Here is a 63,777-nt window from a genome sequence, read left to right as displayed (position 1 = left end):
GTGTTGTTGTTGGCTGCGGTTATGTAACACAGTCACCTGGGAGAAGGGTGGTTCATATGGAGCACACACAGTGGCAGGTATCCTCAGTGGAAGGCGTAAACAAGAGTAAGATAATGTCACAGTGAAAACTCCTCTGGAATCAAAGAATGAATGTAAGAGCAGTGGAGAAAATGGTTAAAATGATGTGAGTATAACAAACACTGGTTCCTCCCTTTCCTCTCAAAATACACTCAGTTCTTCTTTGCATCGATTCCACAAGTTGTAGAAAACCTTTCTTTGAGATTCTGCTCCATGATGACATGGTTGCATCACATCATTACTGCAGCTTTGGCAGCAGCACATTCTGCTCTACCACATCCCAGAGGTGCTGTGTTGGATTCAGATCTGATGATGAGGAGGCCGCTGAAGATCACTGAACTTGTAGCAGACCGCTTTCTGCTCCCACTCCGCTTAGTGTTGTGATGTTAGACACACACCGCAGTTGTGGTTTTATTCCTTTACTAGAAAAGAAATAAAAGGTGTCGTACACTTCCAGCTGAATCATTTGTGCTTCTCACTGAAGCTGGACATGGAAGTGCAGCACTGATATAACAGCCAGATGTGCTACAGGAAACTAGGGTAGGAACCTTTTTACAACTGCATCTTATCTTAAGGAAGTTCACAAAAATAATAAAATAAAGATATTTGCTCACCTACAAAATCAGAGACATTTTTTTTACCTCCACCAAGAAGGTTTTTTATTGCTCTGTTTGCAGGATTGCACAAAAACTACTGAATGGAGCGAGTGGGGGGTTGAATGAAAAAAACAAAAATAATATAAATATCTCAGAATGAAAAAGCAGAGAAACGTAGTAGACACCGACGAAGATGTGAAGCAAGTTTGTGGTGATAAGGGCTGACGTCAATGTACTGTAACAAATAATGTGATCTCTGCAGCAGAAGTAATACTTTACATCCTGCCTCTGCCTGCTGCGCCACCCCTCACCTGAATCCTGTGGAGAATGTGTTGCTGTTGTAAAACCTCCACTGCGATGTGTATATGCGAAAGGCAAACTGCGGAGAAGGTCCAAACCCATTTGTCCGGAGATCCTCTGCAGTACGGTGTAGGGCCTCAATGCAGGACCCCCCCGGAGTCCCTTTTTCTCTGGGGCCCCCCAAAGTCCCTTGAACGCCCCTGACTCTGGATCTCCTTGACGATCCCAGGACATCAGCATTTTAAGAGAGACTCACACCAACTCAAAGTCACTGAGATCACTATTATTCCTCCATTTATCATTTATGTGAACATGAACTGAAGCTCCTTAACTGTATCTGCCTGATCTTATGCACTGCCCTGCTGCCATAGCAGGAGTACAGGTGTCCCTAACAAAGTGCTCCGTGAAAAATGTAGAGGATTAGGTAATCCTTTGGGTCAAAGCTCGTGGGCTTTACAGGCAAAGTCGACCACATCATGATTCACTATTGTTGAGTGGATTCCACCCACCTGCAGGGTGCCTCAGTTTACTGTCACCACCAGAAAATGAAATGTGCTTGATTAAAAGAGAGGGCAGTGAAGGAGGAGGGGGGTGATTCTTGAATCAATGTCACTGTCAGGGCCACCTATGCCCACACAATAAGTTTCCACCTCTCCCCTGGGAGGTTTGCTTCCTAGGAAGCGTCAGGAAAACACAAAGGAAACACGCCAGGAAAGCTGAGGGCAAAAATAGCTCCTCATTGAGGATCAAGCTGTCGGTGTGAGATCATAGGAGTCATGCAGTGCTGCATATGTGAGAGTGGATGTAAGAGACTTGGTTGGTGGGTGGTCAGTGAGGCAGACAGCCGGCTGTGTTGACTGGAGAGCCACCTCAGCAGGAGGGGGGGTGGGGTGGCACAGTCCAGATTTCTGCACCGAGCTCTTCTGGAGAGGGACAGTTTGGGATCGAGCAGGGGGAAGATGGTTTTGTGAAAGAAAAAAAAAAGTGTGAAATCTGCAGTCTCAGCCTCTCCATGACGTGTCTACGTTCCTTCATCACCACAGGCTGATGAACAGAGGTTTCAGTCGGTTATCAAAACCCTCATCATCCTCACATGTGTCGCCCGATGACGCAAGAAAGAGAGAGGGACAGGTTGCAGCATCGCTTATGTTTGTAAAATCGTATTTTTAACCCTTGTGTGGTATTCATGTTTTTGTCGCTCAGCCAGTGTTTGCGGGTCTGGTGGACCCACTGCATTATTGGGTCTTTCAATCAATACAGCTATAACAATTTATGTAAAAATACTTAACAGATGTTTTCTTTATCCTAATAACAACCAATATAGACAGCATATATGGTTAATATTTGTCATTTACCTTTTCGTTTTTTGTGATAAAATGCAATTAAAAAGGAAAAAGTACAATCAAGATATAGGTGGAAAAAACAAATAGCAGTGTTGATGTTTATTTCTTGGAACTCAATTATAAATTGAACATGCTCAGGCAGTCTACACAACACGAGCAACACTTGCAAGTTCCATGCATACGATGAAGCAGCATCACAGGCAGCCCAGATCTGGATTCCGTATTTTGGGTTAGGGTTAGGCAGCAGCCCCTAAATGGCATCAGCTGCTCATCAACAGTGACATTCGGCCCAGGGTTGTAAAATAGGGTGAGGCGGGGCACCCACTTGTCCCATACTGTCCTGATGGCAGCTAGCTTGTCTTTCTGCCGCCGAGCTGGTCTGTCGTCTCTGTTATCAAAGCAGATAATCCTGGAAATAATATGGAAGATTTCCAGAGACATTGTTCCTTGGAAAAGTTCTCTGCCAGTTTCTGCATCCCACAGGGGATTCTGTGGATCTCCCTGTGGATTTGAAAACTCCAGCAAGGATAAGAACCCCAAAGTATGCAAATAAATGGGTTTGGTCCATCTCATTCCACCTCTCTCCAAAAACACGCTGTCCCTCCAAATTAGTGAAATCCAGAATGATTTTCTGGATGGAATCCAGGAGGAAAAGTTCAAAAGAAGACTTGATGTCCTGCACATGAGTGACCGCTATCCATCTTGGCACTGGTTGCATCCTTATTACATTGGTAGCCATGTGGGGTGGCTCATTCCTTGGGCAAAAAGTTCAATTTTATAATTTGTTGACATCCGTATTTCTCCACTTGCTGGCTGCTGACGGGCGGGTCCTGTGTCTGGCTGCTGACGGGCGGGTCCTGGGCCTGGCTGCGGACGGGCTTTTCTTGGAGCTGGCTGAAGGTCATTCTCATCCTCTTCTTCAAACTCACTGTCAGACTCTGAATTGACAGAAATATGATCTTCATATTCTGAAAACTCTTCCTCTTCATTGTCTTCCAAAGCTTCTCTCTCTTCAAAAATCATTTCTAAGGCCCTCTGAGCAGAGTATCTTTTCACCATCTTCATGGATTGTGATAAGGAGCCACACAGTCAAAGCTATGTATTTGTTGTATCCCGCCCCCGATTTGCAGCTGGGATAGTGTGAGAGAAAATATAGAATGTTTCCCACAAGACAGAGGGTAAATGTGCAGGAATGAGGGAGCAGAAGTGCTTGAAATGTACAGTTTCCACACTTTTCTTACCCCTGGGTCCAGTGGACCCGAACACCACATATGTAATGTAAATGTGTAGCGGGGGTGTACAGTGTACAGTCACTGAAAATATGTTCTTTTATATGTTCATCACAGAAAATGAGCCAAGGCCAATGAGTCTCAAGTTGGAAAAATTATTAATCGCATCATTTTTCTTTTAGCAAACATTGAAAACGGGTCCCACAGACCCGAACACCACACAAGGGTTAATGTCTCTAAATCAGCTATGATTGTATCATTGATCTATTTTCTCTTGAATAACAAATCCAAGAGAAGTTCCATGGGTTCTTCTTCCCGGAGAAAAGTGGCAGCGTGCGGTGCATGTGACCATGGAGAGAACACGCCTGCTCATTCTTACTCTCCCTCTGCAGCTGTTCAGCAGTCATGTATGTTAGAACTGACATATGTGTAATCCATGTCACTATGGGACACTCCGCAACTCGCCGGGCTGACTTTTCCTTTCTACAGCAGTAACTGTTTGCATCGCGTACATGAGAGCTGATGAGAATCCGACGCTGAAGTGATGCTGAACATGGATGTCGATTCCTGCTCATGTCTGCACTCTTCTTTTTTTTTTTCCTCATTTATGTAATTTCAACACTAGATACGTTGTTTGGGATTCGCAATAATTCACAGTCTGGCGGCACAATTCACATAACACGGTGTTCCACGTGAAGCCACTGCCTTGTTTATGTAAAACGACGGACAGGGCTCCGGGCCAATGAGCGAGCGCCGCCGAGATTCCGTCACTTTCGCCATGGAGACCCGCAGCTCGCGGCCAATCGGCGGGCGCCGGGGGAGGAGCCCGAATTGAGGTCGCGCGGCGAGCTCTGTGATTGGCCAGCGGGGCCGAGCCGGAGAGAGCAGGGGCGGGTCCCGCGGCCACCTTGTCAGCGCGGCTCCCGTCTTGGGACAGTTAATGAGAAACCGAGCGCTTCACCAGTCGAACCGCTCCACGCTTACCGGACACCGAGCTCCACCGGAGAGACGACCCTCACCTCCGCAGCGCAGGTGGGTGTGTTTTATCTTCCAGCCGCTGGTTCGAGAGAACTAAGGCAAAACCGAGTGTACCAACTAAGTTGCATACCTGAAGACTGCGCATGCGCCAGCTGTCAGACGTGCTCTACTTTTTCTGCTTATATTTCTAAATAATGTCTCTTTCGCCGTTTCTCTCTCCACCTGTGGGAGGACAATGTCCCCGAGTGCTGCGGCTCCTCCGCGGGGAACATGTCGCCGTTTCGTGGCAGGTTTTCCTCCGCTGCCTCTTCTTTTACTTAACTGTGTCAGTGTACCGTGCGGTGGAATGCAGGTCAACGTGTGTGCGGGTTCTGGATAGCAGGTCAATGGCAGCTCGATGGGGGGGGGGGGATGTCTGTTCCCATTAACAGAAATTGTTGTGTTTAACTGAATTCGACACATTTTTGACAAATGTCATCTACGCGTAGATGACATTTGTTTGAATCGATTGATAGGTTTTATTCCTAGCTCGTTCTGTTCACACACACACACACACACACACACACACACACTCACCAACCTGTGGATTGTAGGTCGACGCATTAATCTAGTGTTGTGATGTTAAATAACTGATCTGAATGTCGCTGCTGGAGCTTCATTAGATAACCACTGGGAGACTTGATGCTGGTTTTGACCCCCCCCATATGACAGCATTAAAAATAATAACATAGTGAGAGGTGTAGTGTAATGGCAACTACTGACATGTGTGTCACTTTCATTCAAATACATCGCATGTCATTTGGCGGACGCTTTTATCCAAAGCGACTTATAAAAAGCGCATTCAACATCTATGAGGGGCAATTGAGGGGTTCAGACTGAGGATCGAACCGGCGACCTTCTGGTTGGAGGAGCCCCTCCCCTCTCAATACACAAATACTTGTGTAGACTTCACATGGGTGAATATGAAAACACAAATAATGAGAAAATATACAACTACATGTTGAGTAGTGTTGCAGACTTCATGTAACCCTGGACTAATGTTTCCCTGTGTGTTTTTGCAGGTAATCCCCGTAGCATTTTAAAAACCCAATCTTAGTCTGTGTTTGTGTAATTTCAGTGTCAGATTTCATGACAGAATGCTCCTCTCATTCGCTGGTTACAGGTGAAAACGTGTGGTTTTATGAAAGAAGGCTGCCACTGCTCCATATCCATGTGACTGGAGCAGCAGCGGTTGTATAATGTCTCAGATCTGTGCTAGTGTGTTGGTAGTATAAGCGCTTAAGCTGGAGTTCTTTTTCATTATGTCACTCTGCTGCTCTGTTTCTGAGGGTTGCATGCTGGCGTTGCCCATATCAGTTTCTTCTGGTATATTGTTGGGGAAAACCTTATGAGGAAAGTTTCTCTGGTAAGATCTTACTCCTGTTCCTCCTTCTGTTTGGATTTTAAAACATATATTTGTTAAATGCATCAGTTTTGCTTGTGCTGATAGTGAACCTGAATGGGATGGAACAGATCTTACTGTCAAGTCAATATCATGGCTGCTTGCATAAGTTTTGAGGGCACAGCTCTTTCACTAAAATTATGCCAACACGAAAACAAACCTCTTCATTTTTCGACCTTGTTATATTTTGTGTGTGGCAGAGTTTCCAGCGTGTTAACCTAGTTTTATAATATTTTGAAGCATTTATTGTTGGCTGTTCAAGGCCTCAATCCCTGCTGCATAGACTCAACACTGTTTCCTGTAAACTGACTGAGTAATAAGTATCTTTGCCTTTTATATATTGTAAAATATAGAGAAGTTATGTAAAGCAGCTTATGTAAAGAGTGCAGAATAGACATGTTGCTGAATGTACACACGTAGAAAAGGAGCTGCAACCTGATCTTGGATCGCAGTAGAAGAACAGTGAAATATTTTGGATTCGGCTCCCGTCCCTGTTGCCAGTGTTTCCAGTCAGGGCTGAAATGGATATAATTCACCAGTTTAAAGTTGTAGGGCACTTTAGTTTTTCCAGCTGTTCTTTAAATTTACATAATTCAATGTCTCGGTATGTCTAAAATTTTACACTAGAACAAATAAAAAATGGCAGATGTCAAAAAAAGGGATCAAAAACAAATTTGAATCTTTAATCTCTTATTTAAAGAATGTCTTCTTTCTCATTATGTTGCTATAGGCTGAAGGCCTCCCTCATTTTTCTGACATCGACACACAGTCATGAAAAGAATAGTCAGGGACCCTGTAAGAACAGTTTGCATTGAATTTCAAGGATTAATTTACTTCCACTGCTAAGTTGAACTGTTTCTTCATCCATGTTTTAAAATTTTTCAATGTTGCTGATTCAGCAACAAGTGTGTCTTTTCCTCATCGGCCCCTCCAGTATTTGGCTGCCTGGGAAAACTGTTGAACATCACTCTATGCACGAACATGCTAAAGAACACTGGGCTGTTGTGTGTGAGTTTTCCAGCAATTATACCAAACCTTTCGTTGTGATTGTAGTTTAAAATCATCTTCAAAGAATTATGTGATGCTTAGGCCAAGAGGAGGGTTACCTTGTGCTCAGTGGACCGCCGCAGTTTTAGTAAAGTGGTGTAAACCCTGAAATAGGCTGAACTACTTTTGTTTACTGTGGAACTACTCTGCTTTCCTCTTGTGTTTTTATCGGGCTCATTTATTGCACAGATGTTACCAGTGAAATTCAGCCTGAAGTGTTGGTCCTCATTTCACTAGGAGTTGTCAGGCGTTGTGTAAGGTGGCTCATGTAATTACTTAATACATTGAGATGGTAAATGTCACATTTTTTGATATTCCTTCTTGATTCAGGGGCACTGCACTGTGTGACATAGGGATACGTTTGTTTGATTGAGACTTAAGTGAACACAAACAATGCAGCAACACATCTGTTTATCAGCTGCTTCTGTGGGACCTGCATCCTTGGCATTAATGATAATATTGTAATTTGCGATGCAGAGGCAGAGCTGTCTTTTTCTCCTAATGTTCTATTAGTTCATTTGTGATGAGAGTGAGTGGCATCAGCTGCAGGGAAAAGAGACGGCTTGAATAGCGCAAATGATTTCAAAGCATTTTGTCTTTCCAACATTCATATTAGTCATGATGAAAGTCAATGGGTTTGTTTCCGAGTTATTTTCATTTCAGCAGACCCACCTCTCTTGTGAAAAAAATCTTTTGAGAAATTTAACTTTTTGAAGATTTGATAGCAGCTGTGTGTGTGTGTGCAACAACAAGAGCACTTTATCTGTGCTGCTTCATGTCTGACATTAAAAAAAAAGGCTGAGATCAAAGGCTGCACTGACTGAGTGTGGTCAAACTGCATACTTGATGATTTCATTTAATGCCCATTGATTGTGTCTAACTTTGGAACCAACTCTTTATCTTCCATTTACAGAAGTTCACTTTATTGTTAACGGTTTGTCAAAGTAATTTCCCCTGTGTCTGTTTTATTTTCCTCCTTCAGACTGCATCTAACCTTCAGAGGCATCAAGTCTATCTACGTCCCAGTGCCACACTCTTCGTAGCATTTCCATGTTGAAGGTGACCTGATCGCCACTCATTTGCCCATTGGTCCATCCCATGTCTGAGGACAGTGATCCAAAGCACTATCTGTACTCAACCCTAGACAGTCTAGAGCGGAACCGGGAAAGGGTCAGCTTTCACCTGGAGGAAGAATCAGGCTCTCCCTGCGGCTCCATTAGCCAACTTCACCATATGGCCAACAGTTACAATGAGGGTTGTGGGCGGCGGGATGGGGTCAAGCTGGAACCACAGCTGGGTTTGGCCTCCGAGGGGAGCGACAGCAGCCATGAGCACCCGGCCTCGGCAGGCTCCCCTCACGACGATAGGAAGCGGTCGCGCCCAACCTTAGACGAAGATGTAGAGATGGGTGGGAGCGGCTCAAGTGGGAGCGGGACAGAATCCCACGGTAACGAATCGCACGGCAATGATTCCCATGGCAATGAATCTGTGGGCAGCTCTAGTGGCAATGGCAAGGATTCGGCCCTCCATGAGTCATCAGCAAGCAACAAGAGGTGAGGACACATCTTGTAGTAAGTGAAGTACTTACCTATCACAAAGGGGGAGCGGACAATTTCTGTCACTGAAGTAGGGTTCATTAAAGATAATTGAAGGCCCATTTTTTCTGAGTTATTGTTGGTCTGAGTCACTGTTGTTGTGCAGTAACAGTGACTGTCAGACCGAGAGGAGCAGTGGGTGTTTTGTTCCTCAGTACGAGACAGTCAACAAAAACACAATGACTCTTGGCACAGTTTCATGTAGAGTTGAATTGTAATCACATTCAAAAGTGAAAACTAAAATATTTTCTGATTTATCAACAGATGCTCAAATAAAACCTTGTGTAGATGATGACAGAATGATTTTGAAACAAGTTCTCTATTCTGTTTGTAGTAAGTTTTAATTTTCTGGGGTCCTTGTCTTTGCTCTTTAACCAAATTCAGTGATATCAGGCTTTTAATAGCATGTCCCCATGTTATCAGTTTGACTAATGTTTTCACCCCTTGTTTGAAGAAAACCGCTCAATTACTTTTACACAACCAAGTACTAATGTTTTCTCCACCTTTTATAGAGAGCTCCATTAGAAAGTCTTCAAAATACAGTCCAGTATGATATAGACACAAACATGAAGCTCAAATATCAATATAGAATCAATACCTCATTAAAACCACAAGCAATGAATTTAAGAACTATTTTATGAGGTTCTGTTATGTTGTGAGTATATTTAATTGCTCGATAACAAGATTTGTAACAGATAATCGATGACCTGCACTGCATCATCAATAGTTATATGTATGAAACGTGTTTCAAACAAAATCAGCTGTTAAATGCACATTTATTTATTTCCTTAGCCGTCGTCCTTGTTCCAGATTTCATATACAGGAAAAAAGTGTTGGGCCCAGTTATTTATTCCATGTTAGCTACTCTCCATATTTGTGTAGTCTAATTTATTCAGAGAATACAGCTGGTATTTTTATAGCACACTCTATAACACCAGGTCCTTGACTCACTTGATATGTTTAGTCTGATGTGTTGTTTTCAGGTAATCTAGCTGTTCTTTCATAATGCTCTGTTGAGGGGTCTCTCTGTACACCTTCTTAAATAACATGACCTGTTGTTTCTGGTTCCAGCTCAAACTCTCACAGCCCGTCGCCGCCTAGCAGCTCCAACGCCTTCAGTCTGGTGAGCTCCGAGCAGGACAACCCATCAACCAGCGGCTGCAGGTTTGTACACCTCTCACATTGCCCCAACCCCAGTGTACACGCACAATTAGCATACCCCATATAGTAGCTACCCCTCCTCCTCATCACACTCCAGAGTGTGAAAGTGCTGATGAGACCTTTTCATTTTGATACACGTGTATCTGTCTCATGTACGCCCTGCAGCAGCGAACAGTCGGCCAAAGCTAAGACTCAGAAGGAGCTTTTCAAGACCCTCAAGGAGCTAAAGATGCACTTGCCATCGGAGAAAAGGAGCAAGGGCAAGTCCAGCACCATCAACACGCTCAAGTATGCGCTGCGATGTGTCAAACAGGTGAAAGGTAAGAGTTACCTCTCTTTTCATGCACATGATCACGCACTTATTCACATCATCAGTGTTGGTGATTGATTGACAAATGCACTATCATGATCTTTTCTTTAGTTTAATAAATATTTTGAGGAATTTTGACCAATCAGGGGCATCTATTCAGAATCATGTTCCCTGATTTCTGGATGTGGATGTAGCATTAAAGTCTTGCATAATAATGAGATGCAAGCATCTTACTCAACACATACAATGTGAATTGATGTTTCCATTGATCCATGTCTACTTTTGTTTTGCAGCCAATGAGGAATACTACCAGATGCTGATGATCAACGACAGCCAGCCATCAGGGTTTGATGTATCATCCTACACCATTGAGGAAATCAACCGCATCACATCTGAATACACCATGAAAAACAATGTAAGTAGCTCTAATCTCCAGTTAGAGGGCAGGGCAAAAATTGGCTTTTGATAAAAAATAATTATTTACTTGATCCAGACAGAAAAGTTATCTGGGTCATCCTGAAATGAAAAGACACTTAACAGATTGGGTTTGTTTTCGACTTTTTCCCCTTTAGGATATATTTGCAGTTGCCGTCTCTCTCATCACGGGAAAGATTGTTTACATCTCAGACCAGGCGGCGTCCATTTTGAACTGCAAGCGGGAACGGTTCAACAATGCCAAGTTTGTGGAGTTCCTAACGCCACAGGACGTCAGCGTGTTCTACAGCTTCACCACGCCCTATCGGTTGCCCTCGTGGAGTATGTGCACTGGAGCAGGTACCAGCCTCAAAACTAAAATCATATAACTTAACTTAAGTTCTTTCACAGACTTAAAAAACATATCTCACTCTAGTAAAGTGACAAACTGGAGTAACACGGTACCAGACGTTATGAATGTAGGTATTAGATTTCCATCTGCCTCGAGGTACACGTGTAACACCCAACCCACGGGTGCTATTTTTCCTCATGTAACACCCCCCCCCCCCCCCCCCCCCCCCCCCCCCCCCCCATGCACACACATGCTCATACACGCATATCACATATTTCATTAACATGCCTAATCACACATTATCGACCTCACGCCTACTCAAACCTGCCACATATTTGGTAAGGGCTTTATTTGGTGCATGTGCGTAAGTCAAATGCAAACCAGCCCATAAGCTGTGAGATAACTCCGACTTCTGAGAAGCTTCATATTTGAAGTCATTACTGAGACTGTTGTCTGGACTGTGAAAAAGCAACATAGAACACTGCCTTTAAACTGAACATGCTGATATCTACCTGCCACACCAATGACTTGTAGTGAATAAGTGGACATTGTGTACTATAATCAAGCTGCAATATTCACATATTTACAGTCTAGAATCAATTTAGAAAGGGACTCCATACTTCCTGGAATTCATTGTTTCAATTCTCAAGTGAATATTGATTGATTTTTTTTTTTTCACCTTTTAAGCTGGACATGATATCAGTCACTCTTCCTTTTAATGCCATTTTAACCCACTAGACTTAACTACGTGTGCTGTAGTTGATTGTGTCGTCTCACTTTAACAGCAGTTGTCTAAGTGATGACTCAGCAGTTGCCTGTTTAAATTGAAAGTTATCTATAGTGCTTTCTCCCTAGTGGTCTTCACGCTTGAGTTGCATAACTGTGTGGAGTATGAATTCGTCCATGCATTGGGTGATGCACTCATCCCACTTTGTCCCCTGTCACTTATTTAGAGTCGTCTCCCACGGAGTGCATGCAGGAGAAGTCCTTCTTCTGCCGCATCAGGTCAGTAACAGCAGCTTCTCTAATCCATAGTTTCCTCTGAGTCGTAGCAGGAGGTCAGTGAGCAGGGAGGAAGTCAGCAGCTGTGAGCTTTAGAACTGGAGCTAAATTGTAAAAATAAACAGCTTGACTGCATTATTTTTCTGCAGGATCCATTGTCATCATTTACTTGATCTATGACTATGAAAATATATTTTAATAAGAGTTTTAATAGAATTAATTTGCCTTAAGAACATAGTTACAGTAACAAAGTTGACGTGTGACCATTAGTAGTCTGTCTTCATTGGTGAAATATAAGTCATGACTATGTAATAAATCCAATACATAATGGTACCTAATGAGCTAACGATTTAATAAGCTTAGTTTAATTCATTTTATTCTTATTTTATTCTCTATCTGCTCTTTGATGCAACAAAGTTAAATTGTCAGTTTTTATGCAGACTGGTACAAATTTGGACCAATGGTGAATTGTTTTATAATGCTGTGGGTGTTATGTGTGTGTGTTTCAGTGGAGGTAAGGAGCGTGAAGGGGATCTTCAGTATTATCCCTTCCATATGACTCCCTACCGCATGAAAGTCCAGGACGCTGAGCTGGCTGAGGAACAGTTCTGCTGCCTCCTGCTGGCTGAAAGGGTGCACTCCGGATATGAAGGCGAGTCCCACAACCACAAACACATGCGGTCATATGACATATGGAGTGGACATTTTGACACGCACTGATAATTATGACTCATGTAATACATATTATGGCACATCACTAAATTCACTGAAAATCATTTACTGAAAATACAAAACTGGACTCAATGGCTGTGTTTACCTCTGTATTCAACTCATCCATTGACAATACTCCGAAGTGTGTACATGTGTGTTGCATAAAATGACGAGATTAACTTCTTTAGTGCTTGAGCTCTGTCTGTCGGCTGCTCTCTGAAGCAACAGCTACATACAGATACAGTACAGTTGTAGAACAGATGGCGAGCCTTCTGTTAAACTCTGCAATAATTGTAAATAATAGTAATAACCTGGAAACTATGCATAATTCAGAATGGTGCTACAAATTATTCATAAGAAACAAATCATGGTGGGCAAAAACATTTTTGATTTGATATTGAGTATTTGCAGCAATATTGTAGCAAAGTTCTAATAGTGAATTATAATCCTGGGATCAAATTATGAAGTAATAACACCGCTCATTTCAAAAGAAACATATTTAGTGTAAATGTTTAAAATGAGCTACTTTGATTTTATTAATGGGTTGATGTTGCACATTTCTATTCAATTTGACCTCTTGTGGTAATGAGTTTGATATACGGACCGATGGTAGTGAAGCTAATCTTGATTTACAAGCCATTCAAAGTTAAAATGTGTGAATGAATAATAATAACTCTCTCTGTCTTTCTCTCCACAGCTCCCAGAATCCCCCCTGACAAGCGCATCTTCACCACCACACACACGCCTAACTGTGTGTTCCAGGATGTGGATGAGAGGTCAGTGGGTTGAACGTGCTATCATTCCTTCAGAAGTACTGTACTTCTGGTCTGTCGTGTCTTGTGTGAACCTAAGTGCAGTTTCCTACTTTGTCAGAAAGAGTAATTATGGTTGTTTCCCCATCAGGGCTGTTCCTCTGTTGGGTTACCTCCCCCAGGACCTGATCGGGACCCCTTTGCTGCTCAATCTGCACCCAAGTGATCGACCCTTAATGCTGGCTGTTCACCGCAAGAGTAAGAACCTCTTTCATTCACTTGGTCTTCTCATTAGAGTCTGTTTTCTAAAGTTCAGTTCAGTAGTTATTTAAATTATTTGACATCTGACATATTTTGGCAAGTAAAAAATTGCTTGGTTTATGACGCTCAGCACTCTGATACTCACACACCCGTTCCGTTGCAGTTCTTCAGTGTGCTGGTCAGCCCTTCGACCACTCCTCCATCCGTTTCTGTGCACGCAATGGAGAGTACATCACCTTAGACACCAGCTGGTCCAGCTTCGTCAACCCCTGGAGCCGCAAGGTCTCCTTCATCATTGGCAGGCACAAAGTCCGGATGTGAGTGTGCACAATGTGGTGTTGTAGTTACAGGTTACTGGCATCGGTTGTGATGTGTTGGAATATATTTCAGTTTCAACAAACCAGATGACATAGGTGTCTGTGTGTTTTTAGGGGTCCTGTGAATGAAGACGTTTTTGCAGTGCCTGATTTCCACGGAGGGAAGATCATGGACTCGGACATCCAGGAAATTGGTGAACAGATCAACAGGCTGCTGCTCCAGGTACATATCCACACACAGAGACACACACACTAAATCTCACTAAATCCCCCACTGAAATACATGTTATCATTCAAGCTCTGTCATTTTCTGTAACAATCTTTTCTCTCCTCAGCCGGTCCACAATACAGGCTCCAGCGGTTATGGTAGCCACGGCAGCAACGGTTCTCACGAGCAACTTGTGAGCATCAGCTCGTCCAGCGAGAGCAACGGGAACATGACCCAGGGGATCGCAGTGGAGGAGACGGGCAAGGCCAAGCCGCCCAGGACATTCCAGGAGATTTGTAAAGGGGTCCACATGCAGAAGAACCATGATTCCCAGGTCTGCTTGCATTCCCCCTCATCACTGCCAAGCAAACATGAGCAGAAGAAGACCACTGATGGTGAGGTCATATCACCACACTTTTCCATTTTGTGCTTGCTTTGACTCAAAGCTGATCACATTAATCCAGTTAAAATTTATAAATCCCAAAAAACTTAAACACCAGAACTGTTTTAAAAGATTGATTCCTATGTTGTTATTTCATCATTTAAAACTAAACATCGAAGGAAAAAATAATTGCAAATGTGAATGATTTATTTCATAATATTTCAGTTCTAAAACAAATGACTGATCAGATTCAGAAATCAAATATGATAAGAAGTGAATTAAAAATCAATGTTGACATTTTCTCATCCCTCTCTTTATCTCCCTCTTTCACTCCAGCAGCTCAGAAGAGTCCACCAGTGCGTCTGAAGGACTCTGCGCCCCATCTGCAGGTCAGAGACAGTACTGCAGCCGCCACGGAGGACTTCACCTGCAAGGACCAGAGTCTTTGCTCCTACCAGCAGATCAGCTGCCTCGACAGTGTCATCAGGTAAAGACCTGCTTGTGATACATGACAGATGTTGGTTAAAAGATCACGTGTGTGTGTGTGTGTGTGTGTTCTCTGATTAACTCCATGTATGTCTCCCCCAGGTACCTGGAGAGTTGTAACATCCCCATCACTGTGAAGAGGAAGTACGAGTTCTCCTTGAACACCACCTCCTCCAACTCAGATGATGGCAAGAAGGGCTCAGAGGAAGCCATGCAAATGGCTCAGGATACCAACACAGGTATGTGGATGTCACTAAGATCCAATTTGTCAGTACCCTTGAGTTGTTCATTTTCGTTGTTGATTGCTTTAACTTGTGTGCACCTTATGTAGTGATAGGAGTTTGACTATAATAACTTTGGTTTAGGGCTAACAGATGATCTCTGTCTTTAACCATCCAGATCCTTTGATGATGGACGCCAAGCCCGGCCTGTCAAACATGAAAGCACCTAAAAAGCCTCAATCTGGGGCCGCTGCAGTGGTAGGAGGCCCCCTGGCCCCCCTCACTCTACCCAGCAAGGCTGATAGTGTGGTGTCCATCACCTCGCAGTGCAGCTACAGTAGCACCATTGTTCATGTGGGAGACAAGAAGCCTCAGCCAGAGTCTGGTGAGCTTCTACATCCAATCCGGTTTAGACAGTCATGTAGAACACAAACCTGAAATCGTGTTCAATCCAATCTTATTCAATAATAAGCTCTCTTTGACAGATGTTAATGGCTCTAATTCTTTCTACAGAGATAATCGAGGATATGGCAGAGAGCCCAGCGCCTCCAGCTCTGCCCGTCAGCATGGTGTCTCCGCTAAGCCAGGAAATGGAAGCCTACAAGTGGCTGGGACTGACCAAGCAGGTGCTGGCAGCACACACACAGAAAGAAGAGCAGGCCTTCCTCAGCCGCTGCAGAGAACTCTGCAACGTCAGGAGCTTCCAGAAGGACTCTTCCAAATATCTGCACATGCAAAGAGGCCAAGCCAACGCTGAAGGTATGCAAGGTTTCATTTAACTATAACGGATTTTGCTCAGTAATTAAGTGACAGTTCTGTCCACAGTATATATTTAGAAATTATTGACTGATTTTAACAGTAAATGTGCTGCACTACATATGAATTAGGGGTACGTACCCAGTTCTTTGCCAGGTTAACCTTTGACTCTGGTCTCCAGTTCATACACAACCGTCTGACTTCTCCATATGTCACGACAGAATCCTCTGGTCTTCGAGGGGCTGTCAAACATGGCACCACCAGACCTGAGACCAACGCTAAGAAGGGCAACCGCAGCAGGAAGTCAAAGAAGCCACGAATGAAGCATCCCGATTCGTCAGACAGCGCCGCGTCTAACCGCAAACCCAGGCCCCCTCTCCAGGGACTCAACCAGACCTCGTGGTCGCCGTCGGAAGCCTCTCAGTCAGCTTTCAGCGTCTCCTACCCTGCCATGGTGCCTGCATACCCGCTCTACTCCCCAGCACCCGCTGCCCCCCCTCAGCCCCCTCGTCTTGACCCATCACTTTCCACAGGCTTTGGAGAGGGTCAGAGCACTCAAGCCCCGCCCACAGCCACTCCGTTCCCCACTCCTATTGTTACACCAGTGGTGGCTCTGGTTCTGCCAAATTACCTCTTTCCGCAAATAGGACAAATAGGACCAATAGGACCAATAGGGCAGCTGGGGGCTGCTCCCAGTCCAGCGTTTTTTCTTGAGCAGTCCCAAACGCAACCTGCGTATACTACCCAGCAGCCCTTTCAGCCCCCGCAGACAGCATACACCATGCAAACACAACCCCCCTTTGCTAACCAACAGCCGTTCCCTGTGCACACTGCCTTTACCCCCCAGCAGCCATTCCAAGTGGCTCAGACCGCCTACACTACACAGCAGCCTTTCCAGGCCCCTCAGACTGCCTACCCTGCCCAGCAGCCCTTCGCTGCCCAGCCTTCTTTCCCCATGCAGACTCAGTTTGTCGCTCAAACCCCTTATCCAGCGCAACCTTTCTCCTACAGCCTAGGCCCAGAGCCCCCGAAAGTCCCAGCCGTGGAGTCTCGAGAAGGGGCGGCATCACGCTCCTCCACCCCGGTCTCTGGGAACCGGGAGCCAGCAGCTTCACCACCGCTGTTTGAGTCGCGGTGTAGCTCACCTCTGCAGCTCAATCTTCTGAGCATGGAGGAGGGGCAGCGATCTATGGAATGCCAGGACAGCACAGCGGCCTCTGCTGGATGCCAGGGCAGCAGCACAGCAGCAGCATCAGGAGCCAGGGCAGTAGGGGAGAAGAACGGCTGCACGGTTAACCATCAACAGGTGAGAGACACAACAAACCAAATGAACTTTGATTTAACATCAGAACTTGAACAGGCTTCACTCCCTCATACACACAGCGACATTTCCTCTTCAAGCCTGTCATAGTTTTTATCTTATGGTTTTCCTCCTTGTGTCTCAGGTGGAGTCTCCAGGAGATGGGGCTCACAGTGAGGGTAACTCCTCGTCCTGCGACCTGCTGGACATCCTGCTGCAGGAGCAGGAAGACTCTCACTCCGGCACTGGATCAGCCACGTCTGAATCCATGGGCTCAGGATCAGGATCGCGATCGGGCTCTGGGTCGGGCTCTGGATCGGGATCAGGATCGGGCTTGGGCTGCAACGGCTGTGGTACCTCAGCGAGCGGAGCCTCTGGCAGCAGAACAGGTCAGCAGACATTAGCGGACATAAGCTTTACTTTTATTTCTGCATTGTCATGATATTACTAGTTTCTGTTTGGTAGTTACTTTAGCAATGCCAAGTTTTGACTCTTTTCCTGCCCCTTTTTAAAACTGTGTATAGGGAGCAGCCACACCAGCAAATACTTTGGCAGCGTTGACTCCCTGGAAAACGACCCAAAGACGAAGGCCAAACACAAGGCTAGGAGCAAAGAAGGCTCTGAAGTGTGCCAGTCGCAGGCCAAAGTCTCTACGCAAGGGGAAGGAGAGCATTTAATCAAATACGTTCTCCAGGAGCCCCTCTGGCTGCTAATGGCTAATGCTGACGACAAGGTCATGATGTCATATCAGATGCCATCGAGGTGAGTCCTGACTGAAGTTCACTTTTATTTTGCATCCATTTAATAATTCCAGAAATACCTGTTTGTGGCTTGCATATCTCCAGAAGCGTTCATCTTATCAGCTTCAGAATAACAACTGCAACCAGCATTACCACAGGCCAAGCAAACAGACAGGTTTAGAGCAGGCACTGCACTAGTCCAAAAAAGGCAAAAAAGAGTGTGATGGACACATAATGAATGTGTCTAAATGGAAGTGTATGTGTTTTTCTGATGAACAGGGACATTCAGAAGGTTCTGCGGGAAGACAAGGAGCGACTGAGGCAGATGCAGAAGACCCAGCCCCATTTCTCCTCAGACCAGCGACGAGAGCTGCTGGAGGAACACCCCTGGATAAGGAGGGGAGGTCTGCCTGCTGCTGTCAATGTTAAGGTAAGAGTCACACACACATTAACTCCATCACGGTTCTCACACACTGGTCTTTTGTGTTTGAGGAGTCCCTTAACACATTTGGTATAAAAATGTTCAAAACTGAAAATCTTAGATGAGATAAGTTTTATAATACCTTATTGGTTTCTGTGTGTTTAGCTTAGCTAAGCATTACAACTGCAAACAGGGAAAGACCTTGTCGATAACAACTTTCGCTCAATATTGGACAGATTGCAAAAACATTTAGTCCATATTAATGATTGAGTCCACAGCAATTTTTTTTCCTATCAAGGGCCAAAATGTCACAGTGTACAGACAGGAATGTTTTCAATGATCAAAAACATGAGAAGTTCTGAGAGGCTTTTTCTTTTCAATAGTTCGATTAAAGATGTTAATTATTGGTTTTGTTTATGTGTTTAGGAGTGTGTGTACTGTGAGGACACAGTAGGGACGCCCATCGAGGAGGACATGCTGGACATGGACATGGAAGACTTGAGCGAGCAGCTGAGCCGAGGTGGTCAGAACAAACAGAACCAGTCAAAGGATTCTCAACCTCGACCATACTCCTGCTCCTGAACAGACATTTACCCTCACGTCGCCAGCAGGGGGACACAAAAAGACTTGACTAGCCCTGGACCCTCATGATGCACAAACGCACACACATCGTGTGAGATGTGCCTCTCCTCACAGAAACATACATACAAGCAAACAAGCAGAACTTATGATGATATGCTTTGTTTGTGTGTATGAATGTGTGTGTACTTTACATAGGGTTGCTATTGGAGTGCAGTTTTTTGTGCACCCACACAGGGGGCAGTAGTGCTTTATAGTACTTTGTTCAGCTCCCACACCAACACTCTGAAATGGTCCAGGGTGTGTGGCTGATGACCTTTTAACCTCTGAGATTTTTTATAATCCAATCCTCGCTGTCAGAGGCTAAGCTTTACAGCAAAATGAAGGGTTATTATCAAAAGAAATGTCTAAGTTGATAGACAGTGGACCTATTTTAAATACAAATATCCTAAATTAGAAATATATATGAATTAGAAATGTTATTCTGACAAAATAGTTGTCATTAAACAACAATTTCAAGGTGTTCCCACCGTACCCTCTGTTTTCCCATCAGGAAGTAGTAGACTAGTTGTGGTGCTCATTGGATGATGTAATATCCAGGCACTCAGCGGTGGTTGCACTTTACTCAGCAGCAGTTTACAACGCGTGTAAACTCAACGATGACAATCTGACACCTAGTGCAAATCTGATCTTAGATCAAATCTTATTTATTTTTTACCAGATGATGTATGAAGTAGTTATTTTGAGCTAAAGTCAAATCCACTCAGCTGAAAGATGGTACTCACGAGCACAGTTTACATGTGTTAAGAATTAACACAATAGGATATTTAAAGTCACTTCAGTCTGTAACTAAAAACTGGAGCTCACATGACAGAAAAACCTCAGAGTGTTGTGGACCACTGCAGACCTTAAAACAGCATGAAGAGGTGAGCGTCATCACAGCTTCAGAAGCTGCTGAAAAGGATTTTTGTTGCATTAAAAACAATCTATGTCATAATGTCGATGATGCACAACAGGACCGACAGGATGTAGAGACTTAAGGCTGCCAATCAAGTTCAAAGCTCAAGAAATGTTTATTTTTTCTAAGATCCAAGATCCATTTTCTTTTCACCTCCACTTTGTATCTAAGTGATGCAGCTTGTTTCCTTTTTATAGATAGAAATATTTATAATATATATATATATATATATATATACACTTGTAAAATTATGTAAATAAATATTATTGTTCTGTCAGTATGGTGCAGCTCTACTACAAAATGTCATTTTTGAACAAATCATTACCATTTTAGGGATTTATTCATTATGCAAAGTTACATTGCCTCCAACTGCACCCTTTTTAGATTAGTTTCTGTGGATTGGACTTCATCTCCGCACTGAGAAACCTTCTTTTTTCTACTATACTGGCATAGTTCAAGGGCCACCATGAGGACTCCCAGTCATAAGTCTCTGCAGGTGCCATAGTACAGCTTCTTGAATGCTGCGAAAGCAGTTTGACGCCGGGGTGAACGCTGAGCTCTGACGTCGTGTTTCGTGGTGGGACACAGCTTCATGGTTGTAGCACACAAGGGGGACCATGTTGGCGTCAGTGAGCTTCTGTAGAAACCAGGCTTACTCAGGAAACGGCACCCGCGCCGCCCCCTCGCCATCCAACAGTTAGTAGTGAAGAAACTGTGGTCCACGTTGACTCTGTGTAGTTGATGTGAACAGTGTGAGAACTGGGAACAACTGGTGCTAAGGGAGAGAAACAAACAGTCAGGGCAGGGCCTTTGAATGTAACACAGACTGGACCCAAGAAGTTTGCGTCTTTTTTGTTTTGTTTTAAATTTTTATTTCCTGTTCACTTTCAGAACATTTTTTTGTATTGCTCTATTTTTTTTATTTTGTCTTGTGTTTTATGTTATTGGTCTTATGAAGGAAAGAGGCTTTTTTTGTTTACGTCATTGGGGATGCACCTTACCTCTAACAAATCCCAGGTCATGTTACTGTAAGCAGAACACCGCGTGTATGCATGTCGGCAAAGCACAGCGGACACTTGTGTGATTCCCGTGAGCGACAAGAGTTTGTCTTGTTGACTCCTGCTGTTCCTATGGATGGTGGCAAAGAGAAAACAGGGCCCCGCAACCACCTTTACCAGCTGCAGTCTATCTCCGTCTTTGTCTTCTCGTGTGCGATATATGTCAAAGGGGCCGGGCCTCCAACACTCACCTGTGTCTAAACCAGGGAGAATGCAAGAATGTAATTTAATTCACGTCTGAGCTGAAGTGTGGGAATGAGATGTGAACGCAGGGAGTGAAGCCGCACGTGGTTTTTTTTTAGCCTTACTTTTCTCTTAAGGCCTCACAATGAGGGAAATGCATTTAAAGTGCAATACACACTGGTGGGCTGTTGGAAGCACCCTGATCTGTAAATGCAAACAGCTCTGGCACATGATGTCGTGTATGGTCTTATAAATTGGTTTCATTGCCGCTGTATGAATCTGTGGTTTATTAAACTAGCACAGTTCTGTACATTTTTTTGTAGTTCAAATGTGTTGTTTGACACGTGGAAACCATGTTGTAATAAAAACTACAGAAATATGTATAACCAGTGTGACTCATCTGTCGTGACCCCAACTGACACTGAACTGAAACCTAAAGAGTCCACATGGACCCTCATCAAGTTAATTCTTGCTTCATTCTTATGTTCTTTCTGAAGAAAAAAGTGAAGCCAAAATAAAAACACAACATAACTTTCTCCTCGTTAAAGCAAAGTAAATCAAGTTTATTTATATAGGACATATAGATTTATTTATAGAGTCACAAAGTTCACTTCAGGGCCATACAAAGTTGGAATCAGAAATGTACAAGCTCATACAAAATGTTCAAACAGGAAATCAATACAGTGTGAATAAAGTAAAGTGCATAAAAACTGATTCACAAAAATTACTCAAAGACCTGTTTAAAGAGATGAAGTAAACTCTTATTTAATATAATCTTGCAAATTCTGCATATTATTGTATAACATATACCAATTCTATATATTTGCATATACTATATGTATGCCTCTTATTGTCACATTCAAACACACACATATATACTGTATGTATGTGATCAATATTTTTCTATCGTCAATGGAGGACTCCATCTGAGTGGAGCAAAACATTTACAGGCCTTTGAGCTCTTTCCATAAAATAACCCACAGGATCTTGTATGGTGAACACAAGCTGCACTCAGCAGAGCCTGTGTGTGTAGCCCAGCCTTCGTGTCGTTTGTCGTCTGTAGATGAAATGACTCATCAGGGTTATTTTCTCTTCAACTTGCTGACTTGTTCTCTGCTGTATTAAACTGACCTTTATTTATAAAAGTGGTGGTCTCCCTTCAAATTACAGACCTTTACTTACAAAGAAAATATAATGAGTTTAGATCGATATGAGTCCCACGCTTGTTTAGTTGTGACAGAGTGAGAATTGAAATGAAGGTGTGCTGGGTGGGATACGGTGCAGTGAGTGGTGTGTGTGTGTGTGGTGTGTGTGTGCACGCAGCATGTGAGAGCTGCTGCTACAGAGTGATTGTTCCCTCACAGTCAAAGACAGTTGAGAAGCACCAGAGGATGGCAGGGCTCTCCCAGGGGATCTGTTTCAGCGCCATATGCTCGCCTCCGCCGTTGCGTCTCCCTCACGCCAACTGTTGTATTTCGCCGACCTTTAACCTCAGAAATCATATGCATGGTCACAAACTCACAGCTGATACATTTGGGCACAAAAGTCCTCCCTCATTTGTGTGTTTAACACCCCCACCCCCACCACCCCCGCCACTAGCACCAGCACCACCTTTAACTAAAATCTGACAAAGTGCTCCGCCTATCCTCTGTCATTTTCAGTTAACAGATTCACCCTTTGATTAGGGGAGGTATTCCCACAGTCATTAACTCTGCGTTTATATAATCTACCAAAAACATGCAATTCACAATATATATGACTGAGAGTTTTTGCCTTATTTCCAATGATACGCAATATTTGACTATATTTTCAGAGTGTAGAGTCAGATGAGGATTTTATTTGAGTGTGCAGGAAATAATAACTTCAATTGTATTAGTTTGGTCAGACAGAATGGAGTGTGACTGTAATTGAATTTAGCCAAAACAGCGTCCTCTCATATTCCTCAACATCCACTCTGAGGCAGAAGCGACACAGCACTCAGTGAATGGTGTTTGTGCAGTGAGCATACATTCAGTATATTTAAGGACATTAATTACAAGGTTTGTCAAAGAAACAAGGAGAGAACTATACTGAAAAAGTAAATGTTGCAGTTTCAGACATCTGATGTGTCATGTGGGTCATACTTGGTCGCAGCTGATTGGAGGAAAACTGCTCCAAACTCATTTCAACCATTTGTTCATCCGTGTTTGTTTTTAAGTTTGTACGTTTGTAACAAGATCACACAAAAACTACTGGACAGATTATCACAACATTTGGTGGAAGGATGCAGGAAGAGTCTGGAGAGAACCTAATATATTTTGATGTGGATCCAGACCAGGGGGCGGATCCGGAATTTTCTTTTTCACAACCAACCTGACAGAGGTTTAATTAAAACTCTACACAATTGTTCCTGCTCTCTCTCTCTCTCTCTCGTCTCTCCCCTCTTTTCCACCCACCTCTCCTCTCTCCTTCATTTCTCCCCTCTCACCCCAACCAGTCGAGGCAGATGTCCGCCCACACTGAGTCTGGTTCGGGAGGTGTCTTCCAATTAATGAGGGAGTTTTTTCTCTCCACTCTCACAAAGTGTTTGCTCGTTGTGGGAACTGTTGGGTTTCTCTACAATATTGTCAGGGCCGTGACCTGAAGTGCCTTGATGATAATGTATGTTGTTATTTGAAGCTATACAAATCAACTTGAATTGAATTGAAGCCATGATGCATATAGGATCAGTATATGGTGTAAATGAACAGGTCGACAAACAGCAATCGTCGTGTGCACATTCGTGTACCACAATATGCCTTGTTGCATCGTTAGACCAGATTATACACTCAGCATTTATACATTCAAACAATGTCCACCTCCAGAAAACACTATGAAGGGATTACATTGGGTTATTTATGAAGTTATTTATTATTAAGGCATTTTAGATTAAGGTTAAAGCAAACACTTTCTCATTGGATGGGCATCCTACTGTTTTCTGGTGCATAGTCTGTACCTAGGTTTGCTGGTGTAATATTTTACTCTTTGTTTAAAGTGAAATGTTGAATCGCCATTATTCTCCAAAGGCTGTGTGTGTGTGTGTGTGTGTGTGTGTGTGTGTGTGTGTGTGTGTGTGTGTGTGTGTGTGTGTGTGTCTTTTCTCTTTGAAGAACCTGAGCCTGCTTGGATCCTCTTTTTAGTGTCTTTTCAACTCGACGGCCTTTTGACGCTCCTCTGTCAAATGTCTGTCAAAGCTTTGATCACCGTGTCTCGTCCGTCCGCTCCCATTTCAATGCGTTTCCCCCGAAGTTCACACCCGAGTCCTCCACCTCCACCTCCCCCCCTGGGCTTGTCTCGTTCAGGACACCAGAATCACCTGGTATTTCCAGATATTAGACGTGGCCTTTTCATGGATAATGAAAAACAAGAGATACGTGCGTGTTTCCCGGGTGGAACGCGCTCAGACCTTCATGATTTGAGTTTGTAGCCGACATGAGGGGTCGTGTCGCCCCCGCCGCCGCTGCCTCTCTGTGGGGTGACGGCTGGCCCTCGCAGTCCAGACAGGATCTAACAGACCTTTGTTAACAGGCTCGGTGTGAGAGGGACGGCTCTTCAGAGGTGTGACCCTTTCATGTGCGCAGTGCGCTTTTACGCACGGTGCGTGCTCGTGGTGTGAGGGCCCCGCAGCTCCAAGAAGAAGCAAGCACATTGCGAGGACATGATTTTTGATTTGCTCTGTGACTATTGATTTTAATGTTGAGCAAGTCAGAAATGAGAGTTTACTATGTGGCACCAAAGTGTCCTGGGACTGGGAGACCAAATGGAACACAAACATATACTAGAATATGACAAATTGCAGTTTCTTTTCTTCATAATATTGAATTGTGAGAGAAAAGGTGTAAGATGTATTTATAACATATACTATACAGGTTTTAGCCGAGAGAAATATACATTTGTGATAAACAAACATTCTCTGACAAGATTTTATTCCACATTTCTTCCTGAATTGAACTTTTACCCACTCTTCTCCTGAAGACATTTGATCCATTCATTGACTCATATCACACACAATTCATTTCAGTTACATTATTTTATTTTGAAAACGCAAGACAATATACAGGCTACAGCTGTTCTAAACATCATTACAACATAAAGTGGTCATTCTATAGGAGGCTACACTGGTCCATTAAACTACAGGTCTGAAATACAATAGAAATATTTTATATTAATTAATTAATCAGAGACAATCTTCTAAAAGAGCTTCACTCCTCATACAAAATCCTATGTACAGAGTTATTGACAAAAAAAAGTGTGAACATCCGGAACTGTTCGTTTTCTGTCCTTTGTTGGGTTATAAGTGTGTTGATAGGGGGGGGGGGATCACAACAGAGGACTCAAAGCTGGGTGTCACTTCCTTTGAGAGGAAGGGCCCCTCCGATGAGAGAAAGGAAGACTCCACCTTCTAACACTCTGGTTTACACGTTCTTCTGTGATATCCGAGGCACTGTTGTCTACTTCTACTTTTACACTTCACTAAGTGGTTTCCTACATTTCCCAGGGTTCAGGGGAAAGCCTGTCATCTCGCTGCAATCAGTTGAGAAGAAAAGCCACAGTCCAGGTTGCTCCTTAGATGCAGAGCGATCCACGGATTTATTCCATTTTGGATGAACCTAGGCTGCCGTCGGAACTGTAAGGTCTCCTATTGAACAGATTGGATTATTGAAAATCCATGCATGTGACCAGCTACCTGCAGGGGTCGAGGAGATCATAGATGCAGGGTATGCCACCAAAAAAGTGTTTGTGAGGTGGAATTTTCCCTTATGTCAGCAGGAGGGTCCAGTGTCCTAGCGTTAAAGGACACCCCTCATCCCCTGCTGCTACATGTCTCCCCTCCTGCCCTCTACCAGGGTCTCCACATAGACTGAGGGTATGTCATGGCGGGCATGCCGAGGACCTCCCTGCTCTCCATGCTCTCCGTGGAGCTCTGGTTGTGCTCACTGTCGGTGTCGTCCAAGTCGGAGCACAGGTCCTCGCTGGACGTGGTGGACGGGGCCGGGGAGAGGGCTGAGGACGAGCAGATGGAGAGACTCCGTCCTCCGGGCGAGGCCAGACTCGAGCAGAATGTCTCGTCGCCTCCGTGCCAAGTGCTGCCGTTGCTCCCGGGGGTGTCTGTGATCAGATCCACCAGCACGTCCTGGAGGTGGTCCTCGTTCAGGGGCATGCACTCCAGGAGGTGGTTGAGAAGCTCCGCCGCCACCGTGGCGTCTATCCCGGGACAGCTGGACACAAACATGTGGACCTCGTGCATGCACTGGATGTAGCCGGCTGCAAACCTCTCACTGGCTTCATGGTTCAGTGTGTCTGATTCTGTGAGAGGAGAGAGACAGTTGGGAAATGAATAAACATGATAGGACTCATATGATGCACCACTGCTTGTGGTTATGGTACAAATCGGGAGATATTGCCTTTCGCAGAGGTATTTCCATTTTGTGCGAGTGTTCCACTTTATTTCAGAGGGAAACATTACACTTAATACGCCACCACATTCACTTGTCAGCTGATGTTGCTTTTCATCTACTTCATACGGATTTTCATACAAAACACACCATCAACCAGTCAAATATGATGCATTGAAAATATAAATACTACAGCAATGAAATGTTACTGAGTCAGCATGAACAATAGTCCACCAATATGACACTTCTTCTGAAGAGGCCATTCTGCTTTAGTTTTCACTTAAATACATTTTGTAAACTCAGGTCTCAAAACATGTTTTACCATTGATCCCAACATGTTATTATCACTGTAGTCAGTCCGGGTGAGAACACTGAATAAGATTGAATTTGTGATTTAACAACTAGTAGACTTTCACCATCTCAGTTTCAGATTGTTTTTCCACAAAGGATGGATTTGATTAATACTTTGTCCTCTTAGGTTCTAAGTTTGTATTCCCCCATTACACTTAAAGCGGGGTAATGTAACATTATAATATCCACATATACCATAAAATGAGGCTGGATATCATCTTTTGAAACCTCAAATTGTCTATGAAAGCATTTTAAGCAGTTAAATAATGTAGTTACTAAATTGAAAATAAGGGATTATCCAACAAAATAATGGGCAGAATTTGAGCTGTTACATCAAATGCTATGTGTCCCTGATCATACATAGGACAGATCACTGAGGTCTGCAGGTTATAGAGGATGTACACTCCAGTTGTCAGGGGTGTGAATACGAGTTAGTGTTGGTAATTCTCCAACATCATGCGCATAAACTTGTTTAAGATCTACTGACTGCATGCTTATCTGATCTCAATTGCTAACTAGCATCAGTGTATAAATGGGCAAATCAGTCCAGACCTTGGCTCCGGTTCTTCAAGATGTCCTCCACCTTCTTCACCGTCATCTCCAGCACCTCTGCGTTCTCCATTTTAGAGTGAAGCTGTGGCAAAGACGAGCAGAGAAGCTTTAGAAACAAAATCTAGCGGCTCTACCTCCACACATGCACAGGTGATGGAGCCTGCGGCCGGCGCAGTGTGCGCTCCGCACTCACGTCTGTGTCCGCCAGCAAAGTCCGCAGCTCCTGCAAACTCTCGTTGATGCGAGCTCGCCTCTTCCTCTCCACCAGAGGCTTCCTGACCTGCAGACACACAACAGATCTCATTTTAGTAAGAGGACACCGCATTTCAGTGACAGGATCCTGGCACAGGGGTCGATCTGTGCGTGGAAGGTGCATTACGCGTGAAATGAGGTTTTAAATCCACCATGTATGTGGGATCGGGCTACTCGTCTGTGTTTTTCCCAAACAAACTCCTGGCATACAACTCTGCAGTCTGCAGGTGATGCGAGATGCGTAATCCTGGACACAGATGCGACGGGAAACTGGCGTGACAAGTGCGTCACTCTCATGTGTGTGTGTGTGTGTGTGTGTGTGTGCGCGCGTTATCTCCCCGTGTGGACCAACCTTTCTGTCCCCTTTCTGGATCCCATAGTAGGGCTCGTCTTCTTCCATGTCTGGTCCCGTGTTGCTGGGCCGAGCCGAGGGGGCCATGTTGGTCGGATCGCCGCTTTCTGTCGACTCGCCTCCAGCGAAGAGGCAGCTGGCGAACACGGCCGGTTACAGGAAGAGAACAAAATCAACAACTCGCAGGCGAGGCGAGGCGTCCCGTGTTTATTATGCAATCCTATTGAGACGTGCTGCTGGCGCTGAGTGGCTGTTGTTAGTATTTATAAGGGCTGATTTACATGTGAATGGGGGCTGAGCTGCTCTGGCTGGGGGACAACAGAGCGCACACGGCCGGAGCCAATGAGCGCGCACCCCTTTTGTCTGCGGTCAGGCCCGGTGTGCGCCTCGCAGAGCTGCTGCTGCCGCTGCTGCTGCTGCTGGACGGCCTTTAATCACACACTTTGTTGGGTTAGCGGCTCCGACCGACCCCCCCCTCCTCCTCTCTGCTGCCACTAATGAACTGTGTGGACCTCCTCCCCTCAGATGCACTAAACTCCATATCATTCACAAACTGAACATCAGATGGATGTCTGCACAGGGTTGTACGAGTCAGTCACTTTAGTATTTCAGACTATATCAGTAGAAAGATAAAAATAGATAACTTACAAAATAAAGAATACAATCATCACTTGACACAGGGCTTGAAAACCAAACACACGCACACACATTCCAAAAACAAGAGTGTTGAGGCCCTTATGATCACATTGAGTCAGTTAATCGACACTTGTCAAATGTTGTGTAATGCATAACAGCATGAAAGGTGGAGTCATATGTTATGGCCACAAACACGTGGCTTGCACTTGTCCATCTGGGACACCTGAGCAAACTTCTGAGCCCATCATCACATTCCACATGAAGCTGTTTCAGTAGCTGCACCACGAGTGTGTTTACATCTCTACAGAGAGTTCAGATACATATAGGCAACAGTCTTTGGTAGAACTATAGTGTTATTATCCAAAGAGGTGTTTTAGTTATTTAGCTCAGACAATAATTTCAGGGGATTTTCTGAGCTTTTACGCGCGTATATAAAAATATGAAAATACACCTATATTAAGAGCCAGTCCTGACTCATCCCTGCCCGACCCACTCTTCTCTCTGCCTGCCTTTGTGTCCGGTCCTCAGCAGACTCGTCTGTTCGGCTGGCGGATGTAACGCGATGCCGTCAGTTGGCAGCTGCTGCCTCTGCTGCTCCTGGCGGCCCCTCGGTTCCAAACTGAATCAGCCGGGGGAATTAAGGGCCCTTCTCCAAAGAAAGCGACAGGTGTTGGCCTGCCTGCGCCTCGTTTGTTCTCCCCGTGGTTTTGTATGATTTCGGATTCGTGCGCAACTGCATTCTCACGTTGCCTGCTCCGCTGTGAGTTTATTCTGCGTGCTGATAACATTACCCCGGACAGGCCCACATGAGGTCTTTATTGTAATGTGACATGTACGAGGCTGTTATGATTTAATAACACTCTGACTCTATAGAGTGGAATGATGCTGACCTGTGATATCAGTGTTGGTATGGTTGGATGTGCTGCTTTAGTCCTTTGCGCACAATGTCTACTTGTTTATGTGTAATGGGGGCGCTCAGCCCTCTGCCCTCGTTATTGAACATGCTTTGTACAGGCTATTATCATGCAAATTGGCTTCACAATGGAGCAGCTCTGTCTGCTCGGGAAAAGGGAGCACGCAGGCATCTGTGCCACCTTCCAGGTATAATGGTTTATCAACAGGTGCTCTTTTTACGCGCGGTGTCCGCAGGAGGCCCCACTATCTAAACTATAGTAGCCCAAACGAAGGAAGAGTGTCAGACCTTTGAAGTGGAGGGGCTTTGGCACCTCGCCACCCTGTATCCGTGTAGCAGAGCTTTAATGATGTGGACTGCGGAGAGAGCAGCTGTCTCGGCTCGCTTTTGTTGCTGAGCGAGCCGAGGGACCAGGCGCCCCCTCTCCCACCCCACTTCAGACCCGCCGCCTGGCGCCATGTGGCGACCAATCATAACGGCAAGAATAGCAGGAGAATTGACCAGATGCACGTTTCTACCTTTCTGTTTTACTCAAGCTAAATGATGAATCACAACTGTATAAAAGCATAAACACCATATCTCTGACCAGAGCTACAGTTGATGGTGTTGCGCACAGATGGAGATGACTGATGCTCCAAACCCTCCTGTCAAAACTCATGGGTCGCATGGCTTTACTCACTTTCCTTTCTGTCATTGTTGCTAGTTTTTATGATTGTCTGTCTATATTGTTGATCTTTTTTCAATTTTCTACTATTTCTATACTATTCCAGAGGTCAAATGAAACAACTATAGGCCGGAGTCCCTGTTTCCTGTGTTTCGACCTTGCACCTACAGAAACACATTGTACAATCTAGTTGCTCCACTCATTGTTCATTTTTAGGTCAGCCTTCAACGTCAAAAACATGAACATCAATTTTTACAATAGGCCTAATTCATTTATTTAATATGAATCAACCTCCATCCTGATAAATGTTAAAGGGTCAGTTCACTCATATCCCATTTCAAATTGAACTTATCTCTACTGGCATCAAGCCATGCAGACAACTTGGCATTTTGTCCAGGTTACCTTTTCATTCAACAACCTCAAACAATGGAGATGATTTTCTTTGTCCCAGTGTCCCAGTAAGCTGTAACTGGAATTCAGCCATTGTTATTTTATCATACACCTGTGCTGTTCCTACTGTGGCATTTCAAAACATGGAAATAGCTTTGAGAAACACAAATGTAATTGCCTTGCTAGATAAAACTCTAGGCTAAGGTTTAGTAGAAAAAACTGATTGATGACGTTGCATTGACCTTTAGATCACAGCTGCAAATGTTATCCCCTGATGCGGTTGTAGCCAACATGCTCGCTAGCATGAAATAACAGTGTTTCTGGCCACCTGACAAATCCAATGAGCCTTTTTCATTAAAGATATTTGACACATCACAGCAGGGAAAGCACAGGTGATGGCTCACTATCATTGTTTACAGTAGAACCGAGCCATAATGTTATTTGTAATAGCTTTTATGACTCTGTGAAAAAAGGCCCATGGATCATTTAAGCTTTGGTTGATGTCTAAAGCCGTTTTCAGACATGACCTGAGAATTGGCCCTGAGGATTCTCTTTACAAAACACAGACACTGGTCATCACCTCGATCTCTCTTGACATCTTCATATGTGTTTTCTACGTGTGTGTGTGTGTGTCACCACTTTTTCACCGAGAGATATTTGTTTTCTTTTTGTTTCATTCATTTTGCGTCTGTTGTGCATTAGAAGCGTCATCAGTGCATGTCTGATATGGTCCAACAGCGAAACACCAACAGAGCTAAAATGCAGGAGGCCTATTTGCAACTAGCTAGCTTGTTCTTAGCTAGGTGTCTCTTCACTTGACATTTGTTGCTGGGCAGATAATCTGTGTTTATCTGACTTTATCTATTGAAAACTGCTGCTGCTGAAAATGTGGTCAGACTGGATTATTCTGCATTGGTGTTTTTTTTACACTGATGACCCATTTCACAGCCAGCACGACATTTCTAAAGATATTGATTTATTCAGCATTAATAAAGTTTTCAAATGTTAACTGACTTTAACAATGTTTAGTTTTATTTTTTCACTTGTACGATTGTTATTCTAATCTCTACTGAATGATTTTACAGTATTAAACACTTTAACAGGCCTCATTATCTAGAGTTATCTAGAGTTTAATGATTCTATGAGTAATTAACCTGAACACCGAACAGGGGGGGGTCTCAATGTGAGACCAAGCTACACTGTTATATGTCAATGGCCACTATAACAAAAAGGTCAAACATAAAACATAAGATACTATCAAATCTGAATAGAATGTAAAATAAGTTTTATTATTATAATGTTTAGGTTAATTTTACAGTAGTGGAGGAAGACATACAAATCTATGCAACAGCAAGCAAGTGGTCTAAGAAGCAAAGTCATGCCTTATAACATCAAATAAATAAAGCTGTTAATACAATAAATACATGAAAGATTAATAAGAGCCTTCTATAATGCAGGCTACAAGAAGTCGACTTCTAAAGAGAAGTACTGAGAAAAGGATCATTAAAGCACACCTACAATAATAATCACTGGAACCAAACTGTCCCACAGGTTTGTCTTCTGAGCACCATATCTATAAGATACATAACAGAGGATGGTCTAAAAAAAAATGGAGAACCAAGATCATTAATCCGACCCATTCACCAGGGCCTCCACATCTCCAGCATCCCCAGGTGGGAGCTGTGCATTGCGGCCCTCTCCTGACGTCCAGCTACATGGCAGTTGGGCCCCTCTCTCTGGAGCTGCCTCCCAGACAGGCACTCCCCTCTGAGGGGTGTCCCGGGGATAACTTGGCCGGCTGGAGGAGGGACGCTGTGTCTGCGCGTGGACTGGGTGAGGGGATGCTCGTCGGAGGACCTGGGCAGGGACTTGAGGAGGTGGTTGAGCAGGCGGGAGCCCAGAGTCTTGTCCATCCAGTCACACGTGAGCAGCATGTTGTGGACCTCATGCATGCACTGGATGTAGCCCGTGCTGTATTTCTGCTGGGCCTCCAGGCCTGATGAGGAATCTGCAGGGGAAGAAGGGAATTGGAGTTGAAGTAATAGCATCCCCTGGTGGTGAAGGCTCAACTTTATCAAGTAACCATGTTGAAATACTGTCATCTCCTCAAAGGAAGCTGCTCAGCAATACGAAATCCTTCACAGTTGACCATCGCAAAGTCATTCAACTATTAAAAACAATGTGTCCAGATTATAAATTTCCTTTAAAATCACATCTCAGCTTAATGTATACACATTTGAAGGGGGGCTGTGGTATCAGGCACTATATATGCTGCTGCTGCCCCCTGCTGGCCAATGTCAACTAGGTCAAAGATGATGTAAAAAGGAATCCACTGAATTTCGCCCCATTGGATCACAAGACATCAGACAGGAAAACAAACATGACAGCTTGAAGTTTTCATGCATTAGAGCCAACTTAACCACTGTGATGCATAAAGTCAAGTGCACAGGCTGTATGAGACGATGTCCCTCACCGCTGAGTGTATGGCTCTGGATGTCCTGCAGGTGTTTCACTGTCATCTCTAGGATATCGGCTTTCTCCAGCTTGGATTGCTGTTGAGATACGAGCAGCGTCTCAGTCAACGCGATTCAGCCTCACGTGTTTACGCACAGATGGAGAGGAGAGGCGTGAGGGAGTACTCACATCAAGTCTGAACGCTCCGATCACAGTGTCTTTCAGCTGGTCCAAACAAGTGTTGATCCTCTCCCGCCGTTTCCTCTCAATGAGCGGCTTTCTGAGCTGTGAAGGTAAAGAAGTGCAGTTGGTTAAAGAGTTGGGGCTCCACGCTGGAGCGCATGAGGCGTGTGTGGACAATTAGTAAAACCAACCCATGGTACATCCATGCGTAAAATACCTTTCTCTCCTCCTTGGCACCGGGATGTTTCCCCATGTTGTGCGCCATGGATGAAGCAGTCATGCTCTTCCTTCCCTCTGGTGTCTGTCCGCTCCTGTGTCTTCTCCTGTGAATCTGAGCGCGTCTCTAGGGCCCTCGGCGCGCCACGGCCCTCGTATTTATAGGGCAACATTAGCATGTGAATGCCGCAACTCTTTGGCTGTGGGATTTTCCCACACACGGGGTCCCATCAGTCAAGACTGACAGGTCACTGGCTCCATTCAATAACCGAGAGACCCGGCCTAGAAAAAAAAACGCTCAAAAGCGACAGATGTCCAGCCTGAAACCATGCGCCACCCCCCCTCCACCCACCACCCGAGGAAAAGACTGCAGCTTGCTCCTCTCCCAGGGATGAACAAGAGTGTGCAGTTACCGGGCTTTACTCCGGGGAGCCCGTCGCTCATTCTGTTCAGCAGCAACTTTACACTACCTGCGAAGAAGCCAGACCCATCCCCTCAAAGCTCAGGGGAGGACACAATAGACTGACAAATCACCCGAGGACAAATCGGCCCATATTAACAACACTCTTACCTGTGGCCTGTCATCTGTAATGGTACATTGATTGCCATGAATAACATGTAGATGGTGGCACAACAGCTGCTGCAGCTGGAGAGTCACACTGATGGTGACACAACACACATGTCTCTTGTTTTTTTTAGAACAACGTCCGCTCTGGTGCACACACACGCACACGCACACACACACACACACACACACACTTTGATCACACTCGTTTGTGTTAACTGTTGGTGAGCAGATGTCAGATTGACCAGATGCCCCCATCCCCCCCCATCCCTATTTATTTTAGTTCCCTTAAAGTTTGGGTGGGGGTGGGGGGGCGTTTCAGAGCCACGCGACTGCCAGGCGAATGCCGGGTCGTGGGAACCGCGTCCGAACAAAGGCCCCCATTCATCCGAACCTAATCAGCATGAAGAGAGTAGTAACCTCCAGAGAGGACGGACAGGAGGAGGAGGACGCGGAGGCCTTGGCAGGTGACCAGTGGATGACCAGCCCCACCATAGTAACCAATCATATCACAGTCAAATTATCATTTCAGATGCTGGAATAACTAGGGTTATGTGAAGAGTTGAGAAACCCTGTGTAACCTTTCAAGTTTCAATGTCAACATCCTCTTTTAGTTGTTGCCATGGGATTTGTTGCCTATTTCACTTTAGGGTTTGTAGTTATCAATACGTTTTAACCCTTCATTAGCCCACATTTTAATGAGAAGGCTCATTCACACAAATGAGTTGGTCCAGGTAGATGGGTGCTGTGATAATCACCAGGGCAACCATCAGTGACTTGAACTTGTTTCAAGCAGCAAGAGGGAGTCAGAGTGATGACAAGAGCAGTCAATACACTGACACAGTTCATGCTGCAGGGGACAAGAATGTCTGTCCCACATCTTACGTCAATCCATCCAATTGTTGTTCAGACATTTCCCTCAAAATCACACTTCATGGTGGCGCTGAAAGAAAAGTTTGTACATCTCAAAAGTCATAAGGATACATCTGCAGGGAACCATGAATGACTGCAATGAATTTTCTTGCAATCCATCAGATGGTTATTGAGATATTTCACTCTGGACCAAAGCTTGATTTACAAGCTTGTTGAGCTAACAACTTGTGTACAACAGTACTGATAAACGCCACTGTCCAGAGAGAAAGAAAGTACACAACACATTAAAAGATATATTAAAACAAATACAAACCATTGGTTCAAATCAAACAACAATTCTGAAGTTTGTAACACAGCATATTTAAGGTCAAGGCTGGCAAATGATAAGTGTTCTCTTGTGTCAGGGCTCTAAAGGCCTGACACTGTCAAAGCCCACTGTCATCATGCTGGATATTTGCTTGCAAACAGTGAACGACTCTGAACTCACACACAGATATCAGCAGACACATCTTACCTGCTGTTACTCTACCTGGGCTGTACTGCAGAGCTGCCAACATGGCCTCTACCCCACCTCCTTGTTCCATGGAGGGTTTCCCACGCTATGGTGCTGATGTAACTGCTGTAGTGTTTACATCACAAGGTATTTAATTATTCGTAATAAAAACGAGAGACACGGGCTGTCAACATCACCATCGACATGTTTTTTTTATCTTAACTACAACTGTTAAGTTTCCTGACTGTATCTTGAATAGTTGCTACATCATTAGAGTGACGAAATCTGTCCAAATTAACACAGACAGACAGGACAAGTAGTCAAAACAATCTCTGTAGTAGATGTTATGCGTTTGTGCTTTTGATGCATATCTAATAGAATTAAACACAACAAACCTGGTTGGCAGTAATAATGTACACAGTGCACAGTGTAGGAGACAAACATGAAATGACGCCTCAAAGTAGGTTAATTAGGCTGGGAGCAAGCCCAAATAATTTGAATGCCTGTAAATACACTTGTAGTCTACATTTCCATAATTCTTCTTCAACTTGTTTTGTTTTCGGTCCCGTGAAGTTAAACTGTGTGTAAAGAGGAGACGCTTCAAACACAGGTGATCTGGTGGAAATGGCTCATGGATAGTTACTTGGGTGATGCAGGCAGTGGGTTCAGGTGAGAGTACAGGAATGAAGCTTAGGTGATTGGAGAAAGAAAACAAGTCAGCTGATGGACAGAGAGTCTAGGGACCTCTTGTGGCCAGTAGGAGAATAGCAGGACTGGGGAGGCTATTGCCAGGGAGAAATGAGTGGATGATAAAGCACATCCCCTCATCCAAAAATAATTCAGACTGCATTGGTCTCCTTGCATTATTAATTACAGAAATATAAGTTACATTTAATAATCAAACAAAATAAAACAACAAAAACCAACAAAGTTTGAAGAGCAGTACAATCCCTGCTGACAGTCATACATTCTGTTGTCTTTTCTAAACATTTATCACAGGGATATCAAATACATTACAGCCCTATGTGTGGTACGGCATAGTAGTAATATTGTGAAATTCAAATATTAAGTACAAGTATTTGCATTATATGTGATGTATTAATATAGTGCAAGGCAAAATACTGTAAGTTTGTTTTATTTATTAACTTGCTGGCAATTGTCAATTAAACAGACTTTAATAAATACTATGAGTCCCTTTACCAAGTGGATATAGCTCTTAAAACGTAAGATACTTTGGATATGTTGTTTAGCTTCTATGTCTAATATGTTGGTGTTCATTGTGTACAAAAAATTTGTCTGTCAGCATGTGATGCTCATTGCATCTGCTACAGCTTGAACCAGTGTCAGCTCAGCATCCAGGTGCAAGTACAACGTACGTTTACATTCAGTGACAATTGTGTCCTTTAAACAATGTGGAAAGATAAATGGGAAACCAACCAACCAACTGACCTATACAGCATCACTAGAATTGTTAGACTATGCACCACGCTCATTATATAGTGAACTGAATTGAAAATATTTTGTGTTGTATGACCTTTTAATCTCTTGAATGTTTTTCTTTATCTGTTATGAAAGAAGAACTGAAAATGTACATCTGAACACTATAACACCTCATTTTGAAAGGCCACTGATAGGACAGGAAGAAACTGACATGGTTGCTTCCCAAAGGGGAGTTTTGGACTAAGACTACTGCTGGCTTTAATTTCCATTACCAATACCTGGATAAACAGTCAACGGTCAATTTAGCTTGTTTGGTTGTTGTCTTGTGGTGATTTTTGCTGTACTCTTTGTCCTGCTTTCTATTAATAGCCCAGTTCTCTATCCACAGCAGTCAGCATCCAGCCTCAGCAGTTATAACCACCCATCACTTGCAACATCTCACATCCAGCTGTATCCCCAATCACTGCTTTACTCCTCTGGGGCAGGAATCCACAGCTTCTGCTTCCAGCAACCGTCTCTAGGTTGCACTCTAACCTGCTACCTGTGGTTTCTGTCAGCCAGCTTCAGCCTGATCATTTACCTGACATCTCAGGAACAGTCTCAGCCCCAGCCTCCACATGCAGCCCCTGGAAACAAAAAGGCAGCTGTGCAACCAGCATCCCTCTACTTCCGCAAGAGTACACAAAGACTTATCAGACGTAAAAGCAAAAGTACCTTAAAAATACAAGTACTCTGTGCAGATTATTATCCCTGTGAGTGTTAAATGACATATTATAGTAGCTCAGGTGAAAAACACATAGGTTAGAGTGCTATTGGGTGTAAAAAGGTGTCCCTCTTCAAATTTACAAATTGAGTAAGATTTGAAAAATCTGAGGAAGCCAAGGGGGAATGTTTTAAAAAACAACTGCCTCTTCAGTCAGCGTTACAATTTAATTTTTTTTAATTTAAATTAAAACCATGACGATGCGAAAGTATATATATATATGTAATTGATAAGCTACCTTTTGTGTTTTTAGGTGTTTTCCCCCTGTGCTCTCCACACACTGTACATTATAGAATACAGATACATTGTGTATCCAGTTATTCGTGCCCGAGGGGTGAACGCGCCCTCCTTCGACCACCTGCCATCCCCGCGCACTGGAACAGCGCTGTTGCCATGACGCCAGACGGCCGCAGGGGGCGGTAGACGCAGTTGCAGTCAGTGAACAGCGCTGCGCTGTTAGCGTTAGCGGTCGCACTCACAGAGAGAATTAGGAAACGGGGGCCGCACAATTAACTATAGTACAAACAAGGGGAGGCGACGAGCGAGGAAAACAAAGCGCTTCTTGTTCCAAGGAGCCCCGGACTTGCCTCCTGCTGTCCTGACAAATCGGGGGAAACGAGTGAGAACGCCGTTTACAAGGTACTCTATTGTATACATGATGCTACGTATAAATATGTGCACGCATGTAAGGTTTCATTAGCCCCAAAACGGCTGTGCTGAAGTTAGCCAGTTAGCTGCCCTCGCTAGCGTTAGCCGACAGGACATCTCTCAGTGAACACAGAGGTTGTAGCTGAACTAGCTGATTATCTGCTAAAGTCAAGCGTGGGCTCATAGTACAGGCTGGCGAGCAGCCCCTGTCAGGCCTGGCTAACGTTATGCTAAGACAGCTAGCTAACGTTATGCTAAGACAGCTAGCTAACGTTAGCTGCAGCACGTTACCAAACGGACTGTCAGAGGCTCCCTCCCTCCAGTGTTAGCTGTTCGAAATGAAGCTGCAGACGGTTTGTTAGCACCAGGCCCGCTGAGGCCTTGTGTCTGTCGTGCACACACACGCTGTGAGAAGAGAACCAGCAGCTCTGTTGTGAAGAGGACAGCGGTGTTTCCGCTACGTTCATTTTGCAGCGGATTGCGGCAGCCGCACATTACATGTCGGGTGTCCGTGCACCGTGCCCTCAGCCCTCCGCTGACCTGCGCTCACTCTTCACCACCATCACTGATCAGGAGTCATTAGGACCTGAACGGGAATTGAACTTTACTTTGTGTTTGTGTGATTCACACGTATTTAAACACATTGGGGGAACAAAACGTCATCTTGCGCGCACGCAGTTCACCTGCCACACACAACACGAGATGTAACGTGACGCGCACATCCAGGGCACCAGGGTTAAAGTGACAGGTGTCGTGCCAAGGTACTTATCCCCCACACAGACTGTGCCCCTGTGGAGCTGGACCCACGATACTGACCTCAGATTTCACCTGAAACTCGCCACATGTGGATTGTTTACGAGATGGTTTTATTTTGTTCAATCTACGAGGTTTTGCAAAGTAAAACGTGTCTCATCAATCGAAAGAAATGCATTTATTCTTCTGTACGTGTTACCAAAATGATTCATTGCTCCGAGTTGGGCAATCAGAGCAATCGCATCCTGTTCCTGGTAATGCAAACGTTTCTTATGATGATTTGAAAATGTTTGAGGCTAATGTACCACAGGGAGCCCTCCACCGTTTAGAAGCTAAATCCAAACATGTGTAATTCAACAGTTACTCATGACACACGATCACGATCACTGTCGTCATTAATACTTGGTTATTTCTACAAGGCTGGACTTGCAGTCTTCCAAAATATGTTACCTGTTCCATTATGCCCAGCCTCTATCCTACCATCAGGTGTTTTATTTTGCAATTACTTCACATCCTACCTAATGGTGGTGAATATTGAAGTTTCCTCTTTCCTAACCAAAGTTATAGTGTGACATACATTCTGTCTGACTGTCTATCGGTCTGTATTAAATATACACATAGATAGAAGGAAATGCCTATATTTACTGACCTGTGCAATTCCTGCTCATATACTTTACAATTGTTAATATACAATTTATTTCTTTTCTTTTACTCAACAGTATTTTTCCTCTACTTCTGACACTCTTGCAGTGCTGTTACAAGTGAATTTCCTGAGTGTGGGCTCAATAAAGTTTATCCACAAATGTTTCCACCTTCTCAGCACACATGATCTCTTCCCAACCAGTAGTGCATATTAGGTTTGGTTGTGGGTGAAGGGTGGCAGGCACGTAGGTATACCATCACAAACATGGAGAGCACACAGATGGGTGGTGCTCCCTGTCAGGTTCATGTTGACCAGCTGCGCACAGGGCAGTATTATAGGTCTGCATAAGGTTGTGTAATTTTTTTTAATTTTTAAATATCAGATATAATAAGTGTTGCAGAGATAGCTTAGCGACATATGTAAATAAGTTAGCCAGATATGTGGACTAGCATTAGCTGCTCGTAGTGGTGGTTAGCTAGCTGTCAGATCATTGCAGAGCATCTGCTGCTGTGTGGACTGAAGGCTGGAAGTGACGCTGTCTCCTGACACTGTTCTACTGGTTTCCTGCTAGGAAACTGTAGTCCCTTCTGTTGTAATCGTGCATATGTAAAGTCTGGTTTGTCAAACAGGACTGTATTTTTTCCCCCTGAAAACAGTATTGTGGTTTGGACTCTCATTTTGTCTGCAGAGCTGTGTTAGTTCAGTGTTTTTGACAAAGTCAGGGTCCCAGCACCTCTGACATGAGTTGTCCTGACATTACACCCGCCCTCGTAGTAAAGGAGTAAATGTGAGTGAACAGTGACCAGCTGATTGTGAACCTGCCATATGTGTGACCTCCCTGTGTGCGTCACCGATACTGAAGAGGGTCATGAGCAGAGAGGCTCTCCTGCTGCCTGCTGGCTACATTAACAAGAATTAGCCTGTGCAAAAGAGGGATTTGGCCACCTGGCGATGTTGAGGTGTGTCTGCATTAATACACTTGTAAGCAAGCACCACTCAGGCGCTTGACTTTATTCTTCCATTCACGGGCCGGGTTAAAGTATTTCAGGCCAGTCACTCCTGACACATCATGAATGGTGAAGTACTCCTCCTACTTTGGTGCTGCTTGGTTTTTATTCCTGGCCTCAGTGTTACTTTTGAAATGTGGACTCTGCCAAGACCGGAGAGGAGAGCTGCAACTGCTGGCAGGTTGAGAGTTTAGAGAGGATCCTGACAGGACAACAGGTTGGTTTCATACTTTTAAACCAGTGCCTTTTAATTTTTAAAGTGTACCTCTACGTGACTTGTGTTCATGTTTTGTGGCAAACCTAAAAATCACACTGGAAATGAATTTCCTACAGTGTTGCATAGTTAATGCAAATGTATTTTTAGTTGAAATGATCATGAGAGTGGGAGTAAGTTCTATTGATGTGTTTGTTCCCACATTTTCTTTCTTATATGTTAAGAAAACTTGGCTTTTGCCCCACAGTGTGTACAAGGTGGTTGGGTGGGTCAGTGAATTGTGTAGATAAGGGTCTTTGTTAAGTAACCCTGTTGTCGCATGTGTCTTGTTGTATCGCTCATGATATTTCTATGGTAGATTTCTATACAATTTTTTGTATAGAGAAGAGTTTACAGTGTATGTTTTTTAATGTGTTGGCTTAGATATGTTTGTTGCTGTACAGGGAGTGGGTCAAACACAGGCCTGAGGATATGTTGTGAAAGTAGGTCAAACTTAGCACGATTAATCATTTACTAACAATAACCAGAAGATTCCAAACATTGTACATCTGCCCAATGAAGCAATGAAGGTCAGATCTAGATATGACATTAATAAAAATACATCTCCTTTTCTCTGCTTTGTTTGTACTGTACTGTTGAGACATTTTTATGTTAAGAAATGTTATTAGTTGGGTTTGTCTTCAATGCTTAGCTTACAGTTTGGCATCAGGGCTTTCTACTTTGTTTCACAGCAGGTGTTAGTTTTGTTTCTTCATCAGAGTGTACCTATCTTTGCTCCAAATGAACATACCAGAGCAGCAGTTGCATTAGCTCTGAAAGATGGACTTGAATTGTTAAAACTAACCAGCACACTTGTTGGGGACAGACTCGAACAGCACCACCTGCTTCTCTCTCTACCGCCTGATGCTGTTATTGATATTCTGCACTGAGGCCAGAAATCATCTAGTAACTCACAATACAGTCAAGATAATCTGGCCACAGACGCAACACTTAAAAAAATCCTATATAGGAAGAAACGCATCTATAGTACAACATCTGTGCCACCATTAAATTCTATATTATGGAAAATTACACTTGTAAAAAGGTGAAATGTAAATATCATTTTGTATAAATTTGTCTGAATTGTATTTACTGCCATATCGTACGTGTTCCGTTCAGAGGGTTTTATAAACAGGAGGGAATTAAACATACACAGACAAAGCAGCAATACTGTCCTCTTATTTTAATATCACACTACGACGAAAGAAATACATCTGTCTGAGTAACACAGAAGAGAGAACGACAGCACATATTGCAGGGGACAATGTAGTTCTGTAGTGGTTTATTGATTATTTGTCTTATCACATGAGCATTGAGTGACAAGCAGTCGTTCTTGGTTGAAGCTCCACACGTATCTGTAAGTGTTATTTTCAAGATCTATTCAGTCAGTTTTTGTCCAGACTTGCATGGAATGGTGGTTATGTGACTCCTAAATCACCTGAGTCACAGGCTATATACATGTATATTTGTCATCACCTTCTTCACTGAATCTGACTAGATCATCCACTTCCTATAACAACTGGCTTGGGTGCAGTGTTGGATACATACAATCTGGAAAGTCAGTATCCAGAACTGTAATATTAACAGGGTTTTGATCCAGTTTTACATTTTATTCCTCAGGTGGACAGTCCGCTGTCTTGTTGCTCGTGGTAACTCTCCACCATGCCTTTCCCCTTTGGCAAGTCCCACAAGTCACCGGCGGACATCATCAAGAGCCTTAAGGACCACATGGTGGTGCTCGAGAAGCCCGACATCTCTGACAAAAAGGCGGAGAAGGTACGATGCAACTCACAATTTTATTTGTTCTTCATTTTTTTTGTGGGAGCTTTGTTAAGCTTGAAATCATGTGAAATCTGCTTTATAGTAAGTTTATGTTTACTTACATATGCATATATTCAGATCACAGAGGAGGTGTCAAAGAGTCTGGTGGCCATGAAGGAGATCCTATATGGGACGAATGAGAAAGAGCCCCAGACAGAAGCAGTGGCCCAGCTCGCCCAGGAGCTCTACAACAGTGGTTTACTCAGCACATTGATAGCAGACCTGCGGCTCATCGACTTTGAGGTGAGACTTAAGGCGATTTCAAACATGAAGTGCGGCGAATGTCCTCAATGAGTCTGACTGCAGAAATTCTGCAGTCAGACTCGTTCACAATAACACAGAAATCTTCACAGCTCTCAGGTGATGGGTGGTGTCTGGGTACAGCATGCAGGAGGCAGGACGTGATGTATTAATTCCACTGCGCAGATCACTTGTTTTTGTTTACAACACATCAGCACTGGTGACTGCCCGTTTTACAAAAAGCTCTCGAATCTCGTCTTTCCTAGTCGACATCTTCATCTTTTTCTTCTACATGTATGGCACCTCGTCTGTTGCATGCTACAAACGTCATCAACACCCCCACTGAATCTGCGGCTCTGTTGGACTCATTCGGACATTATCAGGAGATTTTACCTGGGGGGGGGGGGGGGGTGTCCTTTGTAGGAGTAGAAGAAAAAGGAGGAGAATCATTTTGAATGACTGAGAGTGATAGAATGTGGAACCACAGTGTCACAGATTTATAACCACGAGGGTGTTCAGTGAAGTTGTCTTATTTAATCTAAAGTACGTGAGAGAAAAGGATATGTATTGAAAATGTAATGTGACGACAGTTTGACGTACGTGACAGACATGACTATGTTGATATAAACTCATGTCTCCCTGCAATATGTCGGAGCGGTGCTGTGTGGTAACTGCTGCAGCAGCCTTCCCTGACTCACCCTGTCACAGCATGACTCACTTTGTTGTGTGATCTCATCCTCCCTCCCAGTTTCAAAGAAAAATGATGTGAAGAATTGCAAATCACATGAGTGCAATAGAGAAGCACAACTCAATGGATATAAAAACTGCACTTATTTGATGTATGATGAATTCGTAAATAGGATTTTTTTTCTTGTTTCTTTCCTCCTCCTGTGCTGAAATATCTCAAATGAAAAGCGAAAAGGTTTCATTGCAACAGCAAAGAAATAACAAATCTACAGATTTCACATAAACATTTATCAGCTGGTTTCATACGCCTGACACTTCACAAACACCGTAGCTTTCACTTAGAGCAAAATCTGGACTTTCCACCTCACCTGGTTGCATTGTCAGTTTGGAAGTGTGTTGGAAAATCTTTTTTTGTGTTAAATATTTTGTATTGTATACATACAGCTTAGAACTGTATCCAGACTTGGATAATATCTGTTTGTTCTGTCACCTCCAGAGTAAGAAAGATGTGGCTCAGATCTTCAACAACATCCTGAGGCGTCAGATTGGCACTCGCACGCCGACGGTCGAGTATCTCTGCACCCAGCAGAATATCCTGTTTATGTTGCTTAAAGGGTAAGCACGCACACACACACACACGCACACGCACACGTTTCCAGACATGACCTCCGGATAAATTGATTTCCTGCAGACTGACTCTAACCTCAACCATAATTACTACTTCCTCAAACTAAACCTAACCTAAACTTAAAGCATATCTTCAACTTAAAATTCAATGATTTACCTCATGGAGTCTTTTTGTCCCCATAAGGAAGACAAGTATCCATAATGTGAGTGTGTTAACAAATGTATGTCCCCACAACATGAGTAATACCTGGACCACACACACGCCACATTATTGAAAAGTCAAAGCAACTTCCTATACGAAGAGGAAATTATTTTCAAAAGCCACATAAAAATGGCTCAAAAGATGATCTGAATGAAGCATCATTGTATTTTGGTAGAAGCTGTGTCTGTCCAGCTTCCTGTGATGTTATTGACCATTTTTATCAGTTGTTCCTGTGCTCCAGGAATCCTCGTTCTCCATGAAGCAATAGTGAAAGCAAACAAAACTGATAGATGATAGTATTTGCCCAGGAATGTGCACAAGCAGATGCTATACCAAGGATTTTACCCTTTTAAAACTTTATATTTGAATGTTTAAAAATTTTAATATGTGACATCTGCAACTAACAACCCTGCCATTGTCTTTTCTGTTAAGTCCTGTTTAAGATTAACCTGCAGCTCATTGATCCAAAACACATGAAGACATGTTCTTGGATTCACACAACTTCAGATGATTTGTATATTTCATTATATTATTTTGGGTTTAAATACATGAAAGGGACCCGATTTAAATGTTTCTAACAATGCCATGTTCCGAGAGGACTCAGACACCATGTGCAAATCCACGTGTTATGGAAACTCGCATCTCTTATTTACAAAGTTATTAGTCATTCATTTCTGACCTCATTAGCACAATTGTTCATGTGTACATCTAGTTATTTTAGACTATTTTACACCTCATCAACCTCTTGTGTCTGTGTACTAGCCTATGCTATTAACAGATGACAAACCTTTGTCCCATGTTTCTGTTTGGTCCAGGTACGAGTCTCCAGAGATTGCCCTAAACTGCGGTATCATGTTGAGGGAGTGCATCAGACATGAACCGCTGGCTAAAATCACACTGGGGTCAGAGCAGTTCTACGACTTCTTCATATACGTGGAAATGTCCACGTTCGACATCGCCTCAGATGCATTTGCCACTTTTAAAGTAAGTTGCTCAGCTGTTTTAGAGAGGCTGATTTTGTTTTAGATATCTTTTGAGAAAGTTTACTCCATAAATGTTAAAGCCAGTCACTCCTTTGCAAAACATTATTTCAAATGTAACTTACATATTGGAAGTGCGCAGCAGATATGCTTTCTACACTTTCATGATATCTATATTCAGAATCCCAATTTCCTACATCTTGATACTTCATCGTCCGTCTTTCTATAAATCTATCGTCTATCTAATGTTACACACTGGGTCTAACTTGAGAGCTCAAACAGAAAGTGATGCGTTGGCTGCAGATAGATGCTGCTGATGCTCTTGCTGATATTGTAATTAGAATGACACACTGATGCATACACTTTGTGACTGTGGATTTGCAGCTGATGCAAAGAAAGGGGCGTGTATGCATAGTTTTGTGTTATGATTTACAGACCTGAGTAAATCATTTAAGCTCTCATGAATCTGCCTCTGATTTTCAAAACGAAGGTCACAGCTTCAGCTGTGAAAACCTTGAAAATCTGTTTGACTTTAAATTTCTGATTAAATGTAAGATTAGAAACTGATCATGCAGTGTGCTGGTAATAAAACTAATATATTCATGTCATTTGGTTAAATGATGTCAAGGTATTCAAACATCAGAATTTGAGCAGGTCGACTCGTAACAGTAAAAAACAACTCCCAACGTGCTTTTCTTCTTAAACGTGCTTTTCGGTGATGATATAAGTTCGTCAGCTGGAGGAGGGGGTTGTGGGAATGTGATTTGCGGTGTTGATGGTGCAGGATGCTGCAGGACATTGCATTGCATGGTGGGATTTGTAGTACCTGCATTGTGGGCAGTATAGCACTGGGTAACTTTTATTAGCAAATCACCTCACAGGCTTGTATAATTGTATGTAATATAATCGTACAATTGTGCCCAATAAGGTCCATGGGTCTTGAGTTGGACTTGAAATAACATGCGTCTTGTGATCTGATATGTCGGTTTACATCTTGAATTAGAAGATGTCTTGACACGGGAGTGGATTATACTTCCCCGCTCTATATACAAAAACACACAGCTCTTCTTTTGATTATAGTAGAAAAAACTGAAAATCAATATGTGATGGTCAGTGTTCATATTGTGGTGAGCCTTCACAAATAGTTTGATGTATGACCTGAGACAGATGTTAATTCTAGGGCTGCAGCTATTGCTTATTCCATCAATTAATCAGATAAAAATTTGCTTTTGCCTTATTAATTACTCTGCAGACGCCTATGAAATTAAGTTTTGTTGATAGCGACTTGCTACACCCGGTAGAACAGGTAGAAGCTCGGCTAAACACCCATGACAACCGTTTCACCTAAACCAAACATAATTTTAACACTAGGCAACTAAATCAGCAATGAAAGCCCATTCCACAGATTCTAACGTTATCTTTCTTGTTGTTCTAAAACCAAATCTGAGCCGGCAGCCAAAGAAGACCAAAAAATATTTATAGGTCATACAAATCATGTCTTACCTTTGTTGTTTTGACACAATAGGCCTTGTTTTAATCCATAAATCTGATACATCAGCTGCATGAAGCTGAACATGTTTGCTCCCTTTTGCAGTAGAGTACGACAGGACAGAGGATTTAGCGTCAAAGACTGAGTTCTGGATTTTATAAACCATTTAATATAGACTCGACACAGACGTCAACATGTCTCTGAGAGAGAATGAGCGTGCAGTGATAGAGAGAAAGAGAGAGAGCTGCTGCTTTAGACATGAAACAACAGTAAAAAAAAAAGTTAGAGACCTTACATGTTGTTATGAAAAGTGTAAAACAATTTCAGATCATTATGTAACAAATTGGACTGAGGCCACTACAGTTTTATTAATTAACATGAGACACTGACACAATTTCAAGTGCACCACAACAGTGAGGCTGCCCACAGCAGGTGGTCTGTGTGAAACATGGACACCCCTGAGCAGTACATGTTTCTATGAATTAAACAAAGCTTCAATGGAAAAAAAACAAGCATTCAGGGTTTTTCTGTCCTGTATTTTTGGAATAAAATAGCAATGTATTTCTAAGGATGATGTCTGCATGTGTTTGAGTATGTTGTTAGTACGTTTTCCTAAAACCAAGAGATTTGGGATCAAGCTGAGTCAACGCCATTTGTCCATATTAACAGTCTGCACTGTCTGTTTCCAGGACCTCCTCACAAGACACAAGCTACTGAGTGCAGAGTTTCTGGAGAAACATTATGACAGAGTAAGTCTGCACTGAACTAAAAGCCACTATCTAATATGAGATCAAATTTGAACTTTCTTTTTTGGGAAAATCAGTTGCACAACAAATGCAGTTTATCACAGTGAACATACATTAATCAATCAGTCTTAACACTTTAATATGTACTAGTTGTTTAAATCACTATGTTTGAGATGATTGTTTCCCCAAAAAGTATATACCAATAATTTCTGAAATTGTTTTTAATTTAATTTCTGTGCCATTGAGTTCATACAAGACACTGATGCAGGTGAAACCACTATTTGGTGCATGTCGATGACAATCTCCCTCTTACTCGTCTTCTCTCTCTGTGTGTAGTTCTTTAGTGAATATGAGAAGTTACTCCACTCAGAAAACTACGTGACTAAAAGGCAGTCCCTCAAGGTAAGGACCGTGACTCATGCCACTAAACAGGTCTCATGTCATAGTGCAATTCTGCTCAGAGCTAATTAAAGATGAAGTCTAGACAGGGTTGAGTTTCTCTACAGTTTCATATTCTTGTTATGATCGCCATCTAGTGGTGGACCTAAACAATCTTTAACATGTCTTTTTAAACCCCTACATTTTCTAGTGTTTTCTTTACTTTCCTTGTGATTTTGACTGTACATTGACTGCATAGTTTCAGCTTAGTGTGGATATTATTTAATATTAGTTCAGTAAGGGTTTTGTAGCTCTGAAACCACAATCTATTTTCTAGATGTAGAGAAACAAGATTCCCCACAGCCAAGTTATTACCGAATTGAAATCTCCCTCAAGTTACTAGTTATGTTCTATTCAAATCTATATTTTGTGATGTTTAAGTTTTGTTGACACTAAATAAATATTAATACATTTTTTCTTACTCTGAAACGATCTAGTTACTCGGGGAGCTGCTTCTCGACCGGCACAATTTCACCATAATGACGAAATACATCAGCAAGCCAGAGAATCTCAAACTAATGATGAATCTGCTACGGTACAAAAGCCGCAACATCCAGTTTGAGGCGTTTCATGTTTTTAAGGTAAAAACAAAGCATGGTTTAAGGTGTATGTCTGTCATCTTCAAAGGGCTCAGAGGAAAACTGGTCTAAAAAAACACTCAGATGAGCTAAGAGGCTCATGACTCATGGCGTGTGTAGTGCATTCAGCATTCTGCTAACAGAAAAAAATGTATGAAAAATAACAAACAAAAAGTAAAATAAACAACAATAGTAAGGACTGACATCAGTCAATCATTATCTTCATATATTAATATCTTCACCCGCTTCCTCCTCTACCAGGTGTTTGTGGCCAACCCCAACAAGACGCAGCCCATCCTGGACATCCTGCTGAAGAACCAGACCAAACTCATCGAGTTTCTCAGCAAGTTCCAGAACGACAGAACAGAGGACGAACAGTTCAATGATGAAAAGACTTACTTGGTCAAACAGATCAGGGACCTCAAGAGGCCTGCTCCCCAGGAGGCCTGAGGAGAGCGCAGAGGTGGCTGGGGGAGGAGCCACCTGGACTACGTCTGGAAAAACACCCAGACAACGTCTGCTTAACGGAACCTTCAGCAGCTGCTCAACTGGTTTCTGAACAAAAACTGAGGAAACAAGTGAAAACCCAACAAAATGCAAACGTATCCATATCAACTCATCAGCTCCTCTGCTCATCAGAGAACATTTGTGTATTTTTTTCAGTCTTTTTCCTTCAAAAGAGTTTAGAGAAAATAATAGATGCTGCTGCTTTCTTGCACATTGAGACATATAAAGTATATTAAAACAGTCCATCAAACATAGTGAGAGAAAATGTCCGTGCATTTAAATTAAAACAGACTTCCTGGTAGACACACACATAGTTTACACGCACATATATGCATCAAATGCATATACTGCAAGAATATCGGCTGAAACCTTGAGATGGAAATGGTACGAGCAAGTTGAACACTGGTGTGTTTTGTTGCATGCCTTGAAATGTGACAGATCCCTGGCTGTACCCGGCGTCTGCTCTGTGACGGCCTGCCCAGTTTGACTCCCATGTTCAGTGCCACAGACTCGGAAATGCACACGCATCACAGCAACCGCCACAGTTTGCATCTATGCCTTCATCCAATAAAGCGACAGTGGTTAATTTTACCGTATTTTTGTGGGGACAAGCTCTCAGATGCCATCACCCAGAACCATTCTCCTCCTGTGTGCTTTGTCCCGACACAGCACTTGAAGCACATGAGGAAAGGAGGGAGGGATGAAAGGTTTGGCAAAGCCCGAGAGTTGGGTCTCTTTAACGTTTTGTGGGACAGGGTGAACATGTACATATGCCTTTTTTTTTTTTTGCTTTGTAGATTTTGTTTAACCTTGACATATGAATATATATTATATATATATATATATATTACCTTAAACATCACGTTTTTGGTTAATTGTAATCAAATTACTTTCTAAACCATAATAGAAACAACAAACAAGTGACATTGTTTTTGCATTTCATCTTACTGCTGAAATGGTTGCTGGTGGGTTTCTTTGTACATAACATTTAGCTAACCTATAGGATATTAACAATTTGTACAGCAGAGGAATGTCATGGTATTAGCTCTGGATCTGTTAATCCTCGTTTTATCTTACACTTTTGAGTGTGTCTCCGACTGCTGCAGAGGGGAGTGAGCAGTGCAGCGGGGGAGGGAGGGGAAGTATTAACTGAAAAATAAAAGCCTGTGTGTTTGTGCACTTTGTGAGGAGCTGAGCGATCAACATCATCTAACTGGAATCGAGGACTGGGTACCCCCTGCTTCCCCTCCTCAATTTCATTAACTTTTTTTCCTCCCCTTCTCTTTCTCACCACTCGGCTGGTGGCCTGGGAGCATCGTGTGGCCCCACAGCGAGTGCGCTTCAAGGGTGAGATCATCTGGAAATTAACAACTTGGCACATTATTCTTTGTTTCCCTTTCTCCTAATGTTTGAGCCGTTTCTCTTCACAGGGTTTATAATTCCAGTACAATAATGAATGTAAAGCATTGTGGGTAGCAGAGTCCTTTGGGCATGTTGGATTGTCCTCATGGTGCTGAGCAAAACTGATGAAACCATAGATTTGTTCATTTGCAGTGAACAACATGGTCAATGTAACGTTTCATATTTATACATTCAATTAAGAGAATACAAACCATCTGCGTGCAGACAACAGCTCGACCCAGATAGACCCCAGATGCACATTGAACATGCATGTTCCTCCACTGGCTGTGCATGATGCTGTACTAAAGACGTTGTACTGGAATTGTTTTTTTTCCCCAAATATTTAGCAACATTGAAATGTCAAATTGAACTCTCGGCTACATGGCTGTATGCTGACTTTGACTGGAGTTTCAGCATAGAGTGTTTGGGTGTCAAAGGCCTGGGCCCTACAATCAAAATAAAGAAAAAAAACATTTGGAATAAAAATACAAACGTGGTCGTTTTCTTCCTGTATGCAGAAATCACACATCGGTCAAATGGTAATATTCTCGTATGTGTATCAGCTTGGTGTATGGTGGGAGTATTATAGTAGCATTAAGGTCATGTAAAAAAAAAAAAAAAAAAAAAAGATTAAAGTTAAAGGGATAGTTCACCCAAAAATGAAAATTCACTATCTACCCACCAGTATGCCGATGGAGGGGTGGGTGAAGTGATTGAGTCAACAAAACCACACATCTCGGAGGTAAACAGTGTTGCAGCCAAATCCAAAACCAAAAAAATCCTTCATACTGCTCCTGTGGTGTCATCCAAGTGTCTGTAAGCCCAGCAATTAAAATTCGACTCGGAATGGAGTCATTTACACCATGTTTTTAGCCTAAATGTCCTCTGTGATCTACGCGCGAACACGGCTCCGAAGGAGGATAACAGCAGTACAGAGGTGGTATTAATCCATATTGAGCCAATATAAACTGAGGGGAACAGGCAGGTGTAAGAAAATAAGGGTATAGACAAATACATTTAAAAAAAGATGCTTTCCTGTAAAAGGGGTAAACATATGAGTAAATATGATGATAAAAATGTGTAGCTCACTTTTCATGTTTAAAATTTTTTTTTTTAAACAAGATGATAAACAAATACAAAAGAGAGGAGTAATCTTTATTATGTTAAAAGGTGGAAACATTTGATGGAAGTAATTTTGGGACCTAATAGGGTTGCCGGTTGAACTCTTCTGGGTATGAAGCTGGGTATAAGCTAATCCTTCAGCCTACACCTTTTAGGTACGTACATTTGTTTTTCTCTTTTATACATTTTTTGTGAACGTTTTGCCTTGTTTTTATAACGAATCCTTTACGAAAAGAAAAGTTTTTGTGTAGTCTAATAAACTAAACTGACCAATCAATTATAGCCACTTTAATTCCATTACTCTAAACAAGCTGTATGTTTTCCTTCACAAACCAGGTCCTTTAGATTCCTGTTTATAAGGCTACAATATTTATAGTTATTGGTCACCTTTAGAATGTTTTTTTGAATGGTATTCATCCCCTTACTGGTCCTTTAAGGGTAGATTGAAAAAAAGTCACTTCCGGTGGATAAAGAGAAAAACAGAGAGAGGAGCAGCTCCGCTTTAGAGGAGGAGACAGAGGGAGGCCCGACGAGGAGAGACAGCAAGCTCAAATCGTGGCAGCGGCAGCTGGTAGAGGCACTTCCGGTGGCAACAGAAACTGCCACTGATATGTAAAGTCAGTTGCCCCAGCTGTTTGGGGACAGTTGCCACTGCTGCCACCCTGTTTGAGGGTAACTACCGCTGTTTGTGACTTATTCCCTGAGATGTATACGTAGTTGAATGTTTACCAGCGTGTTGCTGTTCTGAGCACCAAGAATAATTGATCTGTATTTATCCAATTGTATTTTGAAACATGCTTGTTTATATGGCTGATTTCTTTGTCATATTTGTACCAATTCTGCCTAAATGCTGTTAATACTTTGCCTATGTTTTGTGTCATTGAACTGCACTTACATGTAGCACTTTGTAGTTGGGCTTTCTTGTAGAAAATTGTACTTTCTTGATTGTTGTTGTTCTGGGTTTGTACCCTCATGGTTGAATGCACTTATTGTAAGTCGCTTTGGATAAAAGTGTCAGCTAAATGAAATGTAATGTAAGCTTGAAATCACACTGCTGCCAGGCTACAGTAGGGCACCTGCAGCAGCAGCTCCCACCTTTGTTTGGAGGCACCTGCCTCTGTTGCCACACTGTTTGGAGGCACCTGTCTCTGTTGCCACACTGTTTGGAGGCACCTGCCTCTGTTGCCACACTGTTTGGAGGCACCTGCCTCTGTTGCCACACTGTTTGGAGGCACCTGTCTCTGTTGCCACACTGTTTGGAGGCCTCTGTCTCTGTTGCCATATTGTTTGGAGGCACCTGTCTCTGTTGCCACACTGTTTGGAGGCACCTGCCTCTGTTGCCACACTGTTTGGAGGCACCTGTCTCTGTTGCCATATTGTTTGGAGGCACCTGTCTCTGTTGCCACACTGTTTGGAGGCACCTGCCTCTGTTGCCACACTGTTTGGAGGCACCTGTCTCTGTTCCCACACTGTTTGGAGGCACCTGTCTCTGTTCCCACACTGTTTGGAGGCACCTGCCTCTGTTGCCACACTGTTTGGAGGCATCTGTCTCTGTTGCCACACTGTTTGGAGGCACCTGCCTCTGTTCCCACACTGTTTGGAGGCACCTGTCTCTGTTGCCACACTGTTTGGAGGCCTCTGTCTCTGTTGCCATACTGTTTGGAGGCACCTGCCTCTGTTCCCACACTGTTTGGAGGCACCTGCCTCTGTTCCCACACTGTTTGGAGGCACCTGCCTCTGTTCCCACACTGTTTGGAGGCACCTGCCTCTGTTCCCACACTGTTTGGATGGTTTTTTGAATGTATTGTCATTTTCCATTTATGTGCAACATTAGTAGAAAATGTCTTTCCTTCACTTGTCTTTAGTCTAGCAGCTTGAGGTCTCGCAATAGAGACAATTTCAAGGTGTGTTAGCCTACAGCGTTTTATATTACAAATACTAAGTCAGTTGTACTTTCCGATCCACAGAACAGTCTCGGGGCAAATCATGTCAAGACTGCCGAGGTGATGTAGCCAGTTTCTGATGCCATCGGTAATGTGTGTCTTTCTGTGTAATGACCTTTATCCAGGCATCATTATTTAGATGTTGATAGAGTTGAGCTGTTGTTAAAACGATGTACAACAATCTGGTAAACACGGATGTGTTAGGACTTGGCATGATTCTTAACGACTGAAACTGGAACCCTGCTTTCTTTTCAATGAGTTACATAAAAAGACTCAAATTTGCTATGACTTAACTCCTCTGTCTGAAATGATGATGGTGAGAAGCTGTTATTAATGTATCATTAGCCAATTAATATCCGTGCCTTGTGAACTTCAAAGATTTTTTAATATTGAAGTCACTCTAACCCCGTCCTTACTACAATACCTTTGCTATCTTGGACACATGTAAAACCTGCTGTTTGTGTCTGTTATTGAAGCTCTGTAGCCCCTTTTAAGGTTCTATTGTGAACATTTAGCACCACTGACACGATATGTCCTTACAATAGACAATGCTGTAATGTTGTGTACAGCTTTGTTATCTGTCTAGTATATGCACTGATGCTTTTAAACTATAGAAGTTCATAACTCATACAACAATTTTGAAGTTGAAGGAGTAACAATAAGTCTATTTTAAAGGGTCTTATGGATGTTAGTGTAGTTAACTAAACGTCCTTGGAGAATGCCTATGAGATCTGATCATAAGGAAAACATTTGGGCCAAAGTTATATTCCTGATAGTAAATAAAACAGTCAATGGTTTATATACAATTGGAAAGTAAAATGTTGGGAGTCTCTCTTTGCTGTCTTGTAACACAAAACACTGAAAATATTTATTCAGACTAGAGAGAACATAAATATAAATGCCTGGTCCTGTGTGCCTGGTCCTGCCGTTACTAAAACTTTGTTCCTTTGAGGTATTTCCATCTGCTTTGGTACAGTTGTCGTCAATAAATTGCTACATGAGCAGTGGCATCTCTGTGCATCACTGCTATCATGGAGTTATTCACCATCTTCTGTAGAATTTACGGCAAGGATAAGAATTTTCATTTTTCCTTTGGTTTAACACAGTTTACTCAGGCACAGTATCAGCCACACTGTAACTGATACTGGGAATACAGTCTTTCAGTTCTTACCTATCCATAGACACCAAGATCATGTATATGGATCTGATAGATGTGAAGCTTTTCTTGATTCATTTTGAGGCCAACCCCCCGAGAGCTAACAAACTATCTAATAAACTTTCATAACCCAGTATATATCTCATTGAATAAATCACAAACTCATTTAGTTGCTCTCAGACGGGGGTGGCAGGGACAACTGCCCCCACACACTTGTGGGAGCTGTGACAGCTGCCTCCAAACAGTGTGGCAACAAAGGCAAGCTGCCAGTGGCAACAGAGACAGCTGCCTCCAAACAGTGTGGCAACCGAGGCAGTTGCATCTAAGACAGCTGCCTTTACATATCTGCGCAGTTTCTGTTGCCACCGGAAGTGCCTCTACGAGCTACTTGAGTTTGCCCTTACTGCCGACGAGGAGGTGAGGGGAGGAGTTTCAGAGAAGTGTCCGGATACAGTGAACATAGAGGAGGGGGGAAGACACCTGCACAGACAGACACACACAGACACAGCCATGGTGAAGATCAGCTTCCAGTCTGTCTCGGGACAGAAAGATGAGAAGGAAGATGGCGACAAGACCGAAGTCCTCATCCCTCATCAGATGGTGAGTGAACGCATCGCTCTCACGCACCGTGCGCGTCAGGATGTGATCGTTATGTAATGTGATGCGGGGCTGCACCTGCACACATGGGACCCGAGCGGCTGTGTTCTCACTGTATCTCTCAAGACAACACAACATGTCTTTGCTGTGACGCTTCAACTCCACTGCGTCACTCATGCAAGTTTATCCCGACGTGCACGCTCTTTGTTCAGCAGCACACAGCAGCACCGCAACAACACAAAGGCTCCGTGCTGGGTCATGTTTTATAGGCGACATGACCGCAAACGGGTTTTTAGATTAACAGGTTCCCAGCTCTAGTCCAAAAAAACATAATGATGTGAGGCAGCTGCAGGAAATGCACAAGCTCCAGCTGACAAAATGGCAGATGGGTTTCTGTGGCTTGGAGCACATGCAGGATTGTTTTGTTTTTTTCCAGCTCTGAATCCAGCAGAGCAGAGGAGTCCTCAACTTTGCTGTCCCTGTATGGCCTCATCATGTACATGCCCTGGAGATGCTGCTGCACCATAATGAAGTGTGTGTGTGTGTGTGTGTGTGTGTGTGTGTGTGTGTGTGTGTGTGTGTGTGTGTGTGTGTGTGTGGTCAATGCTGAAAAAGTAGATGGCTACAGTGACTGTGTGTGTGTGTGACTTTGAGATCTGTTCATCTAAATGCACTGAGCAGCACAATGCTGACTTGACTGGAGTTTCATCATAGAGTGTGTGGGTGCTTTCAGAAGTGTCAAGGGCCTGGGCCCTACAATTTAAATTAAGATTAGAAAACCTTTGGAATAAAATCCAAATGTCAAATGGTAATATTAGAGAATAGATTGGTTTATTATGATAGGACCAGTATGTAGCAATAACACAATGTAAAGAAATTGAATCATGCATTTAACACAGGTCGCAGTATTTTGAGCATTTTCACCAAAATATATTTTCGTATCAAAAAAGAACAAGTGGTCATTATGCAGACTGGTTATTTGTAAAGTAGATTATACAAGCCCAATGTATTATTCTCTACATGCCTGATTCCCAAAGAGGCTGCACCATAATGAGACAGGACATCAGGCATTTGTCTGTGTGTGCGTGTGTGTGTGATCTGTTAGTCCAAATGCACTGCACAGGACAGGGACAGGCCTCATGGTGTGACACGCTCTCAGCTGGCGTGAAAGAACCTCTAACAGTCTCAGTGGGGAGTGAGAACACAAAGAACCGAGTCTCACAGAACCGTGTTAACGTTCGCACGGTCGCCTTGTGCCTAGCGCGCCCTCTGTTCTCCAAATGCAGCCAGGACACACTGATCTGAAGCATGTAAATCTGCACATACCCAAATATGTTGCAAACACTGAAAACAAAGGGACGCAGCTTTCAAGCTTTTTCTGTAATTTCCTTCTACACACAGGATTGCCGTCATTTCCTATTCATACATTAGGATTGTCTCACAGCAGACAGCACGAGTAAATAACGTAATTAATTACTTGAACTCTTAAATAGTAGAGATATATTATCAATGCACTATCAGGCACACTTGAGTCTTCTCTACTATCAGGATATCTGCTGTGAAAAAAGCCTATTGGTATTTTCCCCCTTCATGGCTCTTGCTAAGTATAGCAACACACAGAGCCCATTTTATCCGGAAAAATGTCTGACCTGCCACAAGCGACTTCCTTCTTGGTCATTATACTTGTCAATGGCAGCGCACATTGGAGTGAGGAGCTACTATCAATGTGTAGTGCCACCCTGCCAACACCAGTTGGGCGCGTGGCTCCAGCAGATGGGCTGCGAGACTGGAGGCGTCTGGGAAGATTACTCACCATCGTCTCCGTCAAGTTTTCATTATCAAGCGCTCCGTGGGCCGGGCTCAGTGCTACTCATTCCTGCTTGAAATGAGGCATTGCTAATTATGCGAGCCTCTATTTTAACAGTCGGTTAATTCAGGTCATTTTCCGCTGCTCGTCACGGTGATGATTAGTGACTGAAGCTGCCTGGAAATCCTTTTCTGTGCCCGTTTTGAAGTTTGTGTGTGTGTGTTTTCCAGGATGAAGAAGAGCTGGTCCTGCCGCTGCGTCCCAGGAAGTCTCTCCTCAACGGCCTGTGCTGCCTGACATTTGGCCTGGTTGTGTTCATGGCCGGTCTGGTCCTCGCCTCTATTTATGTCTACCGCTACTACTTCATACCTCATGTAAGACTTTATTTGTCTCATACTGCAATTCTTAATTTTGATGTTCTTGCTACAGAATTGTTTCCGAAATGTTGTGTGTGTGTGTGATCCAGATCCCTGAGGAGAACCTGTTCCACTGCCGGGTGCTATATGAAGACTCAGTGTACGCACCGCTGCGTGGGCGTCAGGAGCTGGAGGAAAATGTCGGCATCTACTTGGCCGACAACTATGAGAAAATCACTGTGCCCGTGCCTCACTTTGGAGGCGGTGACCCTGCTGGAATAATCCACGACTTCAACAGAGTGAGGACACACACATTTGATATATATATACAATTTGAACTGGGAGGAGTAGAGTGCAAAAGAAAAGGAATCTGAAAAGAACAATTGTATATAAAACAACCCATGTCTGCAGCCATGCTAAAGACTCTTTGAGACTCTACTTCTGCCTTGAGTTTTATTCTTCTGTTCAATTGCCAACATGCTAATGAGCACTAACGTCATTTGCCTTTTAGATATTTAGTCATGCCAATATCAAAACATTACATGAATTGCTAGAGGAAAAGTCATTAGATCACTAAAGTCATTAGGTTCATTCTAATCTTAATGGTAATCGAGTCAATATTTGAGTCCAGACCTAAATGGTTTGCAGGCCATCTAACTGACAGCTGTATCTTTAAGGACCCACAGCTATCATGGCTAATATTATTAAAATTCCACAGATGCAAATAACACAGGAATTAAGACGTTAGTGGAAAAAAGCTGAACCTGAGCACTGGTCTTTAGAGTTTGCCTTTAATGAATTGCCTTTTTTTTCCTAGGGACTGACTGCCTACCATGACATTGCTCTGGACAAGTGCTACGTAATTGAGCTCAACACCACCATCGTGATGCCTCCACGCAACCTTTGGGAGCTTCTTATTAACGTCAAGGTAACAACTGCAATGTTTTCTTGAATTTATCTGTAGAAATGTCTGTTTCCCCCCCCTGTCTCTCTGAGCTAGTCAGCTAGCTGGCTGCTCCTTAGCTTTATCTCTAATGGAACGATACATTCACACGGTTTATGCAAAAGACACATGTACCATTGATTCCAGTCTCAAAACTATGTGAACCACATTTCTATTGTGAAGCTGTTTAAACTCGAGCAGAGGGGAATCAATAAATGTGGACTAATAAGCTACTGTACAATATCTTTTCCCTTTCTGGACTCTCTGGTCCTCTATTAACTCAAATATCAGCACTGCTATTGGTCAGTGGTGCAAACTCCTGCTCCAAGTCCACTGATGACTACGATTCCACTCTACTGCAGGATGATGCTGGTTTGAGTGCTGGTGGGATCAGACCGTAAACACCCAGTGTTGTCAAATTTTTGGACCATCCAGCCCTTAAGCGTTGGAAAATAATAACTCAGCGAGCTTGTTGTGATGATTCCACATCTCTTACAGAAGGGAACATACTTGCCTCAGACCTACATCATCCACGAAGACATGGTGGTGACTGGCAAAGTGCACAACATGCGTCAGCTGGGACCTTTCATTTACCGCCTGTGCAACGGGAAGGAGACGTACCGCCTGAGCCGTCGTGTCAAGCGTAGACGTAAGTTGACGTTAACAGAGTAAAGTATTTAAAAAGGGAGCATTGATGTGTTAATGTATTGTGATTAGATCTGAAGCTCAGCATGCACCAAAGTGACATTGCTGATCTGCTTCCTGTGTCTCACCCTGTTTGGTTCTCAGGCATCAACAAGCGCGAGGCGAAGGACTGCCACCACATCCGTCACTTTGAGAACACATTTGTGGTGGAGACTGTTATCTGCGATGAAGCGTAAACGGTTTATCCATGTCATACCCCCCCACCCACCTAAAGGCACATCTCCAGTTGCTACCGCAGCCACTGTAGCACTCTCTCGTGGTTCAGATCATGTCTGAGTTGCACTTTACTTGTGAATTTTTTTTCAATTTCCCATAGGTAATATGTACCCTTATCTGTGATGCAATACTTACCTGATGGTTCTATCACAGGATTTTCCATGTAGCAAAGTCCTTAAGCCAATAATGACTCATGATTTCAAGATCTCTCCTGTTGCTCTTCGGGGATTTCTATGATGGTTACTGTCGTGGGGGGAGGTGACTGTTGTTTAGTTTTTTCCTCGAGCTCTGGAGGTTAATTTGTGTCTCTTCGTTTCACTAACATCTACACAAAGCATGCATCCATGCTTTCCTGAGCAAACATTTTCCATACATTTCAATTATCTTCTTTTCTCTCCTGTTCTCAGTAATGTAAACATGTAACTGCTGATGACTAGTTGCTTGCTTGCATCTTAATTCTCTTGCCTGTTGCTTCCTCTCTTTCTGTTTTTCTCTTCTTCCTTCAAAGCTTCAGTAGTAGTAGAGTTGCACTGGGCATTAGGCTGAATTCACTTTTATAATATTCCATCACAATTGAAACTGGTAAAGACCATTATTAATATTTTGCTCTCATTTATCATTGGCTTTTCACTTATTATTGTGCTTTTTTTGCTATTCAAAAGCTCCTTATCACTGCATTGGTGAATCATTTTACAATATTGTCTTTGTTTTCCCTTGCACGTGTTGATCTATAAGAGAAAAAACAGTTCAAATGTTTTGTAAACCAACGTTTAAAGCCTTAGTCCAGAGTCAGAGACTGGACTGAAGTCAGAGCTACTGAAAGGGAGCTTATAATATATGTTAGTTAAACAAAACCAACTCTGATCTGTATATTTTGTCTGTTAAGGAAATATGTCTGGCAATAAAGTAGTGAAAAAGTGTATTATCCATGAATGCTTTATTTACACCTAACTTCCATACATGACCTACTGTGTGGAAATACTTACAAAACAAACTCAAAACCACTCTTCATCCAAAAGAGCCATAAGATAAGTAAATAAAAGCACTCATAGAGAAACAACATACGGAAGCGTATTGTTTTATTTGGGTTTTCTTATTTTGTGTTTGCTCTGAATGCTGAAAGCTTGAAGGTGTATGAACATACAATTTGAAGACAAAATATAGAGATAGGGTAGGACTCGATAAGTTCACACTTCATTCCTATTCTCCTTTCGGACATAACATGTGCCCCTAGATTGTATAGAATAACCTTTTTATTCCTTCACATTAGGATAATAAAAAGCCAGACAGAGAGAGGCTATTTGCCAATCCTCAGTCCCTAATCACATTAGCAGTGATTACTCTTGGATCATTTCAAATCTGCAGATGAGGTAATCTAGATCCTTACAGATGCTCTTCAATCTGGTGGGATTCAGAGCTGGAGATCTGCCATCTCCATCGCTGAGAGAAAAGAAGACACAGAAAAAAGGATGATTCTCAAAGTCCTTTTTTTCCCACCCAAAACATTTGGCAGTATTTTCTGTTTTTTAAAACCAGCTCTGTTCTGAGGAATAATGCAACACAATAACACAACACTCAGTCATTCAGGTACAAAATTGCATAAAATGAACTTGCCAGTTTCAAGCAGAGTATAAAGTATAAAGTTCTGTGGAAAACTGTTAAATTAATTTTCTTGGGGAAAATCAGATGAGATGAAGTTTGAAATATGTCTGTGCTCTAAATATGATGCTACAGCCAGAGACAGCTTAACATAAAGACTTACTAAACGGTTACTGGATTATTAGCCCATTTTCCACAGTTTTTTTCCATCTATAAACTTAACTACTTAACCTCCTGGCTGACTTCTATTCATCCTCTTTGGGTAAGAAAGACAAGAAATGTATTCTAGTTCCCAAAGTGTTTTTATGCTGTGGTTTAACCACCAGTCAGACAGCTAGCTACCTGTCTCTATATTTACAGCCTTACTCTAATAGCTAACCATCTCTGGCTCTAGATCTGTGTTCATATATTACTGGAAAGTTCTGTGAGTGGTAATGAAGCTCAGCATAGATTCAATCAGGAAGACTCTTTGTGTCCCATTAATTCACAGCTCAACAGCGTGGTTCTAGGTAGACTTACCACAAGCTACGAGATTGTGAAACAATAGAAGCAATAACTGCATTTGAAGAAAAACGTGTTTTATTCGAGATGTCAAGGAGACGTACAACACTACTCACAATCCTCAGGTGTAATAGTGATATCTCTGATTGGTGGAGCTTGCTGTTGTCATGGAAATGTTAACCACAACCGCAAAATCATGTTTAGCATTACTTCAAACGGATAAGTCGCAATGGTGTATGGGATTCACTATGAAATACACAGTGTTGTACCGTTGCTTTTTTTCCCGTTTCCGATATTTTTTCTAAAATGAGATAAGATGAGATAATCCTTTATTCATCCCACAACAGGGAGATTTGCGATGTTACAGCAGCAAGAGGGCAGTCAATAATAGACTTCAGTAATTACTAGTTAATAAGCATAAAAAAGATATAAATGGAATGAAGACTAATATATACAGTGCGAGAATATATACAGTGGAATGGATTGCACAGACCGAATGAATATTGCACAGTTAAGAGAGTTAATCCAGAGTTAAATTGCAGTCCACAATGGGTGCATGTAGTTTTACTGGGAGCAGAACTGGTTGTACAGTCTAACAGCTGCAGGACGCAACGACCTGCGATACCTCTCCTTCAGACATTTTGGGTGGATTAGTGTGTCGCTGAAGGAGCTGCCCAGTGCTGTGATGGTGTCCTGCAGGGACACTGACTATTCAGTCAGTGCTGATGCTCACGTCAATGCAATGCTTATGCTCCAAATCCAATGTTTTGTGGTCACAATTCATCTCGTAGCTGGTCGTTCTGGTTCTAGGCTAAAAACTATTTTTGTAAGGATTTTCTGAAATGTCAATGGAGAAAATAAATGGTAAATTTACCAACAGAACAACAGCCTTTCTATAACTGGTTGGTCACTGTCACACTGTATTCTCTCACTCTGCCCATCTCTTTTATTCTTTTATTTTAATGTTGGGTGTTTATGGTAATCCAATTAGATTTTGCCATGTTCTCAGCCTATCATGTTGCTACTGTCAAGCCTAAAAGCGTCCAATGGACTCTTTTATATATATATATATATATATATCAACTAATTTTCTTTTCTTATTGTTCATTTTTCAACTGAAGTCTCTCCTGACTGAACTCATTTTTATGTACAGTAGCTCCCAGGGGGAAAAAAGCAAATAAGCAATTTCAATGTTCAAAAATCATTCTTTAACATTCATAATATCCTCGAATACTAGCTGCATTAACTCTTTCTGTACATGAAGCAGTGATGTCACGGCCTACAGTATAAAACATCGGGAGCGGGTCCTATCTATGGAGGCTGCCATGTTTTATACTGTAGCCCAGACTGTACACACTGAAAACCTTTTGAGTTTTTTGACAACTACCACAGGTTCTCTTTCATGTTTGGAAGGGGAGGGTGAGGTGAGGGGTATTTAGCTGCAGCATGCACCTTTAGAATTTAGTGACACCTAGTGGTGTCACTAAATTCTACACACTGAACCTTTAATTCTAGATTAATAGTAGATCATTTTAGAATAACCTATGTTGGTCTGTGTCTAGATGTGAAAATAGGCAGCTGTTCTCAAACACATTTTATAAAGTGATGGACTTTAAACCTGCTGATGTTTTGTGACCATAGTGGCAGTGGAGACCATCATAACACTCACTTCAAATCTAAATGTGAGCTGGTGTCATGAGCTGATCCCACATGGGGAAAATAATAAGAGTCACTTTCCTGAAAAACCTCAAAGTCATGATCTGAATAGAAAATCCTTTTGCCTTTACTGTGACTCAGTCTATTACTTCAGATGACATTACATTAACTTACCTTGATTTCCTGGTATTACAAGGGGACTGAGAGTAGCTATCATTTATCTTAGGTCAGGACGTGGATTGGAAGGAAAGTGTATCATTGCTGTTTGCTTTCGATATATTAATATTTTTCATCTGCGAAATAAAATTTGACCCTCATCATATTTTAAAGCTTTTGGTCAAACCATCTTCCTGAGTCTTCCTGTGCAGCAACACAGTGAGTGATGTATGGTTACAAGCAGGGAATCTAATTGCTACAATGATGCAGCACAAGAAGAGGAAAAAGTCAATCTTCTCCTGTAATGTAA

General features: G+C 43.0%; 5 protein-coding genes across 8 annotated transcripts; 3 read left to right on the top strand and 2 right to left on the bottom strand.

Annotated features, from left to right (window-relative positions):
* Positions 1-4,442: 4,442 nt before the first annotated feature.
* On the top strand, positions 4,443-19,359 carry LOC117772850 (period circadian protein homolog 2-like). Of its 3 annotated transcripts, none has more exons than XM_034604384.1 (22): positions 4,443-4,573; positions 7,990-8,565; positions 9,679-9,771; positions 9,934-10,088; positions 10,372-10,493; positions 10,651-10,852; positions 11,798-11,849; positions 12,356-12,498; positions 13,255-13,333; positions 13,461-13,567; positions 13,734-13,887; positions 14,002-14,110; positions 14,223-14,490; positions 14,805-14,964; positions 15,066-15,202; positions 15,363-15,569; positions 15,698-15,943; positions 16,162-17,246; positions 17,386-17,629; positions 17,765-18,002; positions 18,260-18,410; positions 18,828-19,359. In XM_034604384.1, exons 2-22 carry the CDS (start codon positions 8,111-8,113, stop codon positions 18,981-18,983), a joined length of 4,563 nt encoding a protein of 1,520 aa, XP_034460275.1. In that variant the 5' UTR covers positions 4,443-4,573; positions 7,990-8,110; the 3' UTR covers positions 18,984-19,359. The 3 variants fall into 3 exon arrangements, with proteins under 3 accessions (XP_034460275.1, XP_034460274.1, XP_034460276.1); XM_034604383.1 differs by having other exon boundaries at positions 4,443-4,578; positions 7,995-8,565; XM_034604385.1 differs by lacking the exon at positions 18,828-19,359 and adding an exon at positions 18,572-18,606 and having other exon boundaries at positions 4,443-4,578; positions 7,995-8,565; positions 18,260-18,442.
* Positions 19,360-25,212: 5,853 nt separating this feature from the next.
* Positions 25,213-28,461, bottom strand: her13 (hairy-related 13). 2 transcript variants are annotated; one of them, XM_034604387.1, is made up of 4 exons: positions 28,101-28,461; positions 27,690-27,776; positions 27,497-27,578; positions 25,213-26,504 (listed from the first exon to the last, which is right to left on the bottom strand). In XM_034604387.1, exons 1-4 carry the CDS (start codon positions 28,185-28,187, stop codon positions 26,038-26,040), a joined length of 723 nt encoding a protein of 240 aa, XP_034460278.1. In that variant the 5' UTR covers positions 28,188-28,461; the 3' UTR covers positions 25,213-26,037. The 2 variants fall into 2 exon arrangements, with proteins under 2 accessions (XP_034460278.1, XP_034460279.1); XM_034604388.1 differs by lacking the exon at positions 28,101-28,461 and adding an exon at positions 27,901-28,031.
* A 3,499-nt stretch (positions 28,462-31,960) lies between these two features.
* Positions 31,961-33,976, bottom strand: her8.2 (hairy-related 8.2). The gene is made up of 4 exons (XM_034604389.1): positions 33,558-33,976; positions 33,347-33,442; positions 33,177-33,255; positions 31,961-32,711 (listed from the first exon to the last, which is right to left on the bottom strand). Exons 1-4 carry the CDS (start codon positions 33,618-33,620, stop codon positions 32,344-32,346), a joined length of 606 nt encoding a protein of 201 aa, XP_034460280.1. The 5' UTR covers positions 33,621-33,976; the 3' UTR covers positions 31,961-32,343.
* A 4,129-nt stretch (positions 33,977-38,105) lies between these two features.
* Positions 38,106-51,206, top strand: cab39 (calcium binding protein 39). Its single transcript, XM_034604557.1, has 9 exons — positions 38,106-38,329; positions 42,615-42,770; positions 42,894-43,058; positions 44,239-44,357; positions 45,387-45,555; positions 47,730-47,789; positions 48,123-48,188; positions 48,662-48,805; positions 49,064-51,206. The coding sequence occupies exons 2-9, from the start codon at positions 42,657-42,659 to the stop codon at positions 49,250-49,252; spliced, it is 1,026 nt and encodes a 341-aa protein (XP_034460448.1). The 5' UTR covers positions 38,106-38,329; positions 42,615-42,656; the 3' UTR covers positions 49,253-51,206.
* Positions 51,207-55,034: 3,828 nt separating this feature from the next.
* itm2ca (integral membrane protein 2Ca) lies at positions 55,035-60,475 on the top strand. The gene is made up of 6 exons (XM_034604539.1): positions 55,035-55,531; positions 57,566-57,709; positions 57,802-57,990; positions 58,509-58,619; positions 59,133-59,283; positions 59,424-60,475. The coding sequence occupies exons 1-6, from the start codon at positions 55,442-55,444 to the stop codon at positions 59,513-59,515; spliced, it is 777 nt and encodes a 258-aa protein (XP_034460430.1). The 5' UTR covers positions 55,035-55,441; the 3' UTR covers positions 59,516-60,475.
* Positions 60,476-63,777: the final 3,302 nt, after the last annotated feature.

Source organism: Hippoglossus hippoglossus, chromosome 13, assembly GCF_009819705.1.
Source record: "Hippoglossus hippoglossus isolate fHipHip1 chromosome 13, fHipHip1.pri, whole genome shotgun sequence".
NCBI lineage: Eukaryota > Metazoa > Chordata > Actinopteri > Pleuronectiformes > Pleuronectidae > Hippoglossus > Hippoglossus hippoglossus.
The sequence above is the reverse complement of the archived record's forward strand: the minus strand, read 5'-3'. Positions and strand labels throughout refer to the sequence as shown.

Coding starts and splice junctions, on each gene's coding strand:
- her13 (XM_034604387.1), bottom strand. CDS start 28,187: ATGGCCCCCTCGGCTCGGCCCAGCAACACGGGACCAGACATGGAAGAA. Junction 27,777..28,100: donor TCCAGAAAGGGGACAGAAAG/GTTGGTCCACAC, acceptor GTGTGTCTGCAG/GTCAGGAAGCCTCTGGTGGA. Junction 27,579..27,689: donor CTTTGCTGGCGGACACAGAC/GTGAGTGCGGAG, acceptor TCTTTGCCACAG/CTTCACTCTAAAATGGAGAA.
- her8.2 (XM_034604389.1), bottom strand. CDS start 33,620: ATGACTGCTTCATCCATGGCGCACAACATGGGGAAACATCCCGGTGCC. Junction 33,443..33,557: donor GTGCCAAGGAGGAGAGAAAG/GTATTTTACGCA, acceptor TTACCTTCACAG/CTCAGAAAGCCGCTCATTGA. Junction 32,712..33,176: donor CCAGAGCCATACACTCAGCG/GTGAGGGACATC, acceptor CTTCCCCTGCAG/ATTCCTCATCAGGCCTGGAG.
- LOC117772850 (XM_034604384.1), top strand. CDS start 8,111: ATGTCTGAGGACAGTGATCCAAAGCACTATCTGTACTCAACCCTAGAC. Junction 10,853..11,797: donor GAGTATGTGCACTGGAGCAG/GTACCAGCCTCA, acceptor TCACTTATTTAG/AGTCGTCTCCCACGGAGTGC. Junction 14,965..15,065: donor TGCCTCGACAGTGTCATCAG/GTAAAGACCTGC, acceptor TGTCTCCCCCAG/GTACCTGGAGAGTTGTAACA.
- cab39 (XM_034604557.1), top strand. CDS start 42,657: ATGCCTTTCCCCTTTGGCAAGTCCCACAAGTCACCGGCGGACATCATC. Junction 42,771..42,893: donor CTGACAAAAAGGCGGAGAAG/GTACGATGCAAC, acceptor GCATATATTCAG/ATCACAGAGGAGGTGTCAAA. Junction 44,358..45,386: donor CTGTTTATGTTGCTTAAAGG/GTAAGCACGCAC, acceptor TGTTTGGTCCAG/GTACGAGTCTCCAGAGATTG.
- itm2ca (XM_034604539.1), top strand. CDS start 55,442: ATGGTGAAGATCAGCTTCCAGTCTGTCTCGGGACAGAAAGATGAGAAG. Junction 57,991..58,508: donor TAATCCACGACTTCAACAGA/GTGAGGACACAC, acceptor TTTTTTTCCTAG/GGACTGACTGCCTACCATGA. Junction 58,620..59,132: donor AGCTTCTTATTAACGTCAAG/GTAACAACTGCA, acceptor CATCTCTTACAG/AAGGGAACATACTTGCCTCA.